The sequence below is a fragment of the Lissotriton vulgaris genome, chromosome 2_1, assembly GCF_964263255.1.
Source record: "Lissotriton vulgaris chromosome 2_1, aLisVul1.2, whole genome shotgun sequence".
Lineage (NCBI taxonomy): Eukaryota > Metazoa > Chordata > Amphibia > Caudata > Salamandridae > Lissotriton > Lissotriton vulgaris.
In genome coordinates, this window is record NC_141687.1 from 2,120,189,859 (window position 1) to 2,120,261,947 (window position 72,089).

Consider the following 72,089-nt stretch of genomic DNA (forward strand, 5'->3'; position numbering starts at 1 on the left):
TTACTCGACCAAATGTCAGTCGGTCCTTACTCAACTCATTAAGGCTAAACTTTCTTTTAATAAATTATCTACCAATTCTGCCAATTTGTTTTTACTTAAATCTAGCGCTTAATTCTACTCTGCACAAAACAAGGCTGGGAACATTCTTGCCAATTATCTTAAAGTAAAAAAAGAACGAACAAAAATTGATTCGATTATTTCCTCTTCTAATACTACACTCCATAAGGATGAAGATATTTTAAATGAAATCACTACTTTTTATCAAAATCTTTATACTCCAGAATCTTCTCCCTTACCCTCCGATATCGATCAGTACTTATCCTCTATTCCACCTCCACAAACGGCTGATGTTGATTTTTCCTCTTTAGATAAAGATATTCTTCCCAAAGACATTTTGGGTGCCATTCATGTGCTTAAAAAAGGTAAAGCACCTGGTCCAGATGGATTTTCTATAGAATTCTATTCTAATTTTTCTTCTTTTCTTGTTCCCAAACTTCACCAATTATTTTCCTTTTTTATATCATCCCAGAAATCCGAAGGTACTTTCCAAGAAGCTCTTATTTGTCTCCTTCCTAAAGACAACAAGGATCACACTTTATGTAAAAATTATAGGCCTATTTCATTAATTAATTAAGATTACAAAATATTTGCTAAAATGTTAGCTCTACGTTTGGATAAAATTCTTCCACAACTCATTGGTAGAGAACAATGTGGTTTCATCAAGGGACGTCTTCTTTCGGATAATACTCGCCTTTTCTTTAATGTTCTTAGTAAATCTCCTACCTTCAAACACTCCTTAGCTTCAATTGCATTAGATGCAGAGAAAGCTTTCGATAGAGTTAACTGGTCTTTTATGCTTTCTACTCTCTCTTGGTTTGGTTTTGGCTCTAAATTCATATCTTGTATCTCTCTATTATATTCCTTTCCTAGGTCTTTTATTTTTGCTAACGGTCTTGTATCTTCTTCTTTTCCTCTTTTTCGTGGTGTTCGTCAGGGATGTCCTCTTTCTCCTTTACATTTTATCCTTGCATTAGAACCGTTTTTATCAAAAGTTAGATTAAATGAAGATATCACTAGTTTTCCTTATGGGGAAAATCAGCTGAAGCTCTCTGCTTACGCAGACGATATTCTTTTGTTTATTTCTCACCCTCAAACATCTATTCCGGCTTTTTTATCCGAAGTCTCTTCATATGCAACAGTCTCCAGTTATAAACTTAATGTTGATAAGTGTGAAATTCTCCCTCTTAATAAATATTGTTTTCATGCTGATTTTTTGATCTCATCTTTTCATTGGAGTCCTACTAAAATAAAATATCTGGGTCTCGAGTTTACTTCTTCTATTAAAGATACAGTGGCTTTAAATATTAAGAACTTAATCGGTACTATAACAGATTCCACGACTAGATGGCACCCCCTATTTTTATCCTGGTGGGGTAGATTAGACTCCATTAAAATGATGTTGGTTCCGTTAATTTTATTTTTTCTTTCTAATCTTCCTGTTAATCTTCCTAAGTCCTGTTTAAAAAACATTTATTCTGTCCTTTCAAAATTTCTATGGCAACACAAGAAAGCTAGGATGTCTTTTGCCAAACTTAAACGGCCTAAATTTCTAGGTGGAGTTAACTTTCCAGACTTTTTGTCCTATCATTCTTCATTCTTCCTTTCCCATTCGGCTTCTTTTTTACTAGATTCGGAGTCCGATATCTCCTCACTTCCGATATGGGTTGCAATCGAGTCCTCCTTCTTTCATCCTTTTACTTTAAAAGAATTTATTTCTCTCTCACACGTTCCCCCTAGGATGTCTCTTCCTATTCTTAAAACTGCTAGAAAACTCTTTCTTCCTTTTTTCCTTAATGGTCTTGACGATCGAGCCCAATTTCTGCAATCTCCCATATGGTACAATCCTTTCGTTAAAATTAAAAATAGAAAATTTTTCTGGAAGGATTGGCACTCACTTGGTCTCATTTGGGTTTATCAACTCTTCCAGGATGACCTTTGCCTCCCTTTCTCATCTCTCCAGTTTCGTTTTTCTCTCCCTCAATCCTTTCTTAGTAAATATATTCTGTTACACATGGCTCTCCAAAAGTCATATAACTCCTTACATACTTCTTCTTCTCCCCCAGTAGCCTCTTCTCTTACTCTTCCTTTTCTTTTGTCTTCGCCTTCGGCTTCACAAGATTATAAAAAATTAAATGATTTTCCTCTTGTTAGCATTAAATCAAAAATAGAACAAGATTGGGAATCTGACTTAGAAGACACTTTTTCTAGTTCGTTATGTCATGACATATGGAATAAAATATGAAGATCTTCTAGAGCAGCCAATACTACTCAGACTTTATTTTTTGTTTACAATAGACTTTTGATCACTCCTGCCAGATTACATACCATTGATTACTCTATTCCCTCCACATGTTGGTCCTGCTCCAATACATATGCAGATCTCAAACATATGCTTTTCACTTGTCCCCAAATTCATTTATTTTGGTCTAAAGTATGGCAGCAAATTAACTCTATTTTCTCTACACAATTTCCTTATTCACTTACTCACATTTTCCTAGGTAGCTTATCTGACATATGGTCATCTCTGACCTTTAATATTTCTATTATTGACCTGCTCTTGGCGGTGGCTTTTCAGCAGATCACTAAATCTTGGAAGGATGCGTCAAGCGTCTCTTTTCAAGCTTGGTGGTATGGAGTCTGCTATAATCATAGATTAGATAGAGCATATGTCTCCCCTATTTCTTTTGCTATTAAAGGTGATCTCTTATGGTTACCGATTACTAATTTTCTTGATGTATCTGCTCAGTCTCGTCCAATAGATACCCCTGCCATTGAAGAAGTCCCCAAACCTCCATGATATTGATATTGTTTCTATAGACCTATATGTATGTACTACATAAGTGTGTTTTCATTGTTTATAGTAAGATATTTTGATAAGCAACATTACCTTTTTATATGCATATTAGGCAATTTACATAATGAACTGTTCTGTTTTCCTTCCCCACCCCGTTTCTTTCTTTTTCTCTTTCTTTCTTTCTTCCCTTTCTCTTTCGCTTATTAATTCTACAGTGTATTATTTCATATTTGATTGCTGTTTACTCTGTATTGCGATTATATTGTATGTTTTTTTTATTGCAATCTTTTCTTGAAGTAAATTCCTTTTAATCAAAAAACAAAAAAGGAGATATGCATTCAATAATGTAATGTATCTACAACCTTTTTACAAGCTTTTTCGTCACATAGTTTGTAATATGAAACCCATATGGAGTAATATGAAACCCATATGGATTTATCTGATTTCAAAATTGCCTATTGATGCTCACATGTCAGTCAATGGTACTGAACTAGATGCCAAGAAGGACAGACACTGTATTTGGAGCATGGAAGTAATAGCATCATATATACCCAAAGTGCCATGCAACATCACCAAAAAAACACATAGCAAAGTATATCACAGCCTCCAAATAACAGTACAGTACACCAGCTCAACAGCTGAACTCAGCAACTCAACACAACACGTCAGTTCAAAATAATTCCACAGCATAACAGCAGCACACAAACGTATTTGAGAAAGCCATACTTAAACAAGACCGATCCGAACAACACCACAATACAATATTACAAACAACGCAACCAAAAAACACAATGACACAAATACCCAATACTACAACATAACAATGCAACAGACAGAAGCAACACTACCTGACAAGAGAATGCAGACCACACAGCTGATCAGAAACTCAGCACTGCCAAAATCCAATACCTCTATAACTACACAAAAAATTAAGTAGCACAAAAATGCACCAAAAGGCCATAATAACATGACACACCAAAACAGTGCACTCATCCACCTTCAAAAACATTTCAACATTCATGCAATGGACATTTTCTATTTTGCACTACTAACAATGTAAACATTTGCGAATGGAACAAGCATTGGCAATGCCAATAGGTCTGGCTTTAAAAGAATGTTGTATGGTAATGTGAAGAATTGCAAGTAAATACATGGGAGTGAATATGTATATTGTGTGGAAGCAAAGAACTGTATAATATTGGTGTAGGTTAAGAGGTGATTTTACAGACAAAAATATCCATTTAGGTTAATGAGTGTCCTCCTCCTATCTAAAACACAAACACCATAAATTATCTAGTTATCTAAGACACGTTTCTAGCATTCATTGTCATGTGTGTGCTGCTGAAAGTTCAAGCTCAGCTGTCTGGATAAATAAACAAAATGATCACAGCTCCCTGGAGAGCAAGCACTTTTTGTGTGAAAGCCCACTACGTCTGCACAATCAAAACACTTCTGGTTCCCAACATGTGGGCGGAGCCGAAGCCTCGCTCTAGGGATGCTCACATAATTGTCTAGTGACAGTTGCGCTGTCAATCCAGACCATAGAAATGTACATTGTGGTGATTTCATAAACGAAACACAGACTGTACTTCTCGGGTTCAAAGAGTATGTTTACAGAACCCATGAGCGATCACAGTGCTCATAAAGACATCAGCCTGAGGAGGCCTGAAGCTACATAAACAGTATGACCTTCCTTGCGTCCTTAGACCTGTAATATGTACCTCAGTAGCTGTCCATATGTCATAGCTATTGTACCAGTTATACCCCATCATTAAATCATCACATTATATTGTTTTGTATGTGAGAGTTTCTTCATATCATTTCTCTTGAATCTGTCATTTATGTATTTGCAAGAGACAATAAAAATCAATAAAAAAAGCTAATTACTTCCATTGAAAGCGCTTCACATATTTATACGATTTGATGAAAATTAGAATGACCAATGACATATTTCCAAGTCTATCATTTTCCTCCAACAACTTAAACAGGATGCTGTTGAGAGCGCATTTCTGAGCATAACTGAAATCTACTGCCATTCAACATTTTATCACCTACTATGCCACCAAACCAGCGCAATCAAGTCAGTGACCCTAATTAGCGGTGTTAATACTGCACTGTTCCCAAAGCCCAAGAGCCTAGGCAGGTAAGAAAAGAATGCAGTCTTCGTCTATTCACCAACTGAACTCTGAGTTAAGATGATCAACTCGTATACCAGTTGAATTTTGCTTCCCTCCTACCATAAATCGCACACTAGTCTATAAAATAAAATTATGGATGTCTATTCAACGAAATTATAGGAGTTTCAAAAGTGACATCGCATGCCTTTTGGCCTAAATTACATCATATCAACTCAGCAAATGTAATCGGTGGCCATAATAGGGTGCTTTGAAAAGAACATCATGAATTAAACGAGGTAGGGTAGGTCAGTGGAAAGGTGTAATTCAGCTCTCCTGGAGGCAGTGAATGATTTGGCAGGTGTATGATGACGCAGTGCCTGTTATGTACAACATAAGCAGGTGTTTGAATAATTCATATTCCAGTTATGTAGAATTGATAAATCAATGTCACTCAGGGCCGGCTTTAGTGCTGGCGGTGCCTGGTACGACAATCTTTCTTGGCACCTACCGCCATCCTCCTTAGATTCCCTCACTACCACTTGGTAAAAGTGCCCCTCATCTCTCCATAGCACTTCTCTCTCATACCTTTCATTTGTTTTAAATCGCTGGTTAAGGCTGGCTGTATTAATCCACTCAGCTATCCACTTAAAATACAGATCTGTTCTTTCCAGCAGGCATATTAACCCTCAGTGCTACTCTATGACGAGCCAAAACTGCGAATAGAAAATACTTCCATCACTCTCTTTCTAGAAAGAACATTAATCACAAGAGGTATCTTGACATTTTATTTGCTGCCTGAAAGCTGATGCCCAAGGAACTCTGCAGCAGGTGCTTTTAAATCTTAAATTATGCTAAACACAGTGCCTCCCCCCTTCTCAGGTCGATGCCCTCCTCCAAGTCAGCACTACCCTAAACCTGGCAATGACGTCACCCTCAGACTAACACCAAAGTAAACCATGATGGAATTCAAATGGATATTGAGTGAACCTAATGTCATGGAGGGTACCTCAACACCAGGACTGCTATCAGAGGTAAGTCTTGAGGAGGACTCTCATGAGAGAAGGGGGGGAGAGGAAACATGTGCCTGAAAAGAGAGGGATGTTCAGAGCTGGGTCCTCATTGTAATCTAATTTAAATAGTGGAGGGAGATAAACAATGTGCAAGAGGATGATTGCCAAGTTGAGCTGCGTCAGACAATATCCTCTGATGAGCCCTAAGCGAGCATTGGAGCTGTGAAATGTACGTAGCCTTGTCTTGGGTTGAGAAAGGGAGCTTGGTACAGTGATGGGGCTGGAGCTGATGCATTGGTTTCGATAGCTTATATCATTACTTCCCCTTTGTTATAAAAATAAATGGTCAGGAGAGTAAGGATAAATAGCAATACAGAGAAGAAATCTGTATGCTTCATCCACACAATCCACGTGGATTTTTCATAAAGCATGGTTATTTGTAAAGTGATTTACCAAGTGGCCAGATAGGAATTTGCTTAATAGTTGGTCAGTTTTTCTACAGCCAGGAGGCATATTTACAGGGGGATTGTGCCACCGGAATGTCACGTTCCGGTGCCACAATGCCCTGCTCCATATTTGCAAAGCTGCGTTAATGCCACTTTGTACATATCGTGCCTTTCACACGGGTATCTGTGTGAAAGGGGAGTGCAATGCATGTTGCTGTGGGCATTCCGCCGCAACACCCATTGCTTTTTGACGCTGCCCCAGATTTACAAGGATCTGTAAATCTGAGGCAGAGGCAAAAACTAGCACCACTGATTAGCAGGCATTAGATTGGCGCAACAAGGAGAAATACTGCAGCTCACATAGAAACAGCAAACTCCTATAACTCTCTCTAGAATTATTAAAAGTTCATTTTTGACAGTCCTGTATTTTTTAAATTCACCCTCACTGGTGAGAGGTCGAGTATGCAGTTCCTGTGACTGATGTGTAATTAAATCATTCAACTTTAGCACGTCACTATTGCTGCTCGTGGCAGTGATGATCTGGGCTAATGAAATGGCAGCTGGTGTGTTTGATTTTACGATGAAGTTGATATATGCTTCAACTAGCTTGCATGGAGTGCAATGACCTCAAATGGGAACTCTGGAAAAGCAGTCAGCAGGGATCTGATCTTTTCCTGGATGATGCACAATGTTATAATTGTACTCCTGTAGCCGTAGTCCCCAACGTTCATTGCGGGGAGGGATCTTGGCCTTTGGATTGTCAAATATGGTTAGTAAAGCTTGATGATAAGTTACCACCTTAAAAGGGTTTCTTTCCAGGAATACATGGAAGTGTTCACATCCCTATACCACGGCTAAACTTTGTTTTCATGTTGGAAAAACTCCTACCTGGATACGCCACAATATGCCTTTGAGCAATCTGTTGTTTGCTGTACTGTGCAAGGATAGTACCTAACCCAACTGGGCTAGGATCAACAACAGCCTGTGCTTGAAGTTTTGGATTTACAAAGGCAATGGCTTGTACGATTTTCTTAAAACTGTTCTCACATTCATGGGACCACTGAAAAGAAACATTCTTTTTCGTCAACTCTCTCAATGGAGCACTTACAATGTCAAATTCTCATATATTTCTAGGACAGTAGCTGGCCATACCAAGAAATGAAAGCACCATAGATGGGAGTTCATCGTTTGGCAGCACTTGCACTTTAGTAAGATCTGGTGTCATACCCCCATCAAAATAGATATGGCCTAAGAATTTTAATTTAGTCTTGCATAATTCACATTTGTCTGCATTCAAAGACAAACCTGCCTAGGCAAGTAAACAACATACTTGTGTAAGAGCGTTATCATGTTGTTCTTGTGTAACTCAGAAAAACAGTATGTCATTGCTGTAATTGAAAGCATTCATGACAGGCTGTATAATACATTGAATGCAGTGCTTACTTTGTAAAATTATATGTGCTGGTGCTAAAGATTTCTCAGAAGAACGTGTCCAGTGCTATCAAAGGTCGAAGTGGTGAATACTAAGGCTGCGTTGTCTTGATTTCACCTTATGTATCTCCCATTCACCACCTGCCCCTTCACATCACTTTTCACATTCATTTTCTTCCTTTTTCTCCCTTTGTCACTGTCTTTCCGTTTTTCTCTTCCTCGTTCTTTTCCCTTTTTGTGTTTTCTCTCTCTTGCTTAGGATCAACGTATGTTAAGAAAAAATTAGTGCTACTACCTAAAAATAAGAGTCAGTGGGTCCTACCGGCAAACACTGCCTTGAAATAAAGACTGCAATACTTTGAATGGGACAGAACTGGTAATTCTCTATAAAACCTTATATATTCAAGAGGGCAGTGCCTACCATGTTCAAAAGCCAGCAATACTTTTAATGAACCGATTTTCAATACATCAGGCACTGTTCAGCAGAAGTACATTCCTCTCCGTGGGAATAAATACTTCAAAACATAACTACATTACATTTACTAAGACAGCCACAATATAGTCAATAGCACAGCCCCATCTGATGCGACCCATCCTCCTCCTCCCCACCACACATCATTTTAAGTGGCAATGCAGTACTACATGCAATGACGAGTCTGTCACTTCCCAGCAGAACAGCAACTCTTCTTCGTTGTACTTTTGGGGGCCGTACATAAGCACCAGCTCTATCCTCATCTGTTTTTAACCCACACCAGTGCTTAATTTATTATTTTACATGTATGATTTAGTAGCGTAAATCGCGTGTCAATTGTGAGAGTCGCTGATGATGGCGAGCATGGGAGAGAAAGGGAAAGAGCAACTAAGTGAGATAGAACAGAAAAAAGAGGAACGGAATAGGAGGTAGAGTGTGATAGAGATCAAATGACGGAGAGAATTAGGGAAGAGATTGGCTTAATTTTCTTATGTAGAGTGAAATGACAAAACGATTTGTAGCAACACTTTGTAAAACCAAATTACAACAATGCACTCTGAAGGTACCCATTCAGTTTAGCAATTTAGGTTATGCCACGCAGCATACCGTGGCCGATAGTAACATCGATTACATAGAACACAAATGGTCCGGACTGGACTAGATATCCAGAGTCGTGTGCCTTAGCTGTCATGCACTTGGAGGTGTTAGAGATTACAAATACTCAGTCAGGCAGGCATGAATCTTGGCACACGCTCTCACAGAAGCAACACTCACGGGGACTCAGGAGATAAGAACAACACCCGAATCAAGGAGGTAATTATATCATGAATGCCATATGTGACGTCCAGATGCCAGTAGACCCGGCCCTGATAAATAAGTGCCGGTGCTAAGCACCGGAAAGCACCGGCACAAATTAAGCACTAATCTTGAAACAGTTCTGCAGCGGATGGCACACCAAAACGTAGTCTTTTGTATCAAAACAGACCAATGTGTGTAGAAAAGGTTGTAATGTACCTGCAATCTTGTTGAAGTTCCACTGGTGATAACCTTTATTTAAATCAAGGTGAGATAAGAACTTTGCACCATTTAATTGTGTTATCATATCAGCAATGTCTGGACCTGAATGTAAATCTCAGTCAATTGCCTTGTTTGCCTGACGCATGACAACGCAAATGCATACCGCTCCTTCACTGTCCTATTTGGGCACTACCACGATGAGAGCAACCCATGACATAGGACCAGTAATACACTCAATGATATCATGCTTAATTAACGATACAAGTTCTTTTACAACAGCATCTCATAAATGAAAAACAATTTGCCTATGTCTTTGAGTCCTCATTAATATGCAATTTTACTTTCATAGTCTTAAGCTTTCCTAAACCATGATACAATGAAGAAAACTGACTTCCTATTTCATGGTGAGCATTCATGTTATAGTTCATGGAAATCAGTTCCATATCAGCAGTAGTGCTGAAGTTGAGTAGGCAGGCACCTGACGCTGTTCCTTGAAGCACATGGATGGGTGCTTGCACCAATGTTTTCTTATGTTTCATTGTTGCTACAAATTAACCTTGAATTTTTAAGGCTGTTGATGCAGCCCGTGTATACACTTTGCTTTTCAACTGCATAAGTTGTGTTAAGGGATGCAATTCATTATATTTCCCCTCAAGCATAATGTTTATCGACACACCATTGTTGATAATGAATGATATCCAACATCCATTTACTTTAGTGTACATTTTCAACAATGTTTGTATGACTTTGGAACTTTTACATATCGACTTTTCTTTGAATTACATTTTTCTTCACATGTGACCAGTCGAACATGCACACGCTTTTCTGAAGTAGACATCGATTTGGCACAACCGTCTTTTTCACTTTCACTTGATACTGATATGGATGAACTATTTGATGATGATTTATATGACAATTAACGTTGTCCAATGTCAATTTGTCATACATGATGTCTCTGCTGGGCCTTGTGGGTGCACATTGAATGTTGCTTCTGGAACGTTCTGGTGACTATTTCGTCTTCGCGCCATGACACGCTTGTTTTTCCGTTTGCGTTGCATACTGTCTTGAAATAATTCTCCTTCCCTCATATCTGTCCAATGGCTAGACATTTGTCATGGTGTGGAAACAAAAATCCACATCTAAAACTTAACTGCTTATGACGTGTAGACATCACCTTGTGTCTTTCAGTCTTTTGCTTTGACTTGCTTTTCACACTCATGACTGATTCATTCTGGGAACCTCCGTCCTTTATGTCAGCAGCTTGTCAATTGACATGCTCTTCAGCTTCAGCAGCCTTAACACTCGTTCAAGACTCAAAGTTCCTCTCAGCATTCGCTGTCTGAATGAATCGGACAGGCATCCACCAATGACCTTGAGACTTACAACTTCTTCAAAAACGACATTCATTGAACTTCTAGTGTTTGAAGAGTGTGTTAAGTCTCTCTACAAATTCATCAATGGTTTCACCAACTTTCTGTCATTCTTGACTGAAAATATATCTTTCATAGTCAGCATTTGGCATTCGATTGAATTTGAGATTCAAGGTTTCTTTAATCTAACAGTATGTGACTTCTTCTGCATTTTTTTTAGGACTTCCTTTACGCCATCTCCAGCAAGATTTTTGATGTGTTTGATAAACTTTTTGTTATCAGGCTCTTCAAGTGCATCAATGAAATCTTCAAATATCTCTATCCAGGTAGTGCATCAGTCATCAATATTGTGGTTTTGAGTGGAATCGAATGATGATGGTGGCTTCAAGAAAGCGGCAGCGTTGTAGCCATTTGTGGAACTTACTGAAAAGGGATGGGACAGTCTGTAGGCTATCGTTTTTAGCTTACTCTCTCTGGGACCTTGTGACGTACTAGCCTCTGGATCATCTTTGATAATAACTGGAAATGTGATTTTCTTCTTGGACTCCATCTAAACAACAGTCTGGCACTATTCCGAACACCTCTCTGGCTTTCACTCTTTAAGAACCGTGGAGTTGTTCTGAGCCCCACTCGGTAGCTTTGGTGGTTCACCACTTCAGGCGTGGACAATTCTGTAAGCATAACCACAGGCACATCTTGGGCTGTTGTGCCTGGTGCTGCGGTATGTAGACTCTCTTTGATTACTTCTGGTAAGCAGACAACCATTTTGTGGACCTAGGTTGCTCTGCTTCCAGCGCTTCTGTGCACTTGCTTACACCTGGTTGATTGCTGCCTTGCCGCACTTTTAAACACAGTGTTATCTTGCGCTTGGCTGTCACTTTGTAAATTTTGGCACCAGGTTGATCTCTGCTTGGTAGCACTTGTAATGGCGGCATTATCACTCTAAGCTAGGTTTGGCTCTATGTTGCTTAGTAGCACGGTGTCTGTATGTATGCCCTGACCAACAGGTTCTGAACTAATGATGTGTAGATTCTCTGTAAATGCTTTCATTTTCAACTGCTTCACATCGGCTGGAACTTAATTTTCAACTCCACAAGTGTTGTATGGCTTATACCGTATCTGTAAAAAATCTCAATTTCTTGAACAACATAAACATTAACACTGTGCAAGAATGATTCTAAGCACATCATAAGACCATGTTGGCCGTTTTCCTGCTAGCTCACAGTACACAATCTGTACCCCAAACCTGACTAGGTAACAAATAGAATGTGCATCCTCAGTACATGACAACCCTGACTCCCAAAGGAAATTGTGGCTCAGATCCAGAACCTTTTCATTTGGTTACTAATGCATACCTATAGATATACACAAGAAATTAACAACATGATGTTTCAATTCGTATTGAAGCATTGTGATTCGTGAGTAAAATATATGCTCTGCAATACTCAATAGAAGGAAACAGAATAATATGATTAGCATAATGAGAATGGTGAAGAAGATAAACAGTTCAACCATTTTGCTGTTTGAAAGAATATATGTGTAACCAGGAGTCCCGGCACGGGACGCCTTATCCCGATACCGGGCGTGGTGAACCTATAACCTGTGACCCCCCCTCTTCTTTCCACAGCCACCGCAACTCCCAGACTGGAACGGTGATGAGAGCAACAACTGTGACGAGGAGGACGATATCGGGTCCTTTAACTGGATGGGCAGTCGCATGGAAGAGGAGGAGTCACGTTCTCCGATAAGAGTCAGCAGGGAGGATCCACAGGTGTGTTATTACACCGGAGGAGCGGACAGTGTGTGGCGTGGCGTGGAGCAGTGCAGTGCAGAAACCGGAGCAGAGAAAGAGGAGTCGGCAACGCGGAAAGAGACTGAGGCGAGCAGTTTTCAAGAATCCCCGAAGACTGAGGAACCACCTGGACGTGGGGAGGAGGACCGGAACACCGACAAAAGCAGTAAGCCAGGAGGCCACAACCACGTGTCGCCCAGCCGCACACCAGGAGGGGTGTGGCTATCCGAGGTGCGTACCCGTATCGTGGACTGGGTGAAAAGAAAGGCAAAAGCCTAAGTTACCTATCCCGTGTTTTCCCCTGGGAGTCTACCCTTTCACACCTTCACGTCCTGTAAACGACCTGCACTGTCGGTTTCCCTCACACCCGGTCCCTTGATAGTAGCATAACGAAAGTAGCGTGAACTGACGCTTGCCTCTTTTTTTTGTGTTTACCCCTTTACCGGTGGAGTCTGGGCCATTATGGAGCCGAAGGAGACTAGCCGAAGGAGGAGCCCAAACCGACGAAGGGAGGAGGGAGTAATCCGAAAGACCTGACTGGAGAGAAGTCGATCTCCGAGAAGAGGTGTAACAAGGTAGACCTGTACTGACTTTTTGTTACAACAAATAAACCCTTGTAAAACTAAGACACGTCTCCTGCCCTTCCCTACCCCGCAAGTTACAATATGTCTGCATATAAGTACTGTATATATGGTACTCCTACTTAGCGCTACCTTTTCTAGTGTGCCTAGGGTGGGTGAATCTGCCAGAATACCAGTAGGGTGATCTAACTCTCCCATTACCTGTAGTTAAGTGTCATCAGGAAGCCCGTCTTGGTAGAGAGCTGGGCCTCATCCCTTGCAAGAGGTAAAAAGGAATGAGCTGTGATGGAATTTTGGCACATGATGGCCTCTTAGTGCTAGTGAAATGGTCCTCTAACTAAATTAGGGAGTGTTGTTGTTCATATAATAAACTTCACCAATGTTGCCATGCCAAATGTCCCAGTCAGGCCGGTATTGTTGATTCTATTTTGATAGCTCAGTCGCTGAACGGACAATAACAAACAGCAACATTTTGCACAGTGAACTTAGCCCTTGTGCAGAATGTTCATGGTATTTGATAATATGCCTACACAGCGGAAATGAAAGCAAAGTTGTTTCAGAGAATATTATCCTGAACAGCCATGCAAGCAAATGTGTGTCAAATGTCATAGTGTTTAAGAAAAGAAGGCAACTTAAATACATGAGCATGTAGAATGGTGGTGTTTCTATTCGGGCCTATAATGTGACCATATGATACATGCATTAAATGTCGATTCCGTACTTCGATGGCGGAGCACGTGGCATGCAAGAGCAGTTTGCCTGGATCACGGCAAATTCTCTGAGACAGCACTGTCAATCTGCAGGTTACTAATACTCTATCTCGCCATTTTCAGTGTCTTCCCAGCCAGGGTACTCGTAAATGACTCACGGAGCTTCATATCGCATGTGTATTCCACCTAGACAGCCAACCACAATGGGAGCTTAGGTGTGACTGAGTGGGCTGTCTAGGCAGGATGGGGAGGAGGAGCTGGACCCAGCCTCACTTACACCTGAATACGCTGTGTCCTGTCCCCACACAGAGTGCTGCCTAACCCCTGTAGTTAGTCTGCAACCAGGGACTGCATCGGTGCACTTCAAAGGCATTTCTCTAGAAGTTTCTCCCCAATTCAAATGCACAACTGCGTAGAAAATAATGACCCCAGACACCACCATTTCAGTACACTTCTAGACCTGTGGATACTCTGCCAGAAAGGTCTGCTGTGCTGCTGAAAGGACTACTCTGCTTAGGTGTGCTGAGCTGCTGCCTACTGCCTTCTTGCATAGGTGAGAAGGAATGAACCTGCATCTTTGGAACCCAGCACCCAGAGTGACTCCAAGGGCTAGTTGGCTGGCCTCCCGATCTGAAGCTGCAGGAACATAACAGGCTTCCAATAACCTTGCATTTGTACCTGGACTCTGCAGCCTTTGAGTCCATCCTGCCAAGTGGTATCACCCCAGTCCTAAATCCTTGGAAGTGGGCCAAAGGTACTTATCTGCAGAATCAACGCATCTTCTCTGCTGAGAGGGGCATTCTCAAACTTTGGCTGAGTGCCTCCTTCTCGTGCAGTACTGACACATCGCTGCTGCTGCACGGATTGGGCCCCACGCAGAAAGTTCCTATCACCATTCCATCTTCGGAACTGAAGCATCATTGATTGCGTTGTGCGTCTCTGACTCAGGTCCTACCATCCCTCATCAACAACCATGGACTATATATTGCAGCCCCACAGCTCTACGGAACCGATACATCGCCAGCTGTGTGCCACATCCTTGACACTCAGACTTGGTTCCCAGTAACAAACCCATGCTCCATCGTGGTCGGTCTAAACTTGTGACTTTATCCCAGTCTGGCGTAAACAGATATCCCTTGTTGGTGCTTTGTGCCATTTGGCGCTATATCACCCTACAACTTTCCAAATCAATATCTCTGGTTCTACTAATTGGATGTTTGTTGTTTTGGTCTTGTTGTATTTATCCAAATATATTCTACGTTTTTAAACCTGGCGTGGGTTCTTTTTGTGTGGTGTTGCCGCAGTTTCTACAGTTTGAAGTGTTTCACAAATACTGCACATATTACCTCTAATTTAGCCTGACTGCTCTGTGCCAAGGTACCACAGGATGAGAACTGGTTAATTTAGAGTTTGCCTGTCACTAGGATTGTGGTTGCAGCTTGACCAGAGCTCATACCACAGTCAACCAGTCATCCAATTTCTAACATGTATATATGCATTTTAAATATAAATTGTAAAGTTTTAGGTGGGAGAGGAGAAATCACCCCTCCTAACAGTATGTGACAGATAATTAGTAAGTGGCAACCACAACCGATTCAATTTGGCTAACAGCTGCAATGAGTGATGATTGTATCTATCTAGTCCATAATGATGATATACTAGATTCCACCAACAATGAAGAGTGGTACTCTCTGCATATTTCAAGTTGGAAGTTATAGTAGAAATGCAATGTAGATTAAGAGATCTACAGATTTCCCAAATATTATGTGAGAGACCCAGACATCATGCAGACTGGCAGGAAATAATAGGTTATGTGAAAGGTGTATGTGATGGCCTTGATGTGGTTCCATTCCAAAAGCCCGAAGGTGGAAAGAGCTAGACAGGAAAAAACATGTGAAAATTTCGTATCTGGATGAGTGTGGCAGTGCCAGCAAGTATCTTTGCATGCAGTTTTAGCTTAAAAAGGACAGAGGTGTAAAAAAAAAGTCTATTGTAGAAATGTGTAAGGTTTGAGTGAGGCTAGCAGGGCATGCAGTGGAATGTATTTTGCACTGTACTCCATCCCACAAAGAGGTCTTAACCAAAACCCAGATCAGATTCCTATAATGGTTCTGTAAGTGTTTTGGCCCTCTTTGGATCAGGTACTCTCAGGAATTTGTCTATGCAGTCCTCTCCAGGGCGGATGGATGATGTGATCGGGTGAGGAGATGAGATGGATGGTAGATATCAGTAGAGGAGTGATGCGTGAATGTATTATGTATCAGATAGGAAAGTTCATAATACTGGGAACACAAATGAGGTGGGAGATTGCATGTGAAGGAAAACAGAATGAGGGAATCCTAATTGTATAATATTATACGAGAAGTATAAATTTGTTCATCCAGGCCTTCCATCCTAAAGTCATTCCCATTTCTTGAATAAATTAATATGCCAAATCGGGCTGTTCAAGAACTGATTAGTTGGGATTAGGGGTGAAACAAAAAAGGGTTTGACTAAAGTGAGAAAGTATATTTTTATGCCAAAAGGAGCTGTTCAAGAACTGATTAATGGGCATTAAATATGAAATGAAACGTATATCTCCCTTTTGATACAATAGACTGACACTCTGATCTACATACTGCTATTGTCTGTGAAATTACTATTGCCCATGAAAACCATTTACAAGGTTCAGCTGGAAATAACAGTGGTAAGGGTATTAGGAGATTATATAATTGACTTGATTGAGCAAAACTGCCCTTTCCTGACAAGTGGTATCTAAATCTGTTTGTGTCTTTGTGGTGGCCTGATCCATCCCTTGAGCTCACTCAAGGGATCTCACTCATTCAGATAGGTCTGCGGGTCTAGCAAAACGTTTAGTTTCCTGTTGAATGTCTCTGCTGTCTCTAGACACCTACACAGATGGATAACATGAGCAGTGCACCTGTGGTAGGAATCGGGAAAGTAGGAAAATGGACGGATTGAGAAACACCGGAATGTATCTCACATTTAAAATGAATTGTCAGAGGCTGGGGTTTCCACAGGGCATTCTTGAACTCAGTGTTGAAGGAATGGTGCGTCACTGAACCAGCTATACAGTAAACAGGAGAGCACTGAATACACATAGTACAGTCTGGAATGGACTATTAAAACATATGAGCTGAAGTAGGCTCCCTGGTTTCTGCAGTGGATTGTGCTATGACGAGCCCCTGGCAGTCAAAAGATACCAGATGCAATCCCCAGACACCACTACAAATCAGACCAGCCAGGAACTAAGAAGGTAAGAGGGAGAAGGATACCTGAGGTAATTGAGCATAGGCAAATACTCAATAGAAGAGAGGGACTGGAGGGAAATTTTATACAAATGAAACAATATATAAAACTACAAACATGATAAATGAGTGAACCGGTACAAAGTGTTACAAAGTGGTTAGCCACAACTAACAACACATTGACAGTTGTGGACTCCATGTCAGAATGGTCTTAAATACTGTCTCTACCTCTTATGCCTCAGAATTATACCAGTAACCAGAAAGTGGGAGCCTTATTCTGTGTTCATAAACTACATGCAGAGTTATAAGACTATTCACTCTCCATACTGATGTGTGAGGAGTTCTCAGCACCCTGAGACGCCACAGTGCGGGCAGGGAACTACGCACACATAAGTACAGGGAGTGAAAAGTCATAAAACTCCACAAATAGTTTGTAAATTGCGCTATCTAGGACAAAATGTACAACAAAGTTCAGTTTGAAAATCATGTTAATTGTGGCTATGTGTATCAGTTAATGGTCTAGTGTTCACGGTCTCCTCACTTTCCCTTGTCACTTTCTCCACAATATCCAGATGCAGCTAGGCGTATGCCTGATAACATGTTTGCCCTAAGCTTGAATCCTAACACACTCCTACTGTCACGATGGTCTCTAAAGTATCTAGCAATGGGCTACCTACGGCCCTTAGCTGGTCTACAATAACATTTTCTTTTACAGAAAAGGAGTAATATCCTATATTGATTGTTTTTACAGGAACAGTCTAAAACATTGACACAGCTGTGACTAGAATATATCTGGTGACCTGCTTATCCTTAATAGTGAAAGGCTCAACACTTGTGTAGTTCAGAAATTGTTAATCACAGTGTATAAAAAGAAAAATATATATACTATTTATGATGTAATCATAATTAAGCAAGGGGATGTATAGCATTAATAAAATGTAATTTCACTATATTTTCTCAAAAAATAATTTTACATTAATGTTTACATCCCAAAAAGATTATGAAAATTAATCCTTTTTTACTTTTCTCACCACTTTGACATTGGGAGATATCTGGTAAATTATAGTCAAAAGTAAAAACGTTTATTAAACCTGAAACAATAAGTACAAACATCTTTATGTTAAACAGTAATGTAAATTAAGTATATGTATTTATTTTAAATGTAGAACGAACAAAGAACTTCCTACAGAACTTGTAACTTAATTTGAATTAAATATGAATTAATACTAATTAATTTGATTGTTCAAGTTGTATACTCCAATTCCACATATTAAACCACATTTCCAACTCATCAACTCAGAATTATCTAATAATACCTACCAATGGAAATACTGCACCTGGGACGATAAGTGTTCAACATGGTGGTTTGGCAAGCTACTGTTTTTGGTCCTTTCCTGTTTTAAAATCTGATGTTATCAAAGTACCAAAGGGCCTAAACACAGTCCTGAATATGGTTTGTGAAAGTAGTGACCTTGTGTTGACCTATTCTCTAGATGACAATCCATTTTTCAGCCAATTAAACTAGCTGACCTACTTTCAACAGTCACAGCCGAAGCAGTAATGTTGTTACAAGGTGTTTACGCTGTTGGAATAATAAGCTTTTTAAGTGTTGCAAGAATGTTTCTAAAATTGTTGTATTACCAAGTGCATCGAATGGGAGAGCATTCCAGAGGTGTGCTTAAAAAACTGACAAAAGTGACCTCTTGCCTACATTTTGGAATTATGACAGGAGAACATCACAGGAATTTTCATTCCAGAGCAACAGATGATAGTATGGGGTTATCTAATCAGAAATTAATGTAAGAAAAGGAGGACTTAGGCCATAATAATCTTCTTTCCAATTTGCAATCAGTGCAATATGTGGAGCAGAGTAAAGGGACGCCTCTGCAGGGAATTCTTTAGAAGACCAAGATCCTGTGGTAAAAAACAATCATGATCTTCCCAATGTCGGAGTAAAAGTCACAATCTCACAATCATAGGTTATGCCTTCATGGGACCAGAAATTGTCGGTTTTAGGTTCCAAAATCTGGTAGTCAATTACTTATAAATATGCAAAAACGTCAACATTGATGGACCTTACAAAGCGAGTTAATACCTTCCTTTTTTTAAAAACTGATGACCTAGCTGATAAGGTTGTCTACATTTCTGTTTATGTAGCACTGTTCTTTCACATTATCAAAATGTTAATATGGTCCTGCAAGAAGATGAACTTCAGAAAAATTACTACCACTTTATTGCCAAGGTAAATAATAATTATAATGAGATTTGTAAAGCACTTGGTTGCTCCGACTGGTGTGTCCTATAGCTGTTATGCCATACTAACCTGATAAAAAGGAACAGATTAAAATCCAGCTACAACCTCACTTTGGAGAGCGAACAACAATCAATGACTGTCCAGATTAAACTGACTGAAACAGCCAGGTTTTCAATTTTTTGCAAAAGGTTGCTTCCAAAGACTCAGAACCTGAGATGAAATGGTAATATGTTCCATAAGCTCAAGACTCGAAACCCAAAGCAGCAGCCACCCATCCGGGTTCTTCTCACCATGGGGACCTTTGCCAATGTTGCACTGGTTCACCAGAGGCTTTGGCCAGTCTGGTACGATTTCATCAAAGAAGACAAATAGTGGGTGCCACTGCCATTAAACGTTTTGTGACAGAAGAACATAGCTTTGTAGGCGATTCTTTTATTCAAAGGGATCCAGTGCACCTTGGCCAAAACCGGGCTGGGAGGCGCACGTCGGGAAGATTTAACAATAGCTGTGCCGCCACATTTTGGACTCTTTACAGCTTTTGCAGTCTACCCAGTGGGGCACTATTGTAGATACAAATTCCAGATAACGAGGTAAGTAGGATTACATTGGATTTATTGTCAAGTTGGGATTAACCGAGCAAGTTCTAGTCATCCTGCCTCAGCAACCGCCCTTCCCAGAATGCAGAGAATCTGGAACCAAACTAATTCTACAATGATGATTCTAGATTCTCATGCACGCTCGTGAATGACAGGAGCAGCAGGGATATAACATATCTTCTTTTCTTATAAAAACAAAAGAATAAAGCAAAGAAAAAAAACAAGCAATGAATGTTGTCACAGAAACAGCTAACAATAAGCACAAAATACATTCTATAAACTAATATCAAGGAAACAATCAATACATTCTACAATCAAGGAAACAATCAATACATTCTAAAATCAACATATTTCTTTGCCATTTTAAAAGGTGTCATAAATACCTATATTTCAAGAAATAATTAATACATCTTAAAATCATAATATTTCCTTGGTACACAGCATTGCCGTGCAGAACTCATTCGCTTACTCCCCAGAACTGTTTTACTCAGAATATTTTTCTTAGGAGCAACACAAACAGAATCAGTAACACTACCTCCTTTAGAATACAAGGCAATCCTTCTGAAGTTCCAATTTTGCCCATTCTCCAAAACAACATGCCACTTGTGAACCTCCTTGACCCTAAAAGGTTCTGAAAACTTATTAACACCATGCTCCTTTCTGCCTAATTTAATTTTGACAAAATCTCCCACAACAACTCTTCCCACCTTACCACTGACAGAACTGACACTTTCCCCAAACTTACCACTGAAAGTACTGGCATCTAAAGGTATCTTCCCCTCAAATAACCACTGAGGAACCATCTTGATTTTGGGAACCCTACCACGCATACTCTCAAAAGGAATAGTAATGGTGGCACTATGAACAGTGGTATTATACGACCAAACTAACTCTTCCACAGCACTACGAACATCATGTTGACCTTGCACAGACATTTGAATGGTACCCTTCACCATCCTATTCATACGCTCCACAATACCGTTACCTTGTGGATTATACAACTTCAGCCACCCCTAACTCCCTAAATGTGGCACCAAAAGCACTTGGCGGTAATACCGGTAAAAACTCTTTAACAACAGCTTCAACTGATATACAGGGTAAACCCACTACCTTATTACCAACTACTTCCCCAAATATTCCATCCAGGGAACCTAGTACTCTCCCGGGAAGATCCCCTAGACCTGAAGGGAAGGAGAATAACTGGGGAAGAGGGGGCCAGTCTAGGACACCACCGACAGAACTTCCCCCAGAAGCATTACCGTACGTGGTCATACTCACCGGGGTCCCAGAATTGCCCAATGGTAAAAGAGAGGGATACTCACAGTTAAAAAATAAAATAACGCATTGGCTTTCTCTTTATAGACCCAAACCCATTGCGATTAACGGTGAGATAGTTCATGTCCGGTTGGGGGGCAGAGCAAAGGACATTGGTGGCGATGTCGTGGTAATAAACTTTAGAGACAGGAGAGCCGTACAACATATCCTGAACTGGCCTTACGGAAATGAAAAGAACTGCATAGTACCACGCCCCCTGACATATTTTTACCCCAGATCCACTGTCTTCCCTCCACAACACTATAACAACAATACCTTCTCCTCTTCTCAGTTCCCTAACATCGAGTCGGCTCTAAACCCCGTATACATGCACCAACTGGCTCCACCACCAGCCATACATGGGTGGAATACCATACCTTTTATTCACAAAACTGGTTTCAATGGGAACATGTCAAACCTGTTACCATTTACGCCCCTAGAGCTCTCCAACAGGTTCACGGCCTTTAGCAGCCTAGAGGACTGCGATTGATGGTTAAGGAATGCAGAAGCTACGGGGGGTGGGGTAAGTGCTTCATGTAATTCAAGGTCACCTGAGAAGCTAGGGGGTCGCTGTTATGATATAAATTCACATATTGTCCAATCCACCGCTGTTAAAAACAGTAGTCCCCCTAAAGCACTACCCACAGTGTTCCCAGGGGAAAATGAGGTGCCCTTCACACCCCCTTCAGATATAAGGCTAGTTACTAGTGATACATCTGAGCTTCGGGAGTCAGATGCAGTGTGTACTGTGGGCCCGGTGGTGGCAGGCGCAATGTCGCCTATTTTAACATCCTCACAATTAATTAGAGAGTCTGTTACTTGTCCTGCCCTCAATGACAGTGTAAAATTAATTTCCTGGAATATTGCAGGCTTGGCAAATAAGCTACGAGACCCAGTATGGCTATCATTTATCAGAAAATGTAGTATTGTGTGTCTCCAAGAGACCTGGATAGAGGAAAATAATGTTCATATGGAGGGTTTCTTAAGCTTCATTACTCCAGCAGTTGCCTCGACCAGGGGTAGAGCCAAGGGTGGCCTGGCCATCTTCATTAGCCAAGATCTGCAATGTAACATAAGCAACTACCATAGTGTAAATCTGAATTTACAGAACATTGATTTAAAAAATGGGAAGATTGTGATGACACTGGTTAATTTTTACAATGCTAACAGTAATAATGAAACTTGCAATATTGCCTCTCTAAATGATATTCTGAGCAAAAATGTTTACAATGTATCACGGCATTTGTTGATAGCAGGTGATTTTAATGTTCAACCATGTGGTAACCCAGCTAGTACGCCAATGGGGTCTTTAGGGTGTCATAATGAGGAAGGTTTTCACTTCTCCCATAGTAGGGGTGGTAAGAACCTAAACGATTTAATGAACGAGCACAATTTGATTGTAGCTATGTCGTTGGTCCCCGATATAAAAATCTTTGACACCCCAACCTTTAAAGGGCATGGGCAGGGTTCCTTTATTGATCACATATTAATATCTCCAGATGCTGCTCAATGGGTCTTGCATTTTTCTATTCTCACTAGTATATACAGTGATCATAATCCCCTTGTTATAAACTTGGGTGGACCATTTATTGCTAAACGTCAGTCACGTTTCGATCATGGCATGTTAAGGTGCGTAAATGGCAGGCGTCGCATTAAATGGTCAATGGTAAATCAAGACACCTTATATACTAATATAACCAGCGCATGTGAAGAGGAGCTGTCCGTTTGTCTTTCATCTGATTCAATCCCCTCGAACATTTTGTTTAGGTTCGAGGGGCTGGTCGCTAAAATTGGTTCCATGCTCACAGCGCCAACAAAGGTTCATAGTGAGAATAACTCTAAATGGTTTGATCATAACTGCTCAAAGGCAAGCAGGAATCTGAAACTTGCATTAAAAACCAAACCAAGAGATCGTGAATTGATAAAAAATCTTCGCATGGCCTACAGGAAAGTAATAGCCATTAGAAAAAAGGAAATTAAGGCAAACGTTATTGAATCCCTTTTAGACCCATCCGTGTTGGGGAATAGCAGTAAGTTTTGGCAAATAATTAATAAACCTATGTTCGAAAACCCAAATGACACAGCTATTGGAACAAACATCCCAGAGGGGGAGTGGGTGTCCCATTTCAGTACAATTTTTAAGAGCAATGAGCAACGGGAAGTCTCCGACCTTTTAATTCCAACTGCGATTCCACTGTGTTTCACAGTACAAGAGACCGTTAGGGGAATACAGGGTCTAACCACCAACAAGGCCCCGGGTCCGGATGGATTGCCGCCGGACCTGTTTAAGTCTAGTATCCCGTTTTGGGCCCCGGTTCTCACGGCTGTAATAAATGCAGCGGTGACAACTGGTTGCCCAAGAATTTGGGGTCTCTCGACTATAGTCCCCATTTTTAAGAAGGGCGACCGCAGTAGCCCGTTATGTTACAGGCCAATTTCTTTACTGAATTCAGTAGTTAAAGTGGTGGGGGGAGTAATTCTTAACAGGTTATCTACCTGGGCTAAAGAAAACAAAATCCTTTCACCCATACAATACGGGTTTAGACCAGATCACTCGACCATCACGCAGTGTCTGAACCTATACCTTATTCTAAGCAAGTATACATTGGCGAGACAAGGCACTGTCTACATGGCCTTCATGGATCTGTCGTCCGCTTTCGACTGCGTAGACAGAAGCCTATTATGGGCCACTTTGCTGAGAATGGGTGTAGAGAGGAACCTTGTCAATTTCCTCGCTGATCTGCATACAGACACAAGGGCGAACGTCCGTTACTCTCAAGATCTCAAGGTAACGGATGAATTTAAAATAAGTCGGGGTGTCCGACAAGGTTGTATCTTGGCCCCTTTTTTATTTAACCTGTATAATAATGAACTGGAGGAATCTCTCTTACTTGTAGAAGCAGATTACCCCTTAGTCGAGCGTAAAGGGGTACCTGTATTACTCTACGCCGATGATGCTGTTCTTATTTCTAGAACAGCAATCGGCCTCCAGAAACTTTTAAACTCCTTCCACAAATTCATGGAGTCACGTGGTTTAAGTATAAATAACTCCAAGTCCTTCGTCATGAAAGCAGGTAAGGGCATTCTGAAACCTGGCCATTTCAGTATAAACGGGGAAAAAATTCCATCAACCAACTCCTTCTCTTACCTCGGGGTCCTGATAGACCATAAGTTATCATGGGGCCCAGCAGTCTCCAAAAAGAAGGGAGAAACTACAAGGGTCAATGCGGCCATCCTTGGCTTTGCAAAAAAAATCTGCAATTGCCCGTTGGCCGCATTGCTTAAATTGTACCAGGCAAAAAGCGTTGCTGTTGCCTGTTATGGGAGCGAGCTCTGGGGCTATCGCAAGGCTAAAGACCTAGAGGTCGCAGAAAATAACTTCCTAAAAAAGATCTTAAGACTGCCTAGGGGTATTGGGAATTACTCAGTACATGAGGAGCTGGGGGTCCCCTATCTAGGTGACAGAATAGCAGTAAGCCCAGTCACATGTTGGCTGAAATTTTGGCTAAACAATGAAATTCCATTAACACATGCCCTACTGAAAGAAGCTTTACAGCTAGATGGGAGATTTAAGGTACCGTGGGTAAAGTACATAAAGGACAGCCTAACGGCAATTGGCCGACATGATTTGTTTTATGCCCCAAATACAATTAGAAAATCTGATGTGAACCTGGTCAAGAATGCCATAGTTTTGTTAAGATGTACCGACAGAGAAGAGGCTGAGATACAGAAGGTCAGTGTTAGGAAACATCTATTGTTAAAAACATGCTTGCAAATAGAACCTTACCTGACATGGCCTATGTCCAGCTATGAACGGTTTCTGCTAACAAGGTTCCGCTTTGACCTCTATCACCTCCTATTGGCATTCCCAAGTGGTGCTCAGCGGGGCGAAGTGTTGCCAGCTTGTGGCTGCGACGGAAAGTCTCCTCAAGATCTGGCACACTTCCTTTTTATTTGCCCTTATTACTCCACTCCACGGAAATTATACCTTAAACCGTGCCTTAAAAAAATGAGCTTCACACAAATTAAACCCGCACTTTATTACTTACAATTACTGAATATTGACTGTACTTTGTTTATTTGTAATTTTTTTTAAAAAGCCATCTGCTTTAGGAAAAGCATGAACGGCTAACCATGCTGTAAAATTGTGCTGGTGCTTTTTAAGTCTACAGTTATTTATATTTTTTAACCATATATTGCCCATGCTTTTATTGTATGATATATTGTACTGTTTACTGTGTCATTATTTGCCTTTGAAAATGAATTGTGTGTAACCGTTTTTAATTGTGTGTTTTTAAATGAACTTTTATGATTGTAAAATCTACAATCGAATAAAGATTATGAATTGAATTGAATTTACAAGGAAGTACACATATGTTTGATCCCATGATTAGATAAAAAGATACGCATAGATGACGAAGTCAATTGAGTACCATTATCCGTTAGTAAAATACAAGGAAAACTCTCCTTCAAAAAAATAGATCTGAGTTGCCTAATAACACTTTCGGTGGTAATATTCTTCATGAACACAACACACATCCAACGAGAACACACATCCACCAGAACCATAGCAAAACGACAATCTCCAGACAAATAATTCATTGGACCAATAAAATCCAAACAAACTTTTTCTCAAGGTAAGTCCGTATCACACGCAATGGAACCCTGAGCACGTGAATCAATCTTCAACCTCTTTTCACTCTCTTTGCATAGAGAACAGTTCTCAACCCACCTTCTAATATCGTCATCCATTCCAGGCCACCAAAAATTAACCTTAAGCCGTTTACTGGTCATACTCTGGCCAAGATGACCCTCATGCGCTAGAATAGAGAATTCGGAGGTATGAATCTTTCACCTAATCATCAGAACTACCCAAACTAAGCACTTCTTGCAATTTAACAAAATGATGTAGGGAGGCTTCACATCATCCTCCCGTTTCCAACCAAGACGTATAGCACTAACTAAGTCACCAAAATCAAGGTCCTCAACCACTGCTCGATGCTACTCGTCCTTAGAAATCGAATTGAAACCACCTGAATAAGCATCTTCAAAGCCAGCAACTAAAAACACATTTTCATCATTAAAATCATCAAATTTTTCTGACTGAATAGGTAACCGAGATAAGCAATCCGCTTGTATATTTTTCCACCCAGAAATATGTACCAAACTAAATGTATACTCTTGCAGTTTGGCAGCAAATCTCATTAAGCGAGGAGAACCCTTATTAGCTCCTCCTGGTGACAAAATCCTAATGAGTGACTTGTGATCGGTTCTTAAGGAGAATTGCGTGCCCCACACATAAGTGGAAAAATGCGAAACTCCCCAAACGGCAGCTAATGCCTCACGCTCAATTACTGCATAATTGCGCTCTGAAGCACTAAGAGTGCGTGAAGCGAAAGCAACCGTTTTCTCCAAACTATTTTTCTTTTCTGATAAAATGGCACCAATACCATGGGCACTGGCATCAACAGTTACACAAGTGTCTTTACCTGGTTCAAAAGTAGTAAGAATACCTGCATTGACAATCTCAAGTTTAATTTTCTCAAAGGCCTTAGATTGCTGAGAACCCCAAACAAACTGTACCCCTTTTCTAAGTAACAATCGCAAAGCTTCAGTCTTGTGAGCAAAATGTGAAACAAACTTAGAGTAATACTCTACTAATCCTAAAAAGGATTTTAGCTGATCCTTATTTTAGGGAATAGGAGCACACCTAATGGCTTTCAATAAGTCTTCTTTTGTCTTCACACCAGAATGAGAAATGGTGTAACCCAAATAATCTATTTTAGTTAATAAAAACTGACATTTATCCTTCCTTAGGGTAAGACCTGCATTGGAAAAGATATGCAAAACTTTAGCCAAGTTAGCATTATGTTCAGACTCATCAATACCAGTAATTAATACATCATCTTGAAAAAAATGAACATGCTTTAGATCTTTCAACAACGAATGCATCATGCGTTGGAATATGCTGGCCTCTGAGGCCAGCCCAAACGGCAATCTTTTAAATTGAAACACTCCCTCAATAGTTACAAACGCAGTAAGTTCCCTAGAGTCAGGATGTAAAACAACTTGATGGTAGGCCGATCTAAGATCAAGTTTACTATAAAATTTTGCCTTGTCCATCAAAAGTACCATTTCCGAGATATTGCGAAGAGCTAACTTATCTACAATAATACTCTGGTTGAGAGACCTAAGGTCCACACAAAAACGAATGTTACCATATTTCTTTTGAGTAACAACCACTGGAGAAAGCCATTCAGAGGCTTTGACAGGCTCTATTATATCTTGTTTCTGCATATCATCAAGCATTTCTTTAACTTCACTCCGTATAGCAATGGGAATTCTTCTAAGAGTATGTTTCACAGCAGAACAATTCTTCTTAAGTTTAATCTCATGTACCTTAACCTCCAATTTACCCAAACTTGAGCGAAAAACATCATTGTACTTAGCAAGAATAGCATCAACATTTGGAAAATCATCAATAACAAGAACTTTATCTACAGATCTAGGATCTAGAATGATGTGCAAGTCATGTTGCTGCATCCAACCCAGAATAGCAGGACCATCATCGAAAACATACACTTTCCCAGAAAAAAATCTGCCCTTGAATTCGAAAGAGGTATCCATAACACCCTTTATATTGATAACTTCACCTCCATAACCCTTTGGGGTGATATCACTTTTGGATAATAGCAAATGGGGCCAACATTTTTTGAATAACCGGAAAGGGTTAATGGTGAACATAGATCCGGGATCAACTAAGAGCGTTACAGAAACCCTATTCAAGACAAAGATTGCTTTTGGTCTTTGAAGACCAACACAAGAACAAGCCTCTATGCAAGAACAATCCTCTATGCATAAACGATATCATCTTCAACATACGCAACCCTATTAACAGAAGGATTTTTACAAGCTTTACTGATGTGTCCCCTTTTCCCACATTTCCTGCAAGTCTTATCACGAGCAAAACAGCCTACAAAATCCGCTGCATGAGACATGCTCCCACAGCGAAACAACCAACACATTTATTTTTTCCTTCAGGAACAATACTTTTAGGTTTCGGCTTGAAAGTAGAAAATTTGGGCTTAACATCAGCAGAAACAACGTCTTTATCCAATTTGTTGACAATATTAATTGAATCCTCCTTTTTCAACTCCAGAGTACGCATTTATTACATACACTTATCCGATTCTTCCACCACTTTGGCAATAGCAATGGCTTCCATTAAAGTTGGATTCTTGGCTGCCCAAAGTTTTTGTTGCATCCTCTTGTTTTTGCACTGAACAATCAACTGATCTCTGATAAGTTGATCTGTCATAGCACCATAGTCACATTTCAACGAAAGCTTCCTTAAGCGAGTAACCATTTGATCAACAGATTCTTTCTCTTTTTGTGGAACAGTGTAAAATTTGTGTCTTTGCATCACAATATTGACTTGTTTCCCAAAATACTTTTCAAGCCTCAGTTTAGCTTCATTATACGGATTATTCACCGGTTGACCATCTGCGCCAACCAGTTCTGGTAAAAATGTAAAAGCATGTTGGCCTCCTTTACCAAGGGAATTTAACAAAAATAGCTTCTAAATAATTTTCAAAAATACTTAGCCACTCCTCCCATTCAATGGCAGGGGTATCACCATCAATAAAAAATGGAGGTGGCGGTGCAATAGTAGAATTAGCTGTAGTAGCCATGGATCAATAAGTATATGTAAATGTTTTATATGCACCAAAAATAATATCAATGTATTGTACGCGGAATTAGGCTGAGGCAGGAGATAATGTAGTGAAATATCACAAATGGAAAGTGAAACGAGAGAAAAAAAAATGTAGTTCACAATCCAAGAACGAGTGCTTTACAAACACGTGGTTGGCAACAGTCAAATGATGTAAGAAAATGGCTGCTGAACGTCAAAAACGTGAAAAATGTAGAAATCACGTTGGTTCCATGTAAATGCGTTACGTGGTTGGCAAGAAATGATTGGCAAAACAGAATTCAAGTTACAAAATGGCCATCAAGCGTCGTGAACGTGATGACGCAATAACGTTAGGAGCTTGAACAACGCAACTTACTGCCTGCGCGCACACATCAAAGTGCATCTCGCGACTAATGGACATCGTGTAAACAACAACAATTGCCAAACAACAAACTTCAACACGGAGCAACAGTACCTTCAGAATAGCTGCCACCAGCGAGTGAAAGCTGGAGAAGAAACTAAGGTCTCCAGAGTGAGTAGCTGCCAACAGCGAGTGAAGACACGAGGCTCTGGAACCAAGCTTGTTCGAAGAGAAATCGGGAGCAGAACGTGGACGTAGATGATGGACGAGGTAGGAGAACAGGATCGTCGCCAAAATATTGTAGATACAAATTCCAGATAACGAGGTAAGTAGGCTTAAATTGGATTTATTGTCAAGCTGGGATTAACAGAGCAAGTTCTAGTCATCCTGCCTCAGCAACCGCCCTTCCCAGAATGCAGAGAATCTGGAACCAAACTAATTCTACAATGATGATTCCAGATTTTTATGCACGCTCATGAATGACAGGAGCAGCAGGGATATAACAGGCACCAATTAAGAGTACTTTGCAATATCACTAGGGACTGCTAATAGTTTACCTGGTGGTTATGGGGAGGAGATCAATGATCTTCCTCAGAATTTAAAGGGTGCCAAAACACTTCCCAGCTACATAGGCGATCTGGCTATCAAATGTCAAGCTAGAATCAAATCAAACCCCAATGTTTTTAACTATGGCCTTGGGAGCTAGAGTGGGGCCCAAAACATCCATCTACCAAACAAAGGACTGATGGAGCAAGGTGTCATACGTACAGAAACGTGCTCAGATTCAATCCTCTCGAAATAACCTGTAACAAATTAACAAACATGTTTTGTGAAATAATAAAATGCATTACGCAACATTTTAGTACAAGGGGAAGCTTGCATATGTGCTTTTACTAACAGTAACCCGAGTTTCTTAATAGGTCCGCCGGAAATGCGGGAACCCTTATGCGCATGCGTCTGCCACATCTACGTGGAGTGACGTATCTCTACTTTGGTGGGAATTTCTTGCAGCTGCGCACGAGTGCCAAAAATGGCCGCTTCAAACCTCACATGCTAATGCTTATGCTGTGCTTGAACTAAACCTTGTGTGTTCTGCTTAACTATTAATGCTATAGATAAAATAAAGTAATGAGGTTAGAGTAGTAATAAGTGGTATATAGTGCATTCATTTATTTTTGTATTCTAATATGTCTCTCTTTGACTTTATTGGTTGCTCGTATTTGGGCCTGAATGGTGTTGCGTACTCCATTTTGAAAACTTTGATCATGCGCAGTCAAATACAAAGATCCTTAAAGTTGTGTTATTGAATGGCTGCCAAAACCCGTCTCACCCAAGATGTTCCTGGGAACCTGACCGTCTGAGCCCACAAAAGGAAGAAATATTGAACTGTTTAAATACATTGAATACGAATTGAAACTAATATTGTTGGGTGGAATAAAAATCATGGGAAAGTGAATTATGGGTGGGAACTTGATCAATTTAAGTCAATGAAAATTACCTCTTACTGGCATGGTGTGATAACCTCCGCTCTTCTTTCTGACCAATCAAATTGGAGGGAATACATATATTTGCAACATTTGGGGGCGGTACATGCCTTGGAAAATGGTATAACTAAGGTAGGCTTAGTTAGATAGATTGTCCGACTTGTCACAGACCTATCACTGACCCAACGTATGCTGAAGGAGAATCAAGAGCAGAGTGCTGGTCGAGCTCTCTGTCAGAAGAATCGTGGGTTTGCTGAGAGAGAAGTAGGGGTCTGAGTAGCCACAGAGAAGGGTGTGACACTGGCATTGCACTTAGTGGAGGATACCTGTCCTGTCTTGCACCTGTCCTGTCCTGTTGGCACCTGATTAGTCGGGAGCCCTTCTCTTGTCCCAGCCCCTGGCCAGGGTTGGTCCGCGCACCATTCTAGGTAAATATAAATCTGTGTGGGATGTCCTTGTACTGTTTTCCTTTCTCACCCTTCACAGGTACCAATTTCTAAAGATTTGTCCTTAAATCTTGCAAAATTATTGTTTTAATAATTATTTTTACTCGAAAAGTCATTATAATCACTGTTGTGGCTGTTAACACACAAAATATTGCATAGATAAAGTGTTTAAAACGTACCCGTGTCTGTGGTTATTTTATGTAGGTAAATATTAAATCTACCTATTATTCTAACTCCCTTGATCCTTAGGACTTAGAGCACAAGTGACAAGGATTGGTAAGTCATGGTGTACAGGTATAAGTCCTAAAAGGTGAATACAATTCTGATATGCAGGAAAGTTAATAAAAGCTGGATTACAGGTTCAAGTGTGAATGTTTATGGGCCCAGGTGAGTATGGTAAACTGAGCTAGTAATCCCGCGTGCCAGCAGGACTAAACAGGGAATTTTCCCAGCAATAAGGGCCTCTGTTTTATTGGCATTGAGCTTGAGGCACCTTCTATGCATCCAGTCTGTCAGGTCCGACAGGCAAGATCTAAATTGCTCTGCAACACCTTCCTCATCCTGTGAGAGGGTGAAAATAAGCTATGCGTCATCGGCATAAGACACAATGGTAACATTGTGTCACTCAATGACCTCTGCCAGAGGGTGCATGTAAAAAATGAATAAAGAAGGCTCAGCATGGAGCCCTGAGGCACCCCCTGAAACAGAGGCAGCACTTTGGATGAGAAAGGCTTTTGGACCACCTGAAATGTACGATTTTGGAGAAAGTAGGCTAGCCACCTCAAGGTGATACCTGCAACCCCACAGTCCCAAAGTGATTCTATTCGAAGGCCATGGGACACAGTTTCAAACGCCGCACTGAGGTCTAGCATTATCAGGGCTGCTGTTTGACATTGATCTGCATGAAACCTAAGGCACTTAAATGCCAACAGTAAAGCTGACTCCGTAGAGTGTTGAGCTCGAAATGCTGATTGAGTCATATATAGCAAGGTGTTAATCTCTACAATGCTTGTCAGCTGTATGTTGACATGCTTCTTCACTACTTTCGAAAAGAAAGGAAGTATTGAGATTGGCCTGAGATTTTCAGGTAGTGTTGAGTCTAACAATGAATTTTGGAGGAGTAGCATGATTAACACGTGCTTCCATCTTGCTGGCAATTGGCCCGTGGCGATTGAGCTAGCAATTAAATTTTTCAGGTACGGTAAAATAGACTCCATGCCCTGTACCAGGATTCTGGGTGGGGTCAGATCCATAGGTGACCCAGATTTTACTTTGCTGAGTAGCATCCACAGCTCAACTAACGCAAGAGGAGTAAACCTCCGGAGGCCATTGTCTATGGCCAAAGCATCGACCATCGAACTAGGCTTCCTGGCACCTGATGTCTGAGGAAAGGACTCATACATTTTCAAAACTTTGTTTGAGAAGAAAAGTGCGATTGCGTTGCAGCTCTCAAGCAAAGAAGTACTACAAGGGGCCACATGATCCACTGATGACAGAGATTAGCACTAGAGAAAATTTCTCTTGAGGAATTTGATGCCTGCTCAATCCTTTCCGCATAAAATTTTCAGTGTGTGAAGCATATTAACTTATGATACTTTTTAAGCACTGACCTATAATTGGTTTTACTATCAATACTAAGCTCTTTCCACCATAGGAGATCTAGGCATTTACAAGACTTCCTCAGTACTAAGAGTTCTTCACTAAACCAATCTGCAGATGGTTGAGTGCGGGTCACGTGTTACTGTGATGGAGACGCAATCCTGCCTAAAGCCCCGGTTATAAAGTTGTCTAAGCAGTGACTTGCTACATCAATACTCTCACTTACAATGAGTTCTTTGAATGATTTTACCTCCACACCAGTGGTTCGGTAAGCAACAGAGCAGCAGTCAAAGCATCAGTAGAAACCTTAGACCCTTTTCCATGTTTCATGTATATGTATATATAGTTATGTATAGATTTACTTTTCTTAACTTTTTATCCATGTACCTTATGAAATACAGTATAGAGTAATGACTCTGAACTTATCTATATATCCTTATCTTGATGATATAGTAGTGGTTGATTTTCTGGTGTAGATATTTTTGAGGAATTTGCATATTTCTGACTTTGCTACTGTGGTATACAGTCGATGTAGCTGGTATAGCTAGGGTGGTCTTATTTAAAATATTGGTGTTAGCAGTGCTCTGGTGCCTAGAGACTTTTTTGTTTGTAGAGTATACCCTATAAATCAATAAAAAAATATATTAATACAATGAAAGAATTGCTTTTAGAGGGGAATCAGATATTTATGGATCCAAATACCAAACTTAGTTGTTGTTGGGCTTTGTTCTTTATGAGTGCTTACTAGTAACAGTAAGACTCCATCTCCTGGTTTCACCTCACAGTGCTACAAAAAGGAGGAACGCTCTTCCTGTCACCTGTAAGTGGTTGGTTAATAGTAAAGCATGGTACATGTGTGTAATATAGTGACCAAAGGAATATACGAAATACAGTACGTGGAACTCACAAATCAGATAATGGGTAACAGCCAGGGCTGGATTATATATAGAACAACAGTTTAGTTCTTTGAGGCTGTGTTATATAGGAGGCTCAGTGAAAATTGTTTTACTATTTAGAAATATAATCGATAATCATTTTCTAACTCACTCTTTTACTTGCAAAGGAAGCCTCAACTCTTTTTGTCACGGGCTAGACATCATACTATTTTGCCCATGTATCAATTTAATAGCTGAAAATGGTCAAAACCATTCACACTTCTGCATGGCATTCATCATTACGTTTATTAAACATGTATGCAACACATACTCAAATCATTAAATGTACAGTGGCCACAACTGTATGGCCTTTCATAGCTTATTCAAACAATGCTTGTTCGGTTCAATCAAATCGGTATGTCAGCTTTATTGTTAACCCCAACTTGAGGACATGCAAATGTGTAATATTGGGTGTCAACGCCTCTTGGTCTCCTGAGGGTGGTTTATTTCAGATTTACCGCATACGGAAACATCATCGGCCATAATTATTGTTTCCTAAGCATCGTTTACAGAAATATTCTCTCACTGGATGTAAAATTTCTGTTATTAACTCCACTTAGGTAACAGTTTTTGTAAATGGTATTTAGGACAGAATGTTTGATATTCTGACAAATATATTGTAACAACAGATCTCAAGGTGACATAGAAAGCCTGTATCACCACTAAAGATAAACAATCTACATTTAACACCAGCACAGAAGTAATGAGATACCATTGATGCAGTTAAATCAAATACACAAAACAATGCAAGAAATGTAGTGGTGGAATGGCCAACTCCAATCTATAATGAGATGCATCAAGGCCTAATGTACCCCTGGTGGACTGCATGTGAAAAAATAGGCCGAAAGACAATTATATGTTTTAAACAATTATCGAACTTGCTTACACTGACAGTAGAGGTGGCCCTTTGGAATCACAGTTAACCAAAAGAGAAACAAAATGGATACATAAGCATGCTACATTGACTGAACTAAACAAAGGAATGGAAGCAGCTAAATACTCAGTTATTTCTTGTTTACTGTAAAGACACAACAATCAAAGGCTATCTTATACATCTGAGAAGTAGGATTTTCACACTGTGTGTACTACAATATTTAATCGTTCTTGTATGTGTGGGAAAAGCCACTATTTTCATCCGGTATAAACGGGAAACATCCTTTATATCGTGGTGATTGCACGCGTTGCATTTAGTACTATGCCATTACAACGCAAGCATTACATCGACTTGCACTGGAGGGCGCTATAACCTAAGGAATAGTAAGATTTACTATTGCTACACCTTCCCTACTGTACGTAGACTGGTGTTGGAATAGTAAATCGTACTACTCTTAATTACAGCGCCCTCCAGCGCAAGTTTGTAACATCACATATTCGGTATAAACTGAAGGTAAGTCGAGGCTGCACAAGCCAACTAGGCTACCTTTAGCTGTTTATTGACCAACCAAAAGCATATAAAGCAAAACAAGCAAACTTCCTTTACAAATCTACACTCCTTAACAAGGAGTCCTGTGTCTTTCAACCTCCTAAGCAGAAGCAGCTCCTCCGCTAAGACAGAGGTGAGCTGCCCCACCACTCTTTGAGGAGTGAAAAAAGAAAAAGAAAATGATAATAATGCAACGTTATTATCATTTTATTTTTCCGTACTGAGTAAGGTTTATGGGTCAGGGAGGGGTGGGGCTGGGTTGAAGTCACAGCCAGCAGGGGAGGAGTGGTTGGGGCACTTAAGTGGGCATGGTGGTTTGGCTGTGTCGTGCGCACTTTGCATGTCCTCCAACTGTTGTAATGTACAGACTGGGTGGAGAACATGCAGAAGCTAATAGTCACCACCATAGCGCCAAACCATGGGGCTCAGACCAATCACGACGCTGTTGTCATGGTGGCAGGAACGTTGTGTTTGGCTTAGGGGAGCCTGTGTGTGCTTCCTGCTTCCGGCAGGAACATAAAAGGACGAAGCTAGATGGAGGAAGCGGCAGAGCAGCAAGTTAAATAATTTTATTTATTTTCCTAACCCCCTACCCCACCTGTACTTTTTGGTGTCAGCCATCACAGCTTGTAAGCTAAATAAGCTTTCAACTAGAATCATTTTGTTTTTAGTCAATCGGGTCCCTCACCAAAACGCCTCCAATTATTCAGGTGAACGCATAGGCAAGTCACTTTCACAAATATCTGCCCAAAGAGTTCCAGACATCCTTAGCCCTTTTATAAGGAACATCGGGCCCGATTCACAGAATGAACTTAAGACTAAATCCTAAACTTACTACTATATGGTATTCACAGAATGCACTTACTACTTTCGGGATTCACAGAATGCACTTACAACTTTCGGGATTCACAGAATGAACTTACTACTTTCAGTACTCACAGAATAGATTTAAGACTACTAACTATACGTCCGCACTCGGACCGTAAATTACGGCCCGGAGGCGGAGTTTCCGGCCTGGAGGTGGAGCTTCCGGCTTGGGGGCGGAACTTGCAGCCCGGGGGCAGAGCTTGCGGCTTGGAGGAGGAGCTTCCGGCTCGGAGGTGGGGATTTAGCCATGGCTAAAATCTCCACCTCTGGACCGCAAGCTCCGCCTCCAGGCTGGAAGCTCGTCCTTTGGGCCACAAGCTCCGCCCCCAAGCCAGAAACTCCGCCTCCGGGCCAGAATTTACGGCCCGAGTGCGGATGTAAAGTTAGTAGTCTTAAATCTATTCTGTGAATACCGAATGTAGTAACTTCATTCTGTGAATCCCGAAAGTAATAAGTGCATTCTGTTAATACCAAATAGTAGTAAGTTTAGGATTTAGTCTTAAATTCATTCTGTGAATCGGGCCCATCATATTTACAGCTTAGGCAAATTATTTCTGTAGTACGTTTCACTGTCTTAGACCATCTTTTTTTTCTCATTGACTTTAAGGATTGAGAGTATAAATCAATATGGCATGAACTAAAAAACAGTGCATAAGAATTTTTTATGAAATCAAACACATCGACTCGAAAACAGTTTTCATTAATATTTTCTTTTTAGGATCCAAAATTGCTTCCTATGATTTGAAGACCATTGTTTTTTCATTAATAACATGACATCAGAAGAGGGCACACTTACCAGCAGCAGAGTGTTTATATTCAAAATCCCCGGTACAGTCAGACTTTCATTTTTTTACTAAATGTGTTCCAGGGGGATTAGACATATTCCCTCCTGATTTTCCTCATATTCAAGCTGATCCTACTTTTCATCCAGATCAACCAAAAACAAACTGCATAACTACTTGGTAACGGTTAATCCTTTTGTGAACAGTAGGCACACATAGAATATTATTTTTCAGCGCCTGGCACAGGTAATTGTAGCCACTTCGTTCTCTTTATTAAAAAAATGAAAGCGACTTGTAAACGTAGGGTCTGATTCACAAAGATAAACTTACTCTTTTGTGGAAGTGTGTATTCTTTTGGTATTCACAAACTATGAGTTAACAGTAAGCTTATGATTGTGGAGACTCTGTAGTCGGGATGTAGAACGCTGCACATAACAAGACAGACGTCGCCTGTACCGAGTTCTCCGCTCTGACTGTGAAGTCTCCACAATCGTAATTTTACTGTTTACACGTAGTTTGTGAATACTGAAAAACATAAACTGATACAAAGGTGTAAGTTTATCTTTGTGAATCAGGCGCAATGAATATGAGATGTCTGGGTTTGGCGGCTGAGTGAACTGCTGCACCCACTTCAGGAGTCATTGCACAACCTCACTGCCAAAGGTTCATCCTGTCGGGGGAGGATGGCCCCTCAGTCTTTCATCCTTCTAAGGTTGATAAAATGTGTACTATTAAGTTTTGTAAATATTAGTTACCCTGGTGTGTATTTCAGAAAATGATGGAAATGTCCAGTTTACATAAGAACAGGAATCCTTTCTCATTGAATAATTCATTCTGTGACTGATTCTCTAAAGTTTTTTCAAATACAAAATGTCTCCACTGAGACTCTTACTTGTAAGCACATGGTACAGGCATGGTCGTTAAATAAGGTTCCAAACTGGGTTTTTTCTTGTAATGCTGATGAACTATACATTTAGGGACTTATTTATTATTGCAAAGGCATTGTGTGTGTGTTGTCCACCCCCATTGTTTTGCTGCTGGTACTGGGGGTAACTGACTCTGGCTGTCCCTGGAACTGTCTAACCAGGCCCAGGGCAAGGGCTATTTTGAAAACACAGTGAAAACACATAAAGGCATTAGGGTACACTATGTATTAGGGTACAATTACAATAGACATGACTTACCCTATAAGTCCCTAGTAGATAACAGGACAGGCGGATTAAAACTGTCTATAAGTTACTAGTATATAATAGGGTCTGGCCGTTTAGAGGCCAGCAGCTCTTTCTGCACTTGCATGTTTGCACGGCTGAGCACCTGAGGTCATGTTAAGAGCAGCACTGCCTTGCAGCCCTGTTTGTAAAAGTAAATTAACTGCAAACTCGACTTTGGTGGTAAGAGGGTCTTTGAAAAGTGATAATCTACATTATTCCTACATATGAGGTCCCTTCAGGGTTTCCTCTAGGTGTCCCATGGGAGGGGGGTCGTGTAATGATAAGCTTATACAATATGTTATATATGTCCTGGGGACAGAGATATTGCACATTTCACTTCCACCATTGTATTAAAATGCCTCCCAAAATCGAGCTGTGAGCACTGTGTAATGAGGATCGACACTATGTTTGCATATTGAAGACCCTCAAGGTCTCCCATTGGTGTTCCAGGGGTGGGAGTTCGTGTAAATATAAGCAGGGACCATATAAAAGATATTTGATATGCCCTGATGTACATTTCAGTTTCCTCATTGTAGATGCATAGCCCCCTAGGATAGATAACCAGTAATAGTTTGGGAACATCTAGATATTGCTAGGAATTGAACAAAATATAATTCAAAGACTTATGAGAATGGTATTAATAAAACCAATGATATGCTATTGTTGAATTAAACCTCAATTGTACAGAAAAGAAGTTATAAGACATTCTTGTCTGTGAGCCAAAATTCAGCCTCCTGCAGTATTCCCTGATTGGTCAGGGTTAACAGGATTAGCTAGGCTGCTTTGATGAATTGATAAGTGGTTATCTACTGGAGAGAACTATGCTACTTGGGAATGCCAGGGCAGGGGAGGGCAGGGAAGGGGTCATAAAGCATGAAGCTTCAAAGGAGGAATAGAACAGGCAAGAAAAGCCAGGCCTACCTACACTCATCCCCTGTGATCCAGCAGATAGGAGGCTTAAGGAAAGAAATAATCTGCAGATATTAGGGGGTGGACAAATATGGAAATGAGCCATACTAGGAGTTGGTTTAGTTAGCTCTTCATGCTCTGCTGGGATTCCAACCATGTTGAACTTTGGAGGAATAGAACTTTCTGGGAAAAGATTATACCACACTTCGGAGGAAGTGGTCATGCTCTGGAGTTTTGCCTTACACCCAGCTGAGTAGGAGTGCTCTCCTGCTTGACTCCAGAGAACACTGAAAATGTGTGAGAGGGGCAGAGCCTCCCAGATTGGCTGCTTGAAACTAAGGGAAAAAGAAGGACTGCCATGCTGAAGAATTAATTTGATCCACCAGGCCCTGCATTCTGACTGACTGCGCCTGCTGCAAAATCTGAAACTACAGCCCTATGGAGGTGCCTTGCTTCAAAAGGATTAACAAGTTGACTCCCTACAAGCTACAGATGAACACAGCTCATCTGCATCAACTTCACCAAGAGCCCACTGCCTGGCGTGCATTCAGTGGACATTTAAGATTTTGGCCAGGTGCATTGTGGGAATTGTGGTCCCAAATTTCCAGCACCATCATTGGACCCTTTGGACCCTCAAGAAAAACTTCAGAAAGAGATTTCAGTTGAGGAGTTCAGGAGCAACTTTGGAAAAAAAACTCCATAAGGTGACTAAGTGTTAGAAAGTGTTTATTCTTTAGAAATTCATATTTCCGGTTCCCTACATTGGATTTTTGTCAACTTGGTGTCATTTTAAACATACAAATATATCCTATTTTTATGAATTGTTGTGGGATTTTCATTGTGTGTTGTGTCTTAATTATTCACTGAATTAGGTGTCTTTAAATGCTTTACATACTGGTCTCCTAAGTTAAGCCTGCCTGCTCTCTGGCAAGCTACCAAGGGTTGAGAATCGGAATAATTTACTGAGACCTATACTGAGTCCTAGACCGTGTTAGTGGCCTTTTTGCCAGTGTTAGATGCATATTTACCATTACTAATAACCCACTTTCCAGCATTTATGACACGTTTTTCGTCTCTCGTGCACCATGTAAGTGACTCAAACCTAAAGTAATATTTTTGAAGCCACACAAAGACACTGTGCGTTGGTTTGAATGGCCTTAAAAAATGTGTAGTAAAGCAATGTAGCGCAAATCATTTGGTTTCATTACAGTGCACAAGTGAGGCATTCCATGGGCAATGTGTGGGTGTTCCCACAAAACTCACATGGTTTTCGATGCATTTCCATATTTATCAAACCTGGTACGCCTTGCCAGGTGGGGAGTAAAAAGGAGAAATTTCTTTATTTCCCCTTGTCTTTTCCTCTCGGTATCTGTGCTGCATTCTGCTTTATGACCAGCCTCATTGACACTAATTCAGCTATAATTACGCATTCACTGTAGCTACTGTATGCTCATTAAATTAATTCAAACTTTAATTTTTCAGAGACTGAATGTCTTTCAAGTGATTATAATGTGCTTTTTGGTAGCTACATTGTCAGCATTTGCCTTTCTTTTGCTCCTGAATGTCGAACTTATTAATTAATTGTGTAATTCTGCCACCTGGCTGTCTTACCACTAATAAATATTTGGGAGTGTTTTACAACGGTACTTCCCATTAGCCCTTCGATTTTGCGACTTTTCTGAATCACTATTTTTGCAAAGATTTTTTGTATTGTTTGTTATTTGCAGTTCTATTCGGCTGATCTTGCCCTTGTGCATTCCCTTACGCCCTCTATACCCATCCACCCTTTCAATGTCCTTATCAGGTTCCTATTTGCATTGCATTGGGTTTTCTTTAGACCTCTGTGTCTGTTCCTGGATCCAATTACCAAGTCTTTCCACTGTAGCTGTTCTTCCTATTTGCCTAGGTTGCTCTTTGTCCAGTATTTTGATTACTGCTATGTATACTTGGCGCCTGCTAATGTACCTGATCGGTAGCAAAGTGTCTCAGCAAATGTTGTCTGTATTTTCCATATGTTAATGTGCCTTTCTTTTGGGTGTAGCTAAGTCTTTTGTTTACTATTACTACTTGATCACTTGCTAAAAGATGAGTAGTGTTAGCCATGGCCTTCTGCTGTGCATAATTTTTAGATTTCAGAAATACCCACTATGCACACCTTTGTTTGTCAAATACAAACAGAGAAGGGTCCTAGTGTGCATGAATTGTTTTCCTTTCTTACAGGGGACATTAAAAATTTTCCTTGGGTCAGAATGAGAAACATGGTGGGCCTTTGCAGTAAAAGTCTGTGTTGTTATGCCCATCCAAAACAGGGGAGGCATTCCAAAAAGGCCATCAACTTCCCTCTACCATTACAGCTACATTACCATTAACTTCTGTTTTTTTGGGGTTAAAAAATAATTAAACTGCATGTAAGAAATTGAGTTATTAGTTGTGCAGGGTAAGAGAACTATGCAAGTAACAGGTCAACGATTTTACTGTGAACCAAGTACCCCATTTTAGCATTTGACTGCCTCACCATACCAAAGCAGAGCAGTCCGAAGCCTACTCAGGGGAGGTGTTGTGGTTTAACAATCTCCATCCGCTGACACACTACAACAACACTCAATACATTATTTTTCAGTTATTGCTTTTTCTTTGAAAATGGAAAAGTAAATTTATAACACACATACTACTAAATACTAAGCATTGCTTTACAAATATGTACGATAGGTAGATGACAATACGTTTGATGACACCCTTGCATCACATTTCACCCCTAGAGGGTCATGACCCCAAGATCACAATACTCCCCACTTATCCAGATGCAATATCAGAATATAAGAGCATGTCATTATATAGCAGGCAGGCCTATTGGTTTTTTGAGTTGTCAACACATACAAATATACAAAGCAGTAAACATATATTCAGATATATTATTAAAACCAGTGGAGTGAGTAGTCATATTCAAATGGATTCATTATTAATAAACAAAGCAATGTTTATCAATACAAATATTAATAAAGCATTTTAAATAAAGCATTTTAGAAAACAATCACAAACAGTATCAAAGTCTTTCTTTTTTAAATTTCAGGCCACATAATGTAGCCATAAGACCCATCACTAAAGGCCTCCACACTCCCTAGCTGAAAGGTAAAAGCTCCAGCCTAGGGAATGTTTTAAGAATGATAGGATACTCTCCTGGGGTCATTTTATCAATGACTCAGGAGACTTAGGGCATGAATACGAGTTGAGGCGTTATTTATCTTCCTTAATAAATAATGATACCACAGGCTACGTTATGTATCAGGTGCCATAAATAACACCTATTATGAGTATACGAGGAATAACATGCGGATGTTGGTGTTTAAAGCACCAACATGTGCAGGATATGATAAATGCTGTGTTTTCTCCAGTTAAATTTCAGCAGGCTATACTGGCCAAATCTTAATGAATGTTGGGTTATTTAATGCAGCTCATTACTGTCTGTGTTTAAAAAAAATCGTAATTGCATCCCATGCGTAAACCCCTGTACTAGCTACTCATAATTAGTCCCCTGTGTATTCATTTCTAAATCATTTCTGGAGGTCTGCTGCACTCCCTGCAACACCCAACACTTCAAAATTATATTGGTGGTGCCCCAGCTACGTTTTGGGGCATCACAGGCACAAAATAAATATGTTATGTTAGCCCTCGCAGTGCATTATGGGGCTCTTCCAAGTCGTCTGAGGTCGATAATATGAGTACCATATAATTGGATAACAATAAACATATGCTATTCAGCGCCAAGATACCCTTGGGTGAACATGCACTTTACAAATACACAGGGGTCTCCAACGTTTTCTGTAATAAGAAATCAATGAAAATCATCCTGGGCTAATAATATTATTAGAACTATAATTGAGACCACATTAGAAAAAGAGTACAGTAGTGGCCACAAAATGCAAGATTACCAGTGGTGATCACCTCAGTTCATCATGGTTGCCAACAGCAATGTAAAATAAAAACACTTCATTAATATGGAATGCCTCTATGTGTAATACATAACAGCAATAGCTGCAGTGCACCTGGCACCTTGGTAATATTAGTAATAAGCGTCCCCAACACCACATGATTTATCAATGACATATCAATTGTACATATGTTTTTGAAATGCAACCACTTTTCTCCATAAACAGTTTATAAGGTCTGAAAGTAGACACTTGTTCATCTCAAGTGCAATCTTTCCAATTTTGATATGAATATAATTCTTTAATTAAGCAAAAGCTTCTGCTGTAGTAGGCTGGGCTGCACACAGGAGAGCTACCTACACTTAGTTGGCGAGCTACCAGTAGCTTCCAAGCTACTGGTTGAAAAAGCCTGCTCTAGCATGTCCCATATGTCATCAATCTTTACTTAACTGCGCACATGGGGCTTATAACCTTGGTATTGTGAGAAATTGTGAGCAATGTATTCCACCAATAGGCAGGGAAAGCATCCATTAGGGGGCAGACAGCATTCTCGTTCCAAGCCAAAAAGATAGCATCATATGCAATTAACTGAATGGTAATATGACAAACGAATCTAGGAAGATCAAGGCTAGCCTCTGTCATAGCACTGGCCAGGTCACTTAGGAAAATGTACCCCATGACAAGTCAAAAACACTGCACAAGACCAGTCCAGTAGAGAAAACCCCAATAGATTCACGCCTTAGTGTGTATCTAATCGTTACATAGTTCCGATTATGTTAGAGGCTACTGAAAGAGTTGGTCATGTAGATGCCTCTTTATATTAGTAACAAATTTCGAGGTGATAAGAAATACTCTTAAAACAGGCTTAAGCCAATGACAAAGTCCATGAATGTTTGCTCAATGTACTACTTCACAGGAGCAAGCCATCTCTAAGAGAGATTTGGCAACTTGGGTAAAGGGATAGTCTAGTCCAGGGGTGTCTAACAGTAGCTCTCCAGCTACCTCTGAGCAGCTCACCTGTGTGCAGACCAGCATATTAAATTAGAAAGTTTTTGCTTGGTTGAATTATTGCACATATTAAAAATATCGCAATTATACAGCACTAAAAATATTAGTAGCTGTCAATGCGTTTCATTGAACATAAGTAGCTCTCAGTACAGAAAAGGTTGGAGGCCCCAGTCTGAACCGCTAGACCATATATCCTATGAACAAGAACACTAGTGACCCCAGACATCTATGTGCTTTCATTGGCTCCATCAGCTAGATGCAGTTTGAGTGCTAAGGCTCAGCAAACTTCGGGACCTAGATGTGGAAACACCAGTACCCATTAGCTTGATTCGCTGGGGAAAGAAAGTGATGGCTGGAATACGTAAATTAATAGCATCCACTTGTAACAACCCTGAGCCATATTCTAATCTATGATTATTTTACTGACTATTCCTCTATTGATGAGGGGCAAACCATAACTAAATCCCCACCAAAGGAATTATCCAGCTCAAACTGTTAGGCCACTTTCTCTACGTCTAGTAGCACATGACACTACCACCTTTCATCAACCTCATTTGGCCCGATGCATAAGGTGCAGCCTGAGTCCTACGGTACAGACAGCTAAACGACCAACGTCTGGGCATATCCATTCCACTATAGGAAACTCTCATGTGTACTTGTTCAGAGGTAGGTACTGGCCGAAACTGCTCCCTTTGTGACAGAGCCAAAGTTGATTTGCATGTGATTGATCCCCCACGAAAATAAGACATAGCCTAAAAATTGACACAATAGCATGCCTTGACAGTAATTATCAGTGTCGGATTAATGCAAGGCTTTCCATCTATCACCTCCTTGCTGTATGAGTGAAGCACCCTAGGTGGTGTATGTAGGAGAGTAGGGTCTGCTTCCTATGGTTACCCCCACTTTTTGCTGTGCTTCACTGCTTTTTTTTAACTTTAGTATGGCTGTGGCCCTGCTAATCAGGCCACATCCTAGCTGTACTCTTTCAAAATTGATACCATGTACTTTAGGTACATACCAGATTGGTTACTGAGGCCCCCTTGTGAGCTCCTGTATATGGTACCTTAGGTACCCAGGGCATAGGGATCCCAGATGCCTACCAGGGGCTGCAGCATGTATTGTGCCACCCCTGGTTAGCCTTCCAAACTGACACCACAGGTCTGTACTTACAACCTGGGTAAGGTGGTGTAAGCGCCCCTTACTTAGATATAGTATACCTATATCTACCTTATGTATAGACACATAGTAACCTATAAGTCACTCCTATGGCAGGCCTTGACAATCCTGGAGGCAGAGTGCTTGGTTTTGTGTGAGAGGGTGCCCAAGCATGAGCTGAGCCCCTCCGCAGCTTTCGGAACCATCTCCTTATAGCTGTTCTATGATATAGCCATACCATATACTCTTAAGTGCATTATAATCCTCACGGTTAATGCTAACTTTGGTTTAGCTTTATCAAAACATGTTGTGTAAGGTGTCAATCACTTTGGAAAACTACCCCCCCCCCCCTGTCAGTTCTGTCGGCGGGGGTAGCATTCCACCCTTCTAGAGGGAGAAGACATGTAGTTACTGGTAAACCAGGTCAAAGTTAAAATGAGCCCCAGCATTACAAAATGGATGCTGCTGCCACAGACACGAGTCTGCCCTCCTGCTGCTGGATGAAACTCTGGCAGGGGAGGCCTGGACAATAGGTTTCCTGTTCAAGGAGGTGCCAGCACCTCCCCAGACAGTCTGTAGTGTACTGGGGCAGTGTGGGCTGCATTCAGTGAATGATTTTCAGACACTGCCTGGGGCACACAAGGTGCTCCATGCATTTCCCAGTTCAAACCAGTTGCTGGGGCACTCAGCACCAGCTCTGGCACAAAACTGTACAAAGGGGAAGGAGTTTAACCACCCTCTCCCCAGGTCCACCCATAGGAGGGACCTTAGAGTTAGTCCAACCCCTAAACTTACTAGAAGTATAGAACCCTAGTCCCTAGGACTTTAGATTACCCTGGATGAAACTCTGCAACACAACATATATCTTGGACCTTCGACATTGCATTTTGACTGGAAGACGGAAGAAATCTCCCTTGTTGTCAAGGAGTGACCACCTTGTTCAAACAGGCACCAACTGCATCTTTGCCGATCTACATTTTCGAGGCTCCCGCTGGATCCCGAAGAATCTGCGACACAGGATACAGACTTCCAGACATCTCTGATGCTGACCTGCGATCCCAGCAAAGCTGAGACCTGTAGCGGGCACGAGAGACGTGGGACCGGAACTCCTTGACATCCTGCATCTTTGCGATTGCACCTACTTCCCGAGGTATCCTGAAGTGGTGCATTGGGGTATTTGAAGCTCCTGTCCGATCACCTTTTGCACTGAAGCTCAGAGAACTCCACCCCATGGTGTCCCCTGGGCCCGCTTTGTGCATTTCTGCTTAAGGCCCCTTTCCGGTTCCTAGTCCGTTGGCTGGGGAGCCCTTACGAATGGCCATCTTTGATTTAGTGAGCTTTTCTGGTTCCTCCAGACGTGCTCCCACTCCTCTCCAAAGGAGGAGTCCCTCAAACATTGCTAGTCTGCACCAAAGCCAATCTTGTCGTCTTGCATGGGTTGCTGTTGCCAAGGCTTGTTGGGTTTAATCCGGATTGCAACACCGCAGTCAACTAGATCCTTCGTTGGACAGCTCGAATCCAGCTTCTGGTCATCATCGACGCCTCCTGGTCCTCGTGGCTGGAGAGTCACGCTTCACCTCTTTCACCTGAAATCACCCAACATCGTCTGGCACCTTCTCCTCACCATCCTGGTCACTGGCTAGTGACCCAGACTCTGTCTCCTCTGCTTTCAGGTTCTTCACATCTCCGATCCACCCTCGATCCACCCGGACCCTTCTCTTCTGGTCGCCTGCAGCATTCCTTCACAGCTCTCCATTGGAATCGACGACGAAACCCGACACAAAAAGACACCTATGCACCAGGCTTCCCTGGGTGAGGTAACATGAGTACTCTGGTGCTCCCGTAGGTCTTGACTCTCAAAGTGTCCTAGTCTAAAAGGGTTCCATCGTAGTTCACCTAGCAGTGCCCTTAATCTTTAAAACTGTAACTTGTTTGTTCTCCATAGAAAGTCAATGGTGATCAACAGCTGGGTTTAGACACTGCCCACGTCCCCCGTGGGCCTCCTGCGTTCTAACCTTAGGTGGTTATAGGTAGCCCCAGCCCTAAGCCTGCTTTCTAACTCTCATGTGGTTCTTATACCACTATTTTAGTATATGGTTTGTGAGGTCCCTAGGACATAGCGTATACCGTGTAACTTGTCTAATTAAGTTCCTTGTATTGTACTTTTACCTCTGACCTCATAAAGAGTCCAGAGGGGTTGTGTTTAGAATAAATACATATATATTTGATATATACCTTGTGTGGTATGCTTTTATTTGATCATTCAAGAGATTATAATTGGGAAAACAACTAGCTTAACTTGCCTGAAGGCTGCTCTGCGCAGCTACCACTAGGATAGCTTTCTATAAGGTTGACTTTATAACCTACCATCAATAAGGGCCGTTTGGACTGGTGCATGGTGCCCACTAGAATAGTGGGCATCATATACCAGGCCAACTTCTCACATTGGTTTGCAGTGGATGGGATTAGAGCTTGCAATGTTTTACCAAATAATCTTGAGATTATCATTTGAAAAATAACATTAAGGTACCAGTAGGTACATATAAATCAAGCTTATAATACATACGTTCTACTGAACTTAGAAGTTGTGGGTGTTAAGGGCTTAGCACACCCTGACTACAACTCCTAGAGAGGTTCTAGTAGGAAACCAAGTAGTGTAGGTAGGTGCACAGCCCACACATCACTAGTCATGGCTTTAAGGGCAAGAGCTAGTTCATCTCTTCCAGATGTCAGCAAAGTGCAGACATCTAAATTTGACACATTCTCCTTCCAGGAGTTAAGGGGTTTATGTGCCATAAGAAAATTAAAGCAAGGACAACGCCCCACCACCCAACACCTGATAGATATCTTAATGGCAGATGACTTAGAAAAAGCATCAGATCCAGATAGACTAGGTAATGGGAGTGGGGTGCATCCATCAGCAGAAGAGGGTAATGGTGGGGTGCCTCACCAGACCTCTGATGATGATGAGGAAGATGCAGACCAAGATGTGGTCAATGGGCCCAACCTGGGAGAAACAGGGCTACCTGGAGATGAAGTGGGCAAAAATGGGCCTCCTTCCATCCCCCACGTGGGCCTAATGGTGTACCTAGAAGGGCAAGATCACCTTCAGGGGAATCTAACCAGTCTGGGTCATCAATAGGGTCCTCTGCCTCATCTCAAAGGAGAAGAACTTCTCCTGAGAAGAGGGAACATAAAGCTAGAATGAGAGAAGTCAAGCTCAGGATCAAGAGGCAAGAGATTGCCTTTGGGAAAGAGACCCTAGTTCTTGAAAGAGAGAAAAAGAAGATATGGATAGAATCCCCTGGTGGCAGCAATATCCCTAGTGGTAGGGATAGGTCTTATGACCATAGAAACCTAAACAAGATTGTCCCTCCCTATCAGACTGGGGATGACATCCACAAATGGATCACTGCACTGGAAAGGGCCTGCAAAGTACAGAAGGTACCCCAGGAGCAGTGGGCCGCAATCTTGTGGCTCTCCTTTTCAGACAAAGGTAGAGATAAGCTCCTCACTGTCAGAAAAGAGGATGCTGATGATTACAAAGTCCTGAAGAGTGCTCTAATACATGGGTTTGGCCTAACCACTAAACAGTATAGGTTGCAGCTCAGAGATACCCAGAAGACACAGACTCAGGACTGGACTGACTTTGTAGATTGTGCTACTAATGACCTGTTGGACTGGTTATTGGGCAGTAAAGTGTGTGACTATACAGGATTGTATAATCTAATCATGAGAGAGCAGATTCTTAATAACTGTCAGCACCAGTTGTTGCATCAACACTTGGTTGACTCTGATCTGACCTCTCCCCAAGAATTGGGAAAGAAGGCAGACAAATGGGCTAGAACCAGGGTGAAGCAGAAGGTACAGAACCAAGGTGGTGACCAGAAGAAGCAAGACCAAAAGGGTGGAGAGAAATCTAAAGACCGAAAGTCTTCACAAGGTCCCCAAAAAAGCTTCAAATGGTGGGAGTCCCCAATCCAAAAAGAAAGAAGGTCCTAGAAAACCATAGTGCGAAGTTTGTAAAAATAATACTCACTGGACCAGTGAGTACACCAAAAAGGAGACAGCTCCAGCCATCATTGCCCCTAAGGCAACTGTTCCCCCTAGTTCAGCTCCAAGTGGTGGTTCTCAACAGAAGGGTGTAGTAGGGTTAACCCTGGGAGCTGAGATGGATTCTGGCCTAGTCAGAATACCAACTCAAGCTGTTTTGATCTGTGATGGAGGCATGGTTATGTCCTCCTCTGTGAGTCCCAGTAACCTGGGCAAGTACAGACAAACTCCTTTAGTCAATGAGAAAAAGGCTCAGGCCTACAGGGACACATGTGCCAGTGTCACAATGGTGATACCTGACTATGTGGACCCTGGACAGTACATACTTGGTGAAAACTACCAAATGACCAATGCTAGCAATGTCACTACCACACATAGTATGGCAGTTGTTATTTTCTCCTGGGGAGGGCTAACTGGCCTTAAGAAGGTTGTTGTTAGTTTAGCCCTCCATGTAAAATGTTTGCTTGGCAATGACGTAGAGACTTCAGCCTGGTCGGAAGTGGAGTTTAGGACACATGCAGAAATGTTAGGAATCTCAGCACATGTTCTTGCAGTGACTAGGTCACATGTCAAAAAGTGCAACATTGAACAGGCACTGGATTGTGGAATAATGGACTAGTTGCCTACCAGGAAAAGGAGCAGTAGGGTTAAGGCTGTGCTTTCCCCCCTGCCCCAGAGTGAGGATCAGCCTTCTGAGGAAGCTGATTGTAAGCCTGAATAAGGAACTGTCCTAGAAGAACTTGAACCTGATCAGGTTGAGTTTCTTGGGACAGGCGGCCCTTCCAGGGCAGATCTGAGGCAGGCGCAGTTGGACTGCCCTTCCCTTGAACCCCTCAGACAGCAAACTGTTGCTGAGGCTGCAGGGTATGCTAGTGGCACCCATAAAGTTTATTGGGATGAAGAGCTCCTGTATTCAGAGAGTAGGACCCCAAGCCTGGTGCTTCCAGGAGGTTGGTCATACCTTTGGCATTCAGGGGCTTCCTTTTGACACTAGCCCATGATATTCCTCTTGCAGGATATCTTGGTCAGAACAAGACTTGGGACAGGCTTGTCCCTCACTTTCACTGGCCCCACATGTCAGAAGACACAAAGGAGTTTTGTTGCTCCTGTGTAACCTGCCAAGCCAGTGGCAAAGCAGGTGGCACTACAAAGGCCCCCCTTATACCACTACCTGTGGTGGGGGTTCCCTTTCAAAGAGTGGGGATTGATATTGTTGGACCAATGGATCCTCAGACAGCCTCTCAGCACAGGTTTATCCTGATGGTAGTGGATTATGCCACCAGGTACCCAGAAGCTATACCCCTTAGGACCACTACAGGACCTGTTGTGGCAAGAGACCTCGTGGGAGTTTTCTCAAGGGTGGGTTTCCGTAAGGAGGTTGTGTCAGACAGAGGTGTAAACTTTATGTCTAGTTACTTGACTGCAATGTGGAAGGAGTGTGGAGTGAACTACAAGTTCACATACCCTATCACCCACAGTGCAATGGTCTGTTTGAAAGATTTAACAAGACCTCAAAGGGTATGATTAAGGGTCTCCCAGAAAAGCTCAGCCAGAGATGGGATATCCTGTTACCCTGCCTTTTGTTTGCATATAGGGAGGTTCCTCAGAAGGGGGTTGGCTACAGCTCATTTGAACTTCTGTTTGGGCACCCTGTCAGAGGCCCACTTTGTCTAGTGAAGGAGGGATGGGAGTTACCTATCAAACCCCCTAAACATGACATTGTAGACTATGTACTTGGTCTCCGCTCGAGGATGGCAGAGTACGTGAAAAAAGCAACCAAAAACCTTGAGGCTAGCTAGGAATTACAGAAGGCCTGGCATGACCAAAAGGCTGTGCTGACTGTTTACCAGCCAGGACAGAAAGTGTGGGTGTTGGATCCTGTGGCCCCGGCAGCTCTCCAAGACAAGTGGAGTGGAGCCCACGCTTTTGTTGAACAGAAGGGAGAGGTTACCTATCTGGTAGATCTTGGAACTCCCAGGAGCCCCCATAGGGTGCTTCATGTCAACAGACTAAAACCATATGTTGACAGGGCAGACATGGGCTTGCTTTTGGCTACTGATGAAGGACAGGAGGAAGAGAGTGACCCTCTCCCAGACCTGCCCACTCAGAACCCTGATGATGGGTCAGTTGATGGTGTAGCCTTGACAGGCAGCCTCGCTGACCAGCAGCAAATTGACTGCAGAAAAGTTCTGCAACAATACCGACATATGTGTTCACTGACTCCAAGTCAGACTACCTGGTGCACTCATGAAGTGGACACTGGGGACAGTCTGCCTGTTAAAAATAAGATTTACACGCAACATGATCATGTCAGGGACTGTACCAGGACTGAAGTCCAAAAAATGTTGGAATTGGGAGTAATTGAACCTTCAGATAGCCCTTGGGCTAGTCCAGTAGTCCTAGTGCCAAAATCTCACAACCAGTGTGGCAAGAGAGAGATGAGGTTTTGTGTAGACTACAGAGGTCTCAATGCTGTCACTAAGACAGATGCCCATCCAAACCCTAACAGATGAGCTCATAGATAAGTTGGCATCTGCCAAATTTCTGAGCACATTTGATCTGACAGCTGGCTACTGGCAGATCAGACTACCTGATGACGCAAAGCCAAAAACAGCATTTTCAACCCCTAGTGGGCACTATCAGTTTGTGGTGAAGCCCTTTGGTCTGAAAAATGCACCTGCCACATTTAAAAGGTTGGTGAAAAAAGTCCTCACAGGCCTGGATGACTACTGAGCAGCTGATCTTGATGATATTGCTGTCTTTAGCTCCACCTGGGAAGATCACCTGATCCACCTGAAAAATGTTTTGGCGGCCCTGCAGAAAGCAGGCCTAACTATCAAGGCTACTAAGTGCCAGATAGGGCACAGTCGGGTTGTGTACCTGGGCCACCTTGTAGGTGAAGGCCAGGTTCAACCATTGCAGAGCAAATCCAGACCATAATGGACTGGTTTGCTACAACCACCCAGACTCAGGTCAGAGCTTTCTTGGGCCTGACTGGGTACTACAGGAGATTTGTCAAGGGGTATGGTTCCATTGTGACACCCCTGAATGACTTAACTTCTAAAAGAATGCCTAAGAAAGTTTAGTGGACAGTCAGCTGTCATAAGGCATTTGATGGCCTGAAGCAGGCCATGTGCACTGCACCAATTCTGCAAAGTCCTAACTACTCCAAAGAATTCATTGTTCAAACAGATGCTTCTGAGTTAGGGGTATAGGCTGTGCTATCACAATTGAATAAAGAAGATCAGGACCAGCCAATAGCTTTTATTAGCAGAAGGTTGACCCCTAGAGAGAAACTTTGGTCAGCTATTGAGAGGGAGGCCTTTGCTGTGGTTTGGGCTCTGAAGAAGCTGAGGCCATACTTGTTTGGTACTCACTTCACAGTTCAGACCGACCATAAGCCCCTCTTATGGCTAAAACAGATGAAGGGTGAAAATCCCAAACTACTCAGGTGGTCCATTTCCCTACAGGGGATGGACTATACAGTGGAACATAGACCTGGGAGTAACGATGCCAAAGCAGATGGACTCTCCAGATATTTCCACTTAGAACATGAAGACTCAACTGGTCAAGGTTAGTTTAATGTCCCTGTGTGTGTGGAGGGTGGGGGGGGTGTAGGAGAGTAGGGTCTGCTTCCTATGGTTACCCCCACTTTTTGCTGTGCTTCACTGGTTTTTCAACTTTAGTATGGCTGTGACCCTGCTAATCAGGCCCACAGCCTAGCTGTACTCTCTCTAAATTGATAAAATGTACTTTAGGTACATACCAGATTGGTTACTGAGGCACCCTTGTAAGCCCCTGTATATGGTACCTTAGGTACCCAGGGCATAAGGACCCCAGAGGCCTACCAGGGGCTGCAGGATGTATTGTGCCACCACTGGTTAGCCTTCCAAACTGACACCACAGGTCAGTACTTACAGCCTGGGTAAGGTGGTGTAAGCACCCCTTACTTAGATATAGTATAGATATATCTAGATATAGATAGATATAGTACACCTATATCTACCTTATATATAGACACCTAGTAACCTATAAGTCACAACTATGGCAGGCCTTGACAAATCCTGGAGGGCAGAGTGCTTGGTTTTGTGTGAGCCCTAGCATAAGCTGAGCCCCTCTGCAGCTTTCAGAACCATCTCCTTATAGCTGTTCTATGATATAGCCATACCATATACTCTTAAGTGCATTATAATCCTCGCGGTTAATGCTAACTTTGGTTTGGCTTTTTCAAAACATGTTGTGTAAGGTGTCAAACACTTTGGAATACTACCCTCCCCTTCAGTTCTGGCGGCGGGGGTAGCATTCGACCCTTCTAGAGGGAGAAGACATGTAGTTAATGGTAAACCTGGTTAAAGTTAAACAGAGCCCCAGCATCACAAAATGGATGCTGCTGCCACAGACATGAGTCTGCCCTCCTGCTGCTGGAGAAAACTCCGGCAGGGGAGGCCTGGACAATAGGATTCCTTTTTCAGTGAGGTGCCAGCACCTCCCCAGACAGGCTTTGGTGTATTGGGGCAGGGTGGGTGGCATTCGGTGAATGCTTTTCAGACACTGCCTGGGGCACATTTCCCAGTTCAAACCGGTTGCTGGGGCGCTCAGCCCCATCTCTGGCGTGAAACTGGACAAAGGGGAAGGGGTGTAACCAACCCTTCCCCAGGTCCACCCTAGGAGGGACCTTAGAGTTAGTCCAACCCCTAAACTTACTATATGTATAGAACCCCAGTCCCTTGGACTTTAAATTAGCCTAAACAAAACTCTTCAACATATATCTTGGACCTTCGACATGCCATTTCGACTGGAAGACAGAAGAAATCTCCCTTGTGGTCAAGGAGTGACCACCCTGTTCAAACAGGCACCAACTGCATCTTTGCCAGTCTGCATTTTCAAGGGTCCTGCCGAATCCCGAAGAATCTCCAACAGAGGAAATGGACTTCCAGACATCTCTGAATCTGACCTGCGCTCCCAGCAAAGCTGAGACCTGTAGCTGACACAAGAGACGTGGGACCGGAACTCGTGGACATCCTGCATTCTTTGCGACTGCACCTACTTCCAGAGGTATCCTGAAGTTGTACATTGGGGCATTTGAAGCCCCTGCCCCGAGTACCTTTTGCACCAAAGCTCAGAGGCCTACACTCCACGAGTGTCCTGTGGGCCCGCTTTGTGCATTTACGCTTAAGGCCCCATCGCAGTTCCTAGTCCGTTGACTAGCAAGCCCCCGCGAATCTCCATCTTTGATTTAGTGAGCTTTCATGGTTGATCCAGACATGCTCCCACTCGAATCCAGCTCCTGGTTGTTGTCAACGCCTCCTGGTCCTCGTGGGTGAAGAGTCAAACTTCACCTCGGCTGGCATCTTCTCCTGCCATACTGGTCACTGGCTAGTGACGCAGACTCTTCTTTCAGGTTCTTCACATCTCTGATCCACCCTTGAATCCACCCGGACACTTTTCCTCTGGTCGCCTGCAGCATTTCTTCACAGCTCTCCATTGGAATCGACGACGAAACCAGACACCAAAAGACACCTATGCACCTGGCTTCCCTGGGTGAGGTAACACGAGTACTCTGGTGCTCCCGTGGGTCTTGACTCTCGAAGTGTCCTAGTCTAAAAGGGTTCCATCGTAGTTCACCTAGAAGTGCCCTTAATCTTTAAAACTGTAACTTGTTTGTTCTTCATAGAAAGTCAATGGTGATCCGCGGCTGTGTTTAGACACTGCACGCATCCCCGTGGGCCTCCTGCATTCTAACCTTAGGCGGTTATAGGTAGCCCCAGCGGTTCTACAGGACCTAGGTCTGCTTTCTAACTCTCACATGGTTCTTATACCACTATTTTAGTATATGGTTTGTGAGGCCCATAGGGCATAACGTATACTGTGCAACTTATCGTAGGCTAATTAAGTTCCTTGTATTGTACTTTTACCTCTGACCTCATAAAGAGTCCAGAGGGGTTGTGTTTAGAATAAATACATATATATTTGATATATACCTTGTGTGGTGTGCTTTCATTTGATCATTCAAGAGATTATAACTGGTAAAACAACTATCTTAACTCGCCTCTAAGTTTGAGCCTGAAGGCTGCTCTCCACAGCTACCACTAGGATAGCTTTCTATTAGGTTGACTTTATACTCTACCATCAATAAGGGTCGTTCGGATTGGTGAAAGTTGCCCACTAGAATAGTGGACATCATATACCAGGCCAACTTCTCACAATGTAGGTATGCATAAAGATGGGTCTTGAAATAGCTTTAAAACATCAAGATGTAATGGGTGGAATGCTTTCAAAAATCTGAGCTACTCTGATTTCCCAGTGACGTATTCTAGTCCATCATTATTTATGCCCACTACGTCACTGCAGAAGGGAAGCAACCACATGCAATTAATTAGTCCTGACTGTGCTTCAACTGGAACAGATCAGCCCAAGCAGTCAGTTCATGTCTTTCTGAATGGGAACACAAGTAACCTCAGACCAATTTCAGCTTTGTTAGGCCTCATCAGTGATGTGCAGCCTGGCTCTTATGGGACAGCGAGCTTGGAAACCTGCCTGGACAATCCTTGGGAGTCACATTAAAACAACAAACGGTGATGGATAGAATGCTTGCAAAAGCCTCAGCCACCTACAGTCGCTCAGGCTGCATTTGAAGTCATCGATTTTTGCTCACTGCACCACTTCAGATGAGGAGCAAGCATATGCAATTCAGTCTTAGTCCTGCTCCTATAGGAACGGTACAGCCTGAACTGCCATGCCTCTTCCCCTGAATGGGATCCCATGGCTCTCCAGAGCAGAAAAGTCATAGTGTCTCTGGCTAATCTACTCGTTTTATGGATGGATCGATACTTATTTGCAAATGATTGGACTCTTTCAGTAATTACAAAGAGAAGCACAATAACCTATGGAATAGAGTGTGTCCAGCCTATTTGCCAGTGGTTCAGATGAATTCAAACATTTTAATCCATCACTTTTCACTGTCTTTTATCTCCTAGCTATCATTGCAGTTAATAAAGAATGTTTCCCTTTAATGTTTTGGGGATATAGGCATATAATTTGAGGGCTGACTTGTTGTCACCCTTCTTAAAAGCGGTGATAGTGTGACTATTTATACATCCTTCTACACCCTAAGACTCCCTTATAAAAGTTGTCCAACGCTGGGCTGCAGATGCTCCAACGTTTTAAAAAATCTGCATGGATACTCTGGGTAGCAAGTGCCCTATTAAGTGTGTACCCATACCATATCAATTTGCATGTCTGAGAGAAAAAATTGGCTCAGAAAATGTCCCGTTTCTTCTTAACTCAGCGGGAACTACTATCAGAGACATTACTTTCAAAACTAGGCAGGGGCCATTCCATGGTCCGAGTAAGCCAATAAGCAAATAGAAGCCCAAAGAACAGAAGGCATAACCAGTGTGCCCAAGGAGCATTGCCCCAACTAGCAGTTGTTGGCAGGTGCTGTGTTCCATGAAGCAACCAGAAGCCCACACTCAACTACTGAAGAGGCGGGGATATGGGAAAGAAAACCAAAAGAGCCAAAGCACAGGGGAACAAATGCCAGGGCTTGAGGCTGAGTGAGCACATCCCAACCCAAGCAAAAATGAGAACACAAGAGTGAGACCACCACCAAACTCCAAGAAGCCAAATGAGAAGGTGAAAATGTAACCTGAGATGTGATCGTCAATACAAACCAAACCCCAAGCATCCTGTGGAGTGCAATGGAGGGTAACACCAAGGACAACAGCGGCGTAAAAACATGAGATACAACAGCATGCTAGCCTGCACTCAGTACCAAAGGCAAATCAAAAAAGAAACCAAAGATAAAATAGGTCATTCGCAATGCAGCACAACGATGGAAATTCTCACAAAAGGATCTTGAAAAGATGATCAGGCACATACTTGAACAAACCCCTGGAAGAACCACTTGGAAATGGACACAGCAATCCATAGGCCAACATTTAACAAAAGACATGAAAGAAAGCATGGCCAGAAAAAAGTAGGGGGAATCTCTCCTATCCTCCAGCAAAGGGTGATGCAGTGCCACCCACAAACAAGGACTTTCTAGCCCCAATCTCTGAAGGGAGGCCATAAGGTGGCCCCACATCCTGCACCAATAGCCTGGATGGTGGGGGTTCACATCCATCGACAGAAGCACCCAGCATCATTGAAGAAAGCAATATCATTCCAAGCACAACAGGGAGCCAGGGAAGAGAAAGCCAAACAATGGAAGAAACACCACAAAGAGCTCATCAAGACCAACAGAAAGATGTGGGAATCAGCACACACTTCCAGCAAAACCCAGGAACAAACCAAAAGTGATGGAAGGAATTCTTGAATTTATCTCAGCCAGTGGCAATCGTTCGTTTCTCATTCCAGTCCACTTTTCTGCCAGCTTTGCCACTCTAGAAAAAGACCAAACATAAGCAAATCAGTGTTGGGTCCGCTTCAAAAGCAGCAGTTCTGCCTGAGCTTCCAATACCAGTCGTCTCAGACAAGAACACAGACTACCCCAGACTCGTTTTTCTCTACTAAAGGCTCATCAGTGAGGTATAGCTTAAGTCCTCTGGAACAGCATGCACAGGACTCACGTCTGCATACGTGTCACATAGTTGGCACTTACTGCAATAAACAACAAAGTAATGGAGTAAAAACTTGATTTAATCTTAGCCACTAACGATCTCTGGGGGTCAGATTCCAGTCCAAGTTTCTACCCACTGTGCCGCTCTTGACAGAGACTGACCATGTGCGACTCAGTCTTAGTCTTGCTTCACCAGAAACAGTCAATCCGGAAGTGGCAGGTCAGGTCTCTACAAGGCGGGAGGATACGTACATGAGAGAATTTTCATATTCTCTAGACCTCATCAGTGAGTTCAGTGGCCCAGTGAGCACAGGATCTACATACTAATGTATACTTGTCACGCCTGGGACATTTACTGCAAAAAACATGCCAACGAAGCAAGTACTGCTTGAATTAATTCTACATTCTAGACCATCATTTTTGACCCACTGTGCGACCCTAGTCAGAGACCAGCCACATGCAAACCAGACTTGGGTATACTCTAATTGGAACAGTCACACCCAAACTGCCCAGGAAACCAACAAAAAGCAGAAACACAACACACAGCAGAAGAAAATTGCCAGCAGGAAGGGGAAACGGTACAAACTGGACTGAAAAATGCAATCAAGACCTCCCATTCAGGGGGTGGAAATAGGGGGTGAAGTCCTCCAATGAAGACACTCTAAAGAGGAGGGTTTGTGGGTGGGCGCACCGCATGAAGTTCAGAATAAGAAAGGAAAGTGATGAGGAAGTAATGTCCTAAAGCAACACCGATCTATATTGTTTGGCCAGTGAATTGACACAGCCGTAACGCTGCTTGCAACACTACAACCCTCTGTAAATAAATAACTGAATAAATCCATGTTTCAGCTGTTTCCCCTGCGCTTTATAGATGACTCGGGGAGGGGGGGGGGGGGCATAAGAGAAAGGTGCCTGGTCTGCACTGTGCGCCTGCGCACTTTGCACAGAACCTACCCAAGCAAGCCCAGAACACAGTGTACCTTTTCAATAGTCGCCCGCCTGCCAAACAAGACGCAGAGACAAGCTCACTTTATACTGCCTTCCAGCCCCATGCCATTGGGTGAACATTTTCAAAGGGAGTGGAATATTTTCGGAGCTGTATTTTACAAAGTTGATAAACTAGGCCATACTTTTCAATATACAGTTGAAGTATGTAGTGTGACTTTATATTAACCATTTAAACAACATATTATCACTTTTTAACTGTACCTACAGAAAGGATTACGACGTGGGGGCGAATGGGGGGTTGCTTTGTCTCTGTCCCATCTCCTCGGTACACTCTTTGTGATCAGGAAGTCACAGAGGCCTCGTGCCTGAGGCGCTCCTGCCGGGAGCTTTTGTGCAATGCACTATCTGATTCGAAGGATGGATACCACACAACGGTTTATCATTATCCCCTAACATGACAGCAGTAGGCCAACTTGCAGTTTTTCTATCAATATCGTGAAATTGAACTGTTTTGATGAACTAAAGTGAAAAGAACACCAAAGCCTTTCCCCGCCACCCTCCCCTGGGTCCGGGAGTTGATCTATAGATTTATAAGTAGATTCCAGTCGCGTCTTTAATGCAACTTTACACAAAAATTCCATAAGGAGAAGGGGACCTGGCAAGTTAGTTAAATGTGGTGAACATATATACTAGAAAGGAAAAGAAGATGAACACGGGTGCTGAGTGTGTAGGGATGCATATCCCGTGTATATCTAGGCAGGGCTGTGCAAGAGCCTCTGGGCCGCTGTCCACGGTGCTGAAACAGAGCGCAGGCCGGAGTCAGAAGTTCACCCTGCCCCAGGTCTCGCTGCCTCGCCGAATTGACAAAGGACGGCTCGTGCCACGTCTTTCATGAGGAGATGCTGAGGGTGGAGGTGCTAATGCCGTGATTATAACGACACAACAGACGTGAAAGCCTAATCTAGTCTCCTACATGCACATTTATTTGCTTTTATATCAATTTCAATAGAAAAAACAAACCAAGCAGGAGCTCTCTGAACTATCATAGAATGAGTACATGACAGTGCTACTCCCGCCGTGGCAAAATGCTCTAAAGGCAAAGAACACAGAAAAACAGCAATCAAGCAGTGCTCTGTGCACGACCACACATACCCCTGGGATCCATGCATGCTATGTGACTTCCACCTCACTCATGACCCCGGCCGTAAGTGCAAAAACTCCCTCTTTGCGACAACAATACATTTACAATCGCCCAAATGCATATAACACCTTTGCAGGAGACAGGGAAAGCGCCAGCGTTCATCGACAGATGTACATTTACCAGGGTCTGCCTCGTGCTCCGTCCCCAAAGGGTCGCTTATAGATTGTTTCGAAGGATCACCAGTCTTTAAAACATACTTTTTAACCAAAACCCCTCCCCCCACCAGCAGAGTACGAGATCTGTCAGCTTTTTATATTGCATAATACAGAAGACCACGCGCGAGCTTATGTTAAGTGAGCGAGCTTACATAATCATTTTAAAATGTAACAGGTGCAACAATAGTCAAAGCTTCCATCCAACCCCATAATCATCCCAGCAGTCCGGCATCGATGAGCCAGCCATAGCAGCCCTCTCGGGCATCATCGATTGCCCTTAATTATTGTTTATTCCAAAAACATTTACCACCAGGCAGCGGGGCTCGGCGCAGAGCCGGCGCGGGCGGACATGAGGCTTCGTTCTGCTCCTGCCGGCTGAGGTACTTCCAGGTCAGCGGGTCAGGCGCTAGTCCAGCAGGGGGTGAGCGCCGAGCAGCCAGGGCACCCCTCCTCTCACACCTGCCCTCCTCTCACCTCTTATGGGCAGGAAGCAAAGGTCGCAGCGAGCAGCGCCCGCCAGCAGCAGCTCTGCTTGGACAGCGGGCCGCTGTTTGTCAACAGAGGGCCTCCGTCCGGCACAGGCCTGCCCGTACTGTTTATTGTGCTTATTAACGCAGGCGGAGAGTGGCGTGTTACAGCACGTGCTCCGACGCGGACTCTCCCCCGACTGAGCTATTCCCTGACTTCTGCAATGAACTTCAAAAAATCAGACATCATGCAGGGCATCCTATAGCTGCTCTGAGCCTGTGTATCCCACAGTAAACACACATGTACTGTAATGGTGCTTTCATTTATCACTGTAAAGAACAATAATACATCCGCCCACGGAGGCACTCTCAGTCAATAACGCATCATTCGCCCATTCATACAGGCCCTGACAGCCATAATAAAGCCCACGTGCGTTTAAGCAATGTCGCTTCTGTAGATGCTGGGTGCCCGATCGCCTACAAAATGGCCCTCGTTCATGTCCTGGCATGTCTATTAATAGTTCCCTTTCCGGCATGCCATACATTAGTCAATGGTAAACATACTACATACATTCAATCCATCTCCCTCGTGTAGACAGAAAATTGCATTCCAGTAAACAGCACCATGCATTGCAATAATGAATAGGATGCCACGCACCCTCAACCTCCGTATATTATAGACACCGAGGCACTTACACGGCTGCACGTCTGCTCACAGAAAGTGTCATGCGAATAATGCAACAGTTTGTAGGCATTTGAGCTATGCTAATAATACAGCGGGTAATATGCATTTAATGCATGCAAACTAGCAGTACAGCAGCAAAAATGCATGAATGCACCAAGAGATTGCCATGTTCATTAAACAGCATTTAAACATCACCGAGGCACATAGGCAGTGCCATGACAATAAACATGTATCTAAGTCATGGAGGCTGCCATGCACAGAGTTGTACAACAACACAGGAGCAGTGCAGATGCCACGTCCATGCAGCAGCACCCTCGTGCACGTATCCGATGTGTTCAGACATCGCCATCCCAGAAGAATCACAGCAGCCTCACGCACCGAGAGCACGCGCACGGGTCTTCGTAATCCGTGCAGCATCCGCGCACCGGAGGAATGCAGACAATGCCAAGGCACCCACACCTCTGGCGCACGCAGACAATGCACGCGCAGCAGTGGCCATCCGCTCCATACAATGTTATGGCAAAGCCGCGGGAGCCGCTCTCCCCACCGCGCGCCGCCTCCCCGGCGCCCCACATGGACTCACCAAAGCTTCCGCTTGTAGGGCAGCAGGTTGCTCCGGTTGGATGGGGTGACCCCTATCGCCATCTGCAAGACGGTCAGGTATTTCTGGTACTTCATGCCGCCGCCCGCCCGGCCGGCGTCTCCCCGCTGAGAGGCCCCCACAGAGCAATGAGGGACGGGCTCCTTCGCCGCCGCCGCATCTGCCGAGCCCCCTCCCTGCCTCTCTCCTGTCAGCGCCGCGCCATCTCTGCCTTCGGAGCCCGCAGATCTACAGGAGGCCCGGTGGTGCCCGCGCCATCCCCTGCGCCCGCGGCCCCTGCTCCCGCCCACGCACTAAGCTTATTAGCGCTTAGAATAGCGCTCCATTAATCCCGTCACTGCTGGTTTAACTATAATAAGGTTGTCGATCCAAACATCTAATCAGATCCGAATTGGCTGCTTAGGAAAGCCCCCGCCCCCTCCGCTGGCAGCAGGGAGGGGGCGCTGTGCCCAGGATCTCCCTGGCATTGCATCGAGCTCCTGCTCTGAGGGAAAAGGTGGGAGTGTGTTATTGTGTGGGGGGAGGGGGTCGTTATTAACTGTACACCTTTCTGTCAGATCAGACCACGCCGCTCTGGCGGTATTCCTGCAATATTCCCATGGTTATTACAGATTTCTTTGCGCGTGCAGAGGTCCGTGCCCCCTGCGACCCCGCGCTGCACCTTTTAACCCCACAGACACCTCCAGGAAGCACGTCAGAAATAATGACCTGTCAGGAGGTCTCCCCTGAGCCCTATGAAAGCGAAATGTTACTTTTACTGATTTGCACTGGTAACGGATTTAATTCTCAATTGCCAGGGCAAAAAGCAATCGTCAGTTTTTGTATGTATCCAGGTTCCTCATTTGATGATTTCAACTCTTTTTCAGCCGTTCCCATCAAAGGTTTATTCTGCAAAGCCATGGTATATTATACAAAATTATGGTTTCATCTCAAACTGCTTGGCCCAAGAGAATCATTAGAAGAGGCTGTTTATGGGAAGAAAAGGCTCCTTGCAAGACAACGAGATGGACATACATATTTGTAAAACACCTGCATGTTTATTACCATATAAGCTTAAAAATGGCGTACACCAGAAATAGGTCAAAAACTAATTTTTACTTCTGAGGTCGATGCGAACACCAATGAGCTGTTGACAACCTATCATTTTCAGCATCACAAAATAGCAAACACTATGGTAGTGTGAGAAATTGGGTTATTGAGTGAGTGGAGGTCCAACTCAAATAATACACAAAATTCTTGTCAGGGTGAAAAGGCATAAAATAAATCTGTGCTTAAAACTCTGGTGGCTTGGCACAAAAGCAGTCAGGCCTAACTTAAAGGCAACGTGTGAAGTATTTATGCAGCACACAAACAGTAATAACGTGAAGATACTACACAATAAAAATCACAGATCAATTTAGAAAAAAAAGAACATTTGATAAATAAAACAACATAAACTTACTAGATCTCTTGAAACACAGAATGGGACAATCTGGATCGACCCTAAACTGGTTCACCTCCTTCCTTCAAAATAGAACAGAATGATTCAAGGTCAATCAATCCTTATCCAAGTCCACCTTAGTCACTTTAGGAGTAACACAGGGATCATCCCTCTCCCCTACTCTTTCAACCTGTTTATGGAACCACTCACTGATCTTCTCAGCTCCTCGAATGTCCACTTTCACATGTACGCAGACGACACACAACTTTACATAAACATCCATTCACTTGAGGACATCAAATCTCTCAATTCAAACGCAGACCTGGTTGGCCAATAACCATTTAAAACTAAACACTGTCAAAACCGAATTCCTCTTAATTGCTCCCCCAGCCTATCAAACATCATCCTCGAGTGGATGCAAAACCTAACAGCACTCAACGGTCAACCTCTCATTATTGACACTACAAAATCGCTGGGAATAACTCTGGACAATAAGCTAAATATTCAGAAACACATCAATGCTTCGACTGAAGGAGCAAACTTTCAGATGAACATCCTGCGAAGACTGAAACCCTTCATGCCCGCAAATTACTTCAAACAGGCAGTTCAAGCGCTATTAATCCCCAGAGTGGAGTATAGGAGTGACACTCTCTGCGGTATTAGATCAACAACGGCCGCTCTAAGAGCCTCACTTTCGTGCCCTCAACTGGCTACCTTTTGAGGCCAGAATCCATTTGAAAATAGCCTGTATGACGCACAAGGAATTACATCACAAAACCCCGACATACCTAGCTGAGAAATTGGTACCATCGGGTGGTAACAGAACCACCAGGAGCTCCATAATTTTCTACTTAAACCACAACAATTTACCAAGAAGAAAACATACAACCGGTCCTTCTCAGGAATGGCTCCCAGGATTTGGAATGTCTTGCCCCCAGAAATGTGACAGAACCCGTCCACAGCATATTTAAAAAAAGAAGTGAAATCGATTCTCATGGCCAAATTCACTTGAACTATTTATACAACCATTTATATATCTGCTAGTCTGTAATAGTTACTACTTTTGTATTAGTCTAATCTATATTATTTTTATGTGTATTTCTGTCACCTATATTTGCCATGTAAAGCGCTCTGATAACCGCAAGTGCTTTGTTTACGCTATACAAAACCTTCAAAATGAAATAAAAATAAAAAAAATGACAGAAATCCAAACAGTATAACCAGAGGTATGAATTTTTGAAGTTTCAGGTGACAATAGCTTCAAACAGGGCACAGTGCCACTCATGATCATCTAATCACACTGGACTGGGTCAGATTTGCAAGTTCAGCTCGACTTTGATGGTGCGTAGTTCAGATAGAGGGACCACATTCACCCTTGTCAAAAGTTTACCTTCCTTAAGACCGTGTATACGCAAGGAGCCTCAGCAGGAAATCGTGTTAGAGGCAAGGGAGGGCGCAAGGAGTTGTCTGTGTGAGAGCAGTCGTAGCTGAAGCTTCGCGTTGGTGGGTGTCGCAGCGGTAGCTGTTTGCCGCGAAGAGCAGGTTTCTGTCAGAACTTTATGTTAGTGAGATAACTGGTGACCATTGCTGATGCGAGAAGCCTGCTCGCAGTTGTGATTAACCCATAACATCTGGATTTTCACCTGGAGTGTAGACTTTGCAGGTTTGAGCAGGACGACTACTCTGTGACTCCATCAGAGGTCAACTGCAAGGCTCAGGTAGGTCAAGGCAGGTCCGGTTGGAGCTGTGTAGCTCGGCAGTAGCAGGGAGGCCTCTGGAAGCTTGTTATTTCCTTCTGGAGCAAACAAGAGGTCAGCCAACTGACAATTGGAGTCACTTCTGGGGAGCCTGGCTTCAAGGCAAGCAGGTCCAGTCTTCCGTCTTCAGAACGCAGGGTGTCCCTTCTTCTGAATCTTCTACAGGTCCACGAATGTTCTGATGAAAGGTTCTGAAGGTGCCTGCCTTGTTTGGGGGGGCAATCCCAAACTGATTCTAGTCAGTTCTCTCCCTTCCTCTGTTTTTGCTCCAAGGTGTCTAGGGTAACAATGGCAATGGCAGGCCTGGTGTCAGGTTCCTTTTGTGTGCTGCATGCAGGGTCCTTACAAGTGTAATCAGGGCAGTGCAAAACTCCTTCCCAGCCAACCTGTCAGGAAGACCCACTCCCTCTACACCCAGGTCACTTTTGTCCCCATGTATGGAAGGAACACACAGCAAACCACAGAAGAGCCATTCAGAATCATGTGACCCTGGACACTGGCAAAAAGGCACATTTGATTTGTGCAGGAAACTGGCAAATTTCTAAATGTGTATAATAAACAGGGGCCAGTACTGACCTTACTTGCACAGATTATTCATTTACATTCATGGTCATGCAATAGAAATACTGTGATCACCGACATAAGAAAATTAATTGCGAACAAGCAAGATGGCACCTGTGTAGGACGCGGTCCGTGTTGCTCCCGCATGTGAAGTCCACTAGTGGCCAGAAAACTAAAAGGGCAAAAAGAACTTTTGTGCCAGAGTTTGATCTCCGGACCGTACCTGTTTCTCCAGCTCAGGAGCTGTGCTCCGGGGGCCGTGCTGCAGACGAAGTGGAGATCGCGGAAGCCGGCTGGCTGCACCTCCCACACTGCGTGGCTTCTGACGTTGATCACTCAGCGCTGACGCTCCCTACTACAGTGTTGCAGTGGAGCTCCAAAACACCTCAGAATGCCTGGCCGTGGGTCATGGAAAACCAGACCAATTACTGGATTGCCAGGGGGATTTACTTCCTCCTCCTCCCAGGAGTCTAGTAAGGGGCTGGGGGTGGGGGGGAATCAAGAAGGGACTGTGGACAAAGGAAGGCCCAAGTACAGTGCTCTGGAGAGTGGTACTAGGACCTGCCCAGGGAAAAACTGCTGCACATGGGGACAGTAAAGGGGGTCAACCCCTAACTTATACCTTGTTTTCTGGCAACTGCAAAGTGACAGCTGTGGATCAGAAGCTAAGCAATGGGCATTCTAAGCCAGCAGGCAGGCAGAGGAAGGAGCGGAGGGCAAGGCGGATGCCCCCTCCTCAAGAGATCAAATGGGCTTGGGGATTGTGAGTAATTTCAGCCCTTCTCAGAGCGAGATACCAATCCTAATTGATGGTTCCCAAACTAACCCCATAACTAGTGTAAGGGTGCCCGTAGATACAGCCCCTACCACGACAACCCCAGAAGACGTCAGAGGAGATGGCCCCAATAAGGTGATCAATAATGGGGCCCAGGACAGGAGCAACCAGATGCAAGCAAGCGTGGGGTACAACGAAGCATGATGCTCGACGCAATCCGCAGTTGAAGGTCATCAAATGGCTCACACTAAAGACATTACTGTACTTTCCTTGGAGCCAGTGCAAGATCTGGGGATGGTGGCAAAAGAGTTGCCTAAATGTGTATAGCTAAGTCTCCTGATGCCGGGGATAAGTATTTCTCATTGACGGACGAGTAAGACCTCTCGAATATTGGAAAGTCATCATCCCACCAACCGACGATCTAGTTTCAGAATCTTCCTCCAGTGATGCTCTGGAAGAATCTACTTATGAAACTCAATGTAAACGGTCAGGGAGAGGATCTCAGGGGAAGAAGAAGAGGGATAAGGAAAGTGGAGCTGTTGGAGAAGACTCAAAAGATAACAGTGGGGACAGCACTTTGGACAATCTTCACTGGGACTATTCCGCATCTCCGCTAGCGTTCTACGGTAGGAGGAACCTGAAAGGTCCTCTAAAGAAGGCATTATGGAAACCTCTGACATACAGCCGCAATAAGGCAGGTTCAAGATGAAGCCAAGAGTTCAAGTCGCCGGGCGAGGCTTGATACTAAAAACTGCATGGGACCATGAAAAAAATCAATAAAACCTGCTCAGATATTGCTGGCAGATTGACTATGATGGAGAAATGCACTGAGCATCTGGAATCCGATGTTAAGACCCTAAAACTGCAAGAAGCTTCAGAGGCAGCAACAATGGTCAATGTTCTCTAGAAGCTTGAAGGGTACGAAAATAGACAGAGGCGTAACAATTTGAGAGTCCTAGGGATACTCAAAGGAGAGGAAGGCCCTGATGTACGTGCTTATATCATATCTCTCTTCAAGGGTACCTTCCCTGAGAAAACCAATTAGGACTGGAGCGCAGAGATTCAAAGTGCCCACAAGTCCCCGCATGATGATGAAGAAATCCCAATCCAATGATGCTGAAAGACCTAGGGCAACCTTGGTTTATTTTGGGAACTTTCTGATGCGGCAAGAAATATATGATCAAGCATGCCCTAACGCAAAGAAGGTCTTTGGGGATATCTCATGCCACGGTTGGGAGGCGCTGGCGGATGCAACAATTGTTCAACCCTTTTTAGCAGCTCAGAGCGGAAGTCTATCTCCTAAATCCTGCCCACCTAAAAGTGACTTACAAAGGGCAAACACAAAGTTTCACTTCGGAAATGAGTGCTCAGGAGTACCTGAAAGAAATAGGTAGAGGAAAAGTAGACACAATATAGTGTATTAAAACATTCAGGGATCCCTGTTCCAGGTCCACAGGTTAAATGATCGGTAGTATAACCGCCAGCTAGTTGGTAATCATTGTGGGACTTTAAGGATTATCTAGTCTTTATACAATTTGGTTGGAGTGGGATTTCTTTTCCACTTAAGGGGGGGTCACGAGTTGGGAGCAATTGGAGATGCACTCTTGCATAGGTGCGCTCATTTAGGCTTCTTGCCTGATTGCTTATTTGGTGGGGGAGGAAGGAGAGGACAATGGGAGGGGGAGTCTTGCGTTGGGACGGGAAGGGCGCTACACAGGAGGATAATTGGACAAAAGAAAACACAATAAGAGAAAGCGGTGCCTTGGGCAGGAAGATATTATTGGATGGCTAGGGGCACGTTGGTAAACGTGAGATCTGTAATAGGGAATTTAGGAAACTGGGCCAATGAGTAAACTAAGATTTGCCACGGTGAACATCTGCAGCCTCAATGATAAGAAAAAGAGAGCCAGGGTAACCTTCGAATTGCAAGCTTTAGAGGCTGATATAGTATGCCTCCAAGAGGAAGCACAGCTATCGTTATTGGACACTCTGGGTTTTAAATTGGTTGAAGGTACACATCAAAACACGCAGACTTGTAGGGTGGCAGGTAGCCAAAAGGGATTAATTCAATTTTGTTCACATATTCGTACTGACAGTCTGGGGAGATGAGTTTCTCTGGAATTTTGGTCAAATGTTGGTACTTATACACTATGTTCTTTATACGGGCCAATTCTAGATGATGCTGGATTATAGGAATGTTTGAATAATGAACTGGTGTCCTGGCCAGCTCCTAAACATTAATTTATCTAATAGCTGGTCTTGCGAGGAGCAATATAAGTATTATGGCCGGAAGCCCAGGGTATTCCGGTCTCTAAAAGATTATCAGCTGATGAATGTGTGGCAGAGCAGGAGGACAATGGAACATGGCTTTACCTTTTTCTCTTCACCCCACCAGTCACATGCCTGTCTCAACTTTTCCTTTGCTTCACAAGCTATAATTCAGGACTTCGATATTAAAATCTCCTTCGATTCATTTCTGATCACAACCCTCTAGTTTTGGTAATCAAGGTGGGTGTGCCCCGTAGAAAATGCAGCCAAATGGAGTTTTGAGCGGGCATTATTGATAAACAACAAATATTTAACCCATATGAGAACCTGGATAGCAATGTCCCTTAGTGAAAATCTTGGTAGCACTTCCCTAGAAATAGTCTGGCATACATTAAAAGCTGGGAGTTAGGGGGAAACTCTCTAGTTCTCTCTGACTAGAGTAAGGAAGGAAAAGCAAAAGATGCAAGAGGTATATGCCTTACTAGCCCTGGAAGAATAGAAATTAATAACTACTACACAACAGAAGGGCGATAGTCAAGAAGCACAGATAGGGGACATGATTGCTAATGCAACTATAAACGATATTGCAATAAAAAAAGCAGCAGCGAAATTCTTAGTTTGTAGTGAGCAAGCTGATGAATATGGAGAACAAGTTGGGCGTATTCTAGCCATAAGGACTAGGCAAAAGATCGGCCAAAATGAAGTCAGGGAGATTAGGGATCCAGATCTGAGCATGATTTCTGATCCAGCAGGTATAAAATCAACATTTAAAAGAGTCTACCAGAAATTATATCTGAAAAACGGTATGGGGGATCAGGAGGAATTCTCAAATTTTTTAGATCTGAGTGTAACCATGAAATTTGATGAAGAAGATCAAGCAGGGTTGGAAGAGATCCACCTGTGAGAAGAGATTTAGACTTGTGTCTCCTCACTGGCAACCGGGAAGGCCACTGGCGAAGACTGCTTAAACATATTTTTCTAGGTAATAAACCTCCCCCTTCATCGTCTCAAGCAAAGATTGTAGTCCTCCCTAAAAAGAACCAATCTGTAAGTGAGCTCAGGTCTTATTGGCCGATCATACTTATTAATGGGGACACTAAAATATATTCTAAAATCTTAGCCTCCTGTTTGTCCCCCATCATTAGTAAAGTAGTAAGTGGACGGCAACATGGATTTATACCCGGGAAAAGTACTACAGACCACATTAGACGGGTAATAATGCTGTTCGATGTCACCCAGGTAACAGGAGACTTTATGGCCTTACTTTGGTTAGATGCAGAGAAGGCTTTCGATAGGGTCTCTTGGGGCTACAGGTTGAAAGTGCTCAAACAAATAAACATAGGGCCCGAATTTGGGCAAGCACTAAAGACGCTAAACTATAAACTGGAGGCCTGGGTGTTTGTTGCTGGGGAACTCATTCCCAATTTTAAGAGGGATGAGGCAAGGTTGCCCCTGTTCCCCATTGCTGTTCTCCCTTTATATTGATCCTTTTATCCGCAGGTTAGAGTCCAATGTAAAGATCTTCCCTTTGAAATATGACATGTCAGATACCAAAGCGCTCGCTTATGCTGACAACATCACCGTAGTTACTCCCAAGCATGCTACTGAAGAAGCAGGGGAATTTGGATGTATCTCAAGTTACTCTCTAAATAGGAACATAATGGTTATTCTGGTAAATAGTGCGCTATCTTGGCAGGATTCACGGGTGGCTATGAGTGAGACATACTTGGGAATTGCTGTCACGCCTGATGTGGATTGTATTATAGGGGATCATTTTGAGCCTCTAATTAAAAAATCAAAGAAAGATCTGCAGAGGCTAAATAATTTGCATTTATCCCTGGCAGGACAATGCGTCGTCATTAAAATGAATTCCCCCCCCCCCCCCCAACCCCCCCCCCCCCCAAGATTCTCTACATTTTCCGGGCCATTCCATTAGGGATAGGGAATTTGTGGTTCAAAAAGCTAAATGAAACAATTTCCTGATTTGTCGGCCTATTCTAAACCCAGACATGCTATGACATTTTTGACACTCCCTAAAGATCGTGGAGGGTGGGGACTCCCTAATTTAAAGTTGTATTACTGGGCTACGCTTCTACAGAATCTTGGACCTCTATTACAAGAGAAAACTTTGTGACCAGTAGGTGCTGGCGATTTTCCCTCCCCATTTGAGTTATTGATAGGTGAAGGGGCATGCAGGAACTTATGGAGGAAAATTGAACTAAGCTATCTCAAGCGTGTTCGGATTAAGACCTTGCAGAATGCCTTTGAGATTTGTGTACAGTCCGTAAACCGATTGGTTTTGATCAACTTAATTTTTACACTCCTGAATAATAATTCAATTCTCCCAGGCATCTTTTCAGATCAATACATGTAACGGTGGGTTAAAACTGGCTTAAACAAAGTGGATCTTTTTTTCTTCAGTAGAGGGATACAACCATTTCAAGAAATTAGACAAGAATTTGATTTTAGCCATAATGATTTTAAAAAGTTTTTACAAGTAAGGGATTTTGTTTTTCACAAGGCCGGAGGGGCGATTGGATTTCAACAGTGCGATTTGGTGGATGCTTTGTTAGCTGATAGGATTTATCTATTCTTTCCTCAACAAAATATGAAGGATGATGTAGATAAGCATTCAAAGAGAGATGGCAAGAACAACTGACCATCTCAGGCGCCTGCTTCCGGGAATCCTCTTCTTGCCTCAGACATCATTCATATCAGCTAAATGACACATTCAATATTATAAACATGTTTTAATTTATACTATACCCCTAGTAGGATTATCAAATGGGGGCTGGCAAAGGCACTCATTGCCGTAGATGTCAACTTAGGGGGCACTGATATTGTGCATATATATTTTCACTTGTACTTCCATATCTATCATTAAGACCCAATAACTGAATTCTTGTCAAATAAATTGAATACTCATGTAATTCTATCTCCTGCAGTGATTCGCATGGGAGTATCAGAATATGAGACACCAGGAAGAGGTAGAGAGTTAATCTTTATTGTTATGACTCTTTTTCGTCTATGTATCGCCTCAGCCTGGCCAAACAGCAATCCATCAGTGTTCCAACAGTGGCTAGCCAGGGTGCTGGCTGTCTGCAATTTAGAGAAGGCAATTTTCTTAAGGAAAGGAATTCGTAATAAAAGAAAGGGATTGAGGAGATGGGGCCTGCTATTTTTGGGTTGATGTCTGGAGTTTTTGAGGATAGGCACGATGCACTTTAATCCAGCGTTTACATAAGCACCCTGGCACTTTGCTTGTCCCTAATGGATTTGCTCAGATTTTCATTGTTTTTTCTCTTTCTGTCCCTTTTGGTATCAACTGTATGAATTTGATTGAATATGCTATGATATATTGTATTGCATCAGTGAATACATTTTCTGGTATCTAATTGTGTAGCGGGGTTGGGAGGGGTGGGTGGACGTTTTGGTGGGGTTTAAAATGCTGGTCTTATTGTGTTTTCTATTATGTATTAAGAGTTTGCAAATGATAATAAAAAATATAAAAAAATAAAGAAAGAAATACAGTGATCATTTATATTCATAGTATATCTGACACTTTTGTGTGATTGCAAGTAGTTGTAACGAGTGGAACAACAAACAAGACATATAACATAAGCATTT